Genomic DNA, 72,089 nt, shown 5'->3' on the forward strand with positions numbered 1-72,089 from the left:
GCTTTGGATAAGTCACAGAAAATTCCAAGACAATCATGCGATTCCTCCCAAGATTGAAATATATTTTTGATTAGATAAGCACCTGCATCAGTTGTAGAGCGACCCCTTGTAAACCCGAATTGTTTATTATGAAGCAGGTTATTTGAATTGAAATGTTCTAAAAGTTGTGTCAAAATAATTTTTTCAAAGATTTTACTCAACGTAGGGAGTACTGAAATAGGTCTATAGTTAGAGGGGTCATCAGTACTACCAGATTTAAAAAGAGGAATCACTTTACTATGTTTCATTAAGTCAGGAAATACACCACACTTAATACAATCATTAAAAATACTAACAAGATGAGAAGCAATAATGTCTATTACAGACTTCAAAACCTTTACTGATATTCCCCACAAGTCAGCTGTATTTTTTACATTAAGGCTATTAAAACTTTTTATTATATTGTTTGAATTAATTTTCTTAAATTTAAAAATTTCATTGCATTTCTTGACATGGTTATGCAATAATATTTCAGCTGCTGTGGGGGATGAATTTAGAGATGTGGTAGTTGAAACTGGAATGTCAGAGAAAAACTTTTCAAAAGCATTAGCCACATCTTCATGACTAGTTACCAATTTATCGTCTATTTTTAACGAGAATTCTTGATGGCTATTTCTGACTTTTCCACTTTCTCTACCAATGATGTTCCAAGTCATCTTTATCTTGTCAGGGGCATTTTTGATTAAATCACTTAAATGTAAAGATTTTGCCGCTAAACAAACTTTTCTAAATAGTTTGGAATAGTTCTTGACATATTGATGAAATGTTTCATCATTATTATAAGCTTTTTCAGAGTACAGATCATACAATTTTTTTCTACGTTTGTACACTCCGGTGGTGGCCCACTCGCTGAACACCGTTTTGTTTTTTAATGTTACAGTTTTAGGAATAAATACATCAGTAAAGACCATATTAATTCTCTCAAACATATTCTGGTATGATAAATTTGGGTTTTTGTTATAAATAATTTCTGAATGTTCTTGCTTAATATTATTTCTAAACTTCTCAATTCGTTTTTTATTAATAGGAACAATCACAAGAGTATTTTTATCTTTAGAATTCATAATAGATTCAAAAGACACAAATTGTCCACTATGGTCTGATGTTAATTGATTAATAATTTTTTTGTTAATCGGTGTTACATTTGTAAATATGTTATCTAAACATGTTGCCGATGTGGTCGTTGTCCTAGTAGGCTCTAGAAATAAGTTTGGGAGGTTATATGACTTTAACAATGTTCTGAATCTAATAGTGGTATTTGTGTTTTCTAAAAGATTGATATTATAATCACCACATACAAAAATTTGTTTATTAGAGACAGAAAGCTTTAGCAATACATTTTCCAAAATATTTTCAAAAGAATCATATAACGCATCAGGAGGTCTGTACACACTTACAACAATGAATCGCTCAAGCTCTACACAGGCCATTTCAATAATCCGTTCCACAGAGAGGCTCACAATGTCTCTACGTTCCTTACATTTATAATCTTTATTAACAATGATCAGTGAGCCACCTCGTATAGCATTCTCTCTGCAGAAGGAACTCACAACCTGGTGATTTTTAAAATTACAATTTAATTCATATTTTTTAAGCCAATGTTCAGTTACACATAGAACATTGACTTTATTAAAATCTAGGAACAAATCAATTTCAAGTTCTTTACCCATCAAACCTTGAAAGTTCTGATGCACCAGGTTGATCACAGTTGTTTTCAAAGAAACATTATTGGTTGATGGGTTGTGTCCAAATAAATCATGTTTACTGCAAGAGGTAAACTCTGTTGTCTTAGGATTTAATTTAAATTACTTGGAACGGATTCCAAATTAATAAATGTCATATATTTTTCCTGCTCAAAAGAAGCAGTAGGTTGATTAGCCAAATTCATGGCTAGATAAATATGTAAAAAATAATGTAGCGAGTTTGCTACTTGTCTAAAACAACTGGAACAACAGGAGGCAAAAGATCGGCTACAAAGGCTGTCCCACGGCAGAAATAGGCAAGGTGGTAGTACCTACCCGTGCAGACTCACAAGACGTCCTACCACCAGTAATTACGAAAATTATAATTTGACGGATTTGATTTTTATTACACGGTATTATTCCTTCACCGTGGAAGTTAATCGTGAACATTTCTTAAGTACGTGTTTCATTAGAAAAATTGGTACCTCCCAGCGGGATTCGAACACCGGTGCATCGCTACATACGAATGCACCGGACGTCTTATCCTTTAGGCCACTTACGACGACTTATCTTCTCAGTGGGCCGCGATTCCGCTCTGTTGGTAGATTCATCGAAACACTGGCTTTCATATGACTAGTGTTAGCTGCCTTAGATCGAGCCAGTGAGCTCACCCACCAAGATCGCGCATAATTGATATAACACCTCAAGCTACCGACGATTAGGTACGAAAAAATATTTATTTAGCCACGGCTGTTACATTATTTGAGACGAACTCGATAAGTACTGTCGATAAGACTTGTGAGCCCATCAATCGGAAAAGAAAGAGGTCTCCCTGATCTGGAATAGCATGTGCGTTGGCAAAAAAAAACTAAGTCTAAGCATGATAATAGTCCACGATGTTTTTATTAACAGTGAAATGTAAATTAAGCCGCATTAAAATCGATTTGTAACGCTCGTTGCCTCATTAAGCATAAAGCAGGAAAATTAATTGATACGGCACAGTAAAAAATTATAATCGGTTTAATATGAAACTACAGGAAATACCTTAAACGCACAGGCTATTTAGAAAGCTATTTTTCGTAAAAAAAAAATTATTGCTCTGATGGGTAGACGTCCTCACAGCCCACCTGGTGTTAAGTAATTACTGGAGCCCATAGACATCTACAACGTAAATGCGCCACCCACCTTGAGATATAAGTTTGAAGATCTTAGTATAGTTACAACGGCTGCCTCACCTTTCAAACCGAAACGCATTACTGCTTCACGGCAGAAATAGGCATTGTGGTGGTACCTACCCGCGCGGACTCACAAGAGGTCCTACCACCAGTAAAAGATCGTGCATGTGCAGCGAAAGATCTGGTATGCATCACAACTTGATTGCAACGAAACGGCTTGGGTACGGCCATAGCTTTGCGGATGTCCACAAGCAAGGTTGACCACTTACCAGTGATCCGTATCGTCGTTTCTCTACACTGGTAATCATACCACCATCCCGTTGTAATAGTTTCGCGTTCCAATTGTACCTAGATCGGGTGTTCGACCCCCCAACACAGAACCCCCGACTGCGTATCACAAGAAATAGGCAGAGCGGTACTATCTCCCCGTAGCCTTGCAATTAAAAAAATAATCCACGTGTGATTTTAATTACGTCGTGACATTAGTTCGTGAACACGTCAGGTACGTACTTGGACCAAATTGGCACTTTTTCGACACCCATCCAAACCCCGACGTATTCATAGCATTCGTTACGGGTAAACCAAGAGTCTTAGGAATTACGCCACGTCCCGTTTTATGTTCTTTCTTATTTAGAGTAAGGAGATATGCGAAAATTATTGATATTCGATACGATAATTCGATCTTTTGTGACAAACAGATGGTATCACTGTACTAAAATTCACAATAAACGAACACAACTATTTGAAAATGTTATATAAATTTTATTCAATAAGATTAAAAAACAAAATCAACAATAACTATGTAAATACAAGACTAATCTAATTTTAGGCCGGTCACTTCTTCTATCCAGGGCCTGACTTTCGCCACTTTGCTGTAGACTCCATAGGAACCTGGGGTTGCGCAGCCGTAGCCGAAGGACACCATGCCTAAAAGACGATTGTCTGAAACCGCTGGTCCGCCTGAGTCGCCCTGGAAAGATATTAATTATTTCTACAATTACGTCTTTCCTTAGTTTATGACCAAAAATCCGGGCTTTTGACTTAATAAGGGAGCTAAAGGGAAGCTCGGTGTAGCTCATAGCAGATGCTTACGAAATAAATGGTGAAAAGATGAAAGAATAAAATCGTGTAGAACCTAATCGTGTAGTACCGTAGTACCGTGTAGTATCGTGCGGTAGTAATGCACCTAATAAAAATTAAGACCGCAATAAATAGAATTTGCCTAATTACACTACTGATAGGACTCTTGTGAGTCTACACTGTAGGTGCCATTATCCATTGAATTGTAATAAATTAAGAGACCATATCACGTGGAAACAAATAGCTTTGAAATTACCACCCACGAAGCTTCCAAAGCCGTATGACATGTCCTTCTTCAAACTTTGAGGAAAGCTAGCAGCAGTCGCACCGGCTTTGCCTATAGCGTTGCTATAATAAAACCAATCAATAACCAGAACAAACATGCACAGAATATCCTGATTAACATTGCCAAAGACATACCTGACAAGCATCTTTCTTTTCTTCAGCAAACCCAGCGCAGAACATTCGAGATGACAAAGTTCCTCTGAAATACGGAAATGGAACACTCTGGCAGATTGATTTGGATATTATAGGAATCCTTACGGCTCGGAGCACGTTCGAGTAGGGGCCCTGAAAACATTTAAAGCTTTAATTGTATTTGTTTCATGAGTGTAATCATTACAATGCTTTCGGTATTATTAATAACAAAATCACTACAGCAGGCCAGTGCTGCTTAAATTTAGGACTATAAAGTAAGAGAATAGTGTATTTTTTTAACCTTTTAGTAAAACTGTAAGTAGCTGTAAAACTTTCTTTTAAGTAAATCTGTAATATTTAAAAAAAAAAATTAAGTCGTCTAAAGGATACGACATTCGGTGCAATCGTATCTAGCGATGCAACGGTGTTCGAATCTCAGGCGGGTACCAATTTTTCTAATTAAATACGTACTCAACAAATGTTCACTATTTACTTCCACAATGAAGGAATAACATCATGTAATAAAAATCAAACCCGCAAAATTATAATTTGCGTACTGTTTACTGTGAGTCCGCACGGGTAGATACCACCACCCTGCCTATTTCTGCCGTGAAGCAGTAATGCGTTTCGGTTTGAAGGGTGGGGCAGTCGTTGTAACTATACTTAAGACCTTAGAACTTATATCTCAAGCTGAGTGGCGCATTTACGTTGTAGATGTCTATGGGCTTCAGTAACCACTTAACACCAGGTGGGCTGTGAACTAGTCCATCCATCTAAGGCATGATTTAATCCGTCTACGCGCAAAAGAGATTTTCCTTCACTGTTTTAACCTCCACTTGGCCATGTTACCATTTAATATTAAATCAAAATTTTATATTTAATTGAATATACTTCCGCAGATTTTTCTTTTTTATTGCCCTTGTAGGCAGACGAGCATATGACCCAGCTGATGCTGAGTGGTTACCATCACCCATAGGCGTCAACAATGCCAGGAACACAGCCAATCCTTAGAGTTCCTAATTCTTTCCATTCCTAGTTCTCTATTAACACCTTTTCAATTCCCGCATGGTGCAAAGTGTATTTCTTCAAATAACTCTTATCCAAAGCTTTTAACGTTGAGTATGGTTATGTTCTTAACACGATCAGTGTTCAGGGTGGTGGCTACATTAAGGTACCTTGAAAATTTATCTGGTAAACTCACGTTTTCTTCTATGTTACCCCAACCGGTGACCGTTATAATCTTTCCGACCACCATATCTTCTATATGCGCTATTTTCAATGACTGAATATTGTCGTCGAAGCTCAGAGGCTCAGCCAGCTCCAGCAATTGGAAGTCGTAATCGAAGGGATGTTCCTTATTTTTGGCACCCCAGAGCGGATGTATGTAATGCTCCTTGATCTTCACTTTCTTCCCTTTGTGTATGTGCTTAGAGCCGGCCTTAATGAATGTCGACTTTTTGCTGAGAATGAAATTTTAGTGAGACGTTATTTTTATTATGTATCACGAAAGTCCTTTGATAATTATTTTAGTAGCATCAGAAGTATAGGAAATATTCACACCAAATCTCATGTCGCTATGCAAGAAATTTCACTCTGAAGTACTTGATGAAATAATTGGGGAAGTAACCAATTTATTGTTTATCTAATATCTATATAATTATAGAAGTATAACTCTAAAGATAAATACAAAAGTACAGTATATTTGTTTGCATATTTGATTGTTGGTTCTTCGAGCATAACACAAAAACTAAGCTGGTAAAAACAATATCTCGTTTAACAACAATAAGTATGCTTTCCAAGTGAATGCATAATAGTTTTGACTTTAGATACGTTGCAGCTCTCCGTCGACGCTATCCAATAACCCTTGCATTAGATGCCTTCAGCTCTAACATCAGAAACAGGCTTAGGGACTCCGGTAACCGTACTCGTCGAACTCGGCATAGATTTCGACGTGCAACCTAACCCATGCATCAGCCCGCTGAGTTTCTCGCTGGATCTTCTCAGCGGGTCGCGATTCCAATCCGATAGTAGATACATTCGCGAAGCAGTTGCTCTTGAGTTGTTAGATCTACTTCGGAGGCGCTCGGACAGCTATTAACAAATCCCAACCCTCCTGGCTGTGCTTTTGCTCGCCCACCTGTCCTGATATGATACTGGAAAGACTTCTGGGCCACCAGTAATCCAGCGTAAAAAAAAACAACGTTGAAGCAATTTGTTTGTAAGTAAATGATAACGTACATACTCACTTACAATGCGCTGCAGTGATTACCCATTTCTTATCGATTATAGCGCCTGCGCAGTTATCGCCGTACGCGACATGGTAGGGATATAAGTTGATATCGACTTGCGTACCACCGACGATCCTTTCACCCGAAAAACTACCATAATCATATTCGTCTCTTTCGGGATTTACTGTGCTCGTCTCGTATTCGTCTATTTCTGGGGAGACAGGCGACGGCCGGAAAGCTTCCACGTCCAGCCTCTTGTGGTTCGCGTGATAATCGGAATTCGAAATGGCCTCACCGAAGCTTTTCGCAAATCTGTCCTCTAAGGACTTCTCCAAAGCTCTTAGACTTGGTCTCGGGTTGGGCTGCCATGGGATTATAATTAAATCGTAGTCTGTAACACAAAATTATACGTATTAGACACACGTCTAGTCTTTGAAGTCGTCGTGGCCTAAAGGATAAGACGTCCGGTGTATTCGTGTTGAGCGATGCACCGGTGTTCGAATCTCAGGCAGGTACCAATTTTTCTACTGAAATACGTACTCAAAACAACTGTTTACGATTGACTTCCACGGTGAAGGAATAACATCGTGTAATAAAAATCAAACCCACAAAATTATTATTTGTGTAATTACTGGTGGTAAGATCCTGTCTATTTCTGCCGTGAAGCAGTAATGCGTTTCGGTTTGAAGGGTAGGGCAGCCGTTGCAACTATACTGAGAACTTAGAACTTATATCTCAAAGCGGGTGACGAATTTACGTTGTAGATGTCTATGGGCTCCAGTAACTACTTAACACCAGGTGGGCTGTGAGCTCGTTCGCCCATTAAAGCAATCAAAAAAAATATATATAATATTTTTGTATCAGGTTTTAAATGTGATAGAGTTATGAGTTTGTTCTGTCTAGAAAGATGTAAATTAAACGATATACATAGTTATTTTAAATGTTTTTGTTTAAGTTTATTGTTTCACTGTGTTTAAATATGTTCATTTTTATTTTTTTTTGTTATATAATAGCCGACTTAACCTAACAGGTGTATGGCTCTAATAAAGAATGAAAATAATAATAATTATACGTTTACTATAAAGTAAGTTAGGTTTCGTAAAGTTGTATGAGTTTTAGCGTTAATAAAAACGGTGCTATCAAACATCGATTGTACAGACGTGGCCTTATCAGCGAATAGGAATACAGTTTGTATTAAAGTATCAATAGGTAACGAAAAACTTGCTCTTTTCCAAACATCTCAACACAGAATTCAATGACGTCTGATGTAGATTTGGTCTAAACGAATTTCGCATGCCTTCATTGCACAACTAAACCATTGTTCGCAATACCGAAAAACATTAGAGTAACAACCCTACAAAGTTGATTTAATATACAAATAATTCATTTTTATACGATTTATGTTATTCTCAAAAAAAACTCTTATTCGCGTAAATCCAGTAGTCTTAATACTAATAAATAACTAATATATACTTAACTACTACTAAGTATACTAACTAGCTGGTCCGGCAAACGTTGTTTTACTTTATAAATTATTTCTAGGAAATATAAATAACCTAGATAACCTAGATAACCGACTGCAGCGTCATCTGCGGGCTGATTTGTGAATCTAAATCATCCAGGGTGCCACCCAAACGCACACAAAAAAAATCATTCAAATCGGTGCAGCCGTTTTAGAGGAGTTCAGTGACAAACACACGCAAAAAAGAAATATTATATATAAAGATAAATAATAAATTACTAGTAAATAGATGTACCATAAAAAAAACACGTTTTAGGCAAACATACTTTCCAAATCAACGGCCGATGCGAGAGCAGACGAAACGAAAGCGTATACGAAGCAGAAAACACTAACACAAGCCATTCCTCAACAAGCGACACGACACGAGCAACCGGCGTGTTCGGAGCGTACGTAGAGCGCTTTTACGACTTCAACGTTTTATAAATCGAATATAAAAATTAAATTAAGCGTGTAATCGATTTACAGATTGTACTCACATCGTAGTGTTTTTTTTTTTAAATCGATTAGTATAATTGAAATTCATGTTTCTAACGTAATGCGTCACAGTTGGAATGCGTCAACGATCTTAAATTATCATTCGTCGGAGATTCGTCACGCTTGCAATCTAAACAAACTATTTGTTAAACTAACAACTGGGATATAATGAAGGCATTCGACATCCCCGTAAATAATCAACTAATTTTACTGACCGTTAAAACGCGACCATTTTATCACCAAATTACTACTTATCTTCTGTGGCCGTAGTGTATGTCATATTAAAGTAGGTACTATTACAGCTAGTATAACTTGACATTAAGTAAATAGCTACCTGGTTCTGTCCTTGCACTGCTCCCCCATCAGCGACAGAAAACAGTTGTACAGTACCTTGCGATAAATATTGCACATCGATTTCTAGTAAGAGACAATCGGCTAATATCGACTTTGTAAAGCGCTGTCTCGGTCTCGCGAAACACTAACAGTCCGACTCTTAACTTGAGCATCAGCCCGTTGAGTTTCTCGCCGGATCTACTCAGCGGGTCGCGATTCCGATCCGGTAGTAGATTCATTCGCGAAGCAGCTATTCTTGAGTTGTTAGGTCTCCCTTGGAGGCGCTCGGGTAGCTGTTAGAAAATCCCGCCCTGTTTGGCTGAGCTGGCTCGCCCACCTGTTCTTGTGAAACTAGAAAGGCCTCCGGGCCACAAGTAAACCCTGAATCATAAAAAAGTCACATACGTAGTGTGCGACAGAGACGGCGCTCTACGAACCCGAAGTTAGCCGATTGACTCTTTCCAATTGGCGATGTCATTTAGCTCCGGATACTGTATTGTGATAGAGCTGATCTGCCTTTCAGACTTGGTATTAATGCTTTGCAGCTATCTTGTAGGAGGTCGCATTAATTAACGGCCTTTGTAATGTGCTGGTCGTATATTGGTTCTTTGGATACAGGGATGTCGGATTTGAAGTTGAAATAATATTTCTTTTATTTATTTCTTCCCTATTCGGGCTACGCCCGGACGGGTACGTGAGCTCACGGACTCAAGCTGAGAGAATTTGCTAACACCAGTCCTAGCAAAAGCGGTGCTTCGCTGAATCTACTACATACCGGATCGGAATCGTGACTCACTGAGAAGATCCGGCGAGAAGCTCAGTGGACTGTGTCTTTGGGTATTATACTTCAAAGAGGAAACTGAGAAATTGGAAGAATATGTTTTTTATAATCATATAATATATTATATTTGTTTTTCTTCATTAATTAATAATACGCTTAAAGGTTTGGTCTATTTTAATAGATCACTCTTGACATGGTTACTAATGTTACCACACCACAACATACCCGCTGTATCTTTTCTAGAATTTCTTGAAATAGAAACGGTCGCGTGGAAAAGATTGTTTTCAATAAAAAAAATAAAAAAAATAGCGATAAAAACGCGTATCGTAATATTAGTATTATACTACCTAGCCTTGTTTCATTGTTGTTTGGGCGTGCAATGTAATATACTCCATCTCTCTTTATTTCTCTCTATATCTTTCTCCCTCACTCATTACCAGGCATGCCTGAAAGGACTACGAAAAATACACCTGTGAAATGTAGAAATCGACGTTGCAAATTCTATAATTAGTTGGCGCGTTCCTTATCTATTAACGTTTACGTTAAATTTTTACTTACCTATGTATAAAGCAAAAGTCCATGATCATAATAATATAAAGATACAAAAATTATGTTGTATCAGCACAAACTAACTAGTCCTTGAAGAGCTTGATGCATAACGCAAAAAAATTACCCACAATATGCAACTGGGATATAATAAAGGCATTCGACATCCCCGTAAATAATCAACTAATTGTACTGATCGTCAAAACCCGACCATTTTATCATTAAACTAGCGACCCGCCCTCGCTTCGCTTCGGAAACATTAAAACACACATGAAACCAAAAAAATTAAATAAAAAAAAATTCAAAAAAAGTAGCCTATGTTCATCAGGGACAATGTCGGCTTCTAATGGAAAAATAATTTTTCAAATCGGTCCAGTAGTTTCGGAGCCTATTCGAAACAAACAAACAAACAAACAAATCTTTCCTCTTTATAATATTAGTATAGATAACTACCTATCTTTGTGGTGGTAGCGTGGTGGTGGTGTGGTGGTTCATTTAAAAGTACTATTACAGCTAGTATAATGTCACTTTAAGTAAACAGCTACCTGGTTCTGTCCTTGCACTGCTTCTCCAAAACACTTGTACAGTACCCGGCGATAAATGTTGCACATCGATTTCTAGCAAGAGACAATCGGCTAATTTCGACTTTGTAGAACGTTGTGCGTACAAATCTTTAGTTTTACTCCACAAAAACAAAAAATGTAACAAAGAAATTCCAATAATAATAAAGTAGTCGTTTTCTTGATTTTAATTCTATTGCTTTTTGCGAGTCGATTTTCGCAAACTTTATTCCGAACGCTCGATATAATAAAAAACCACAATTTTAAACACGCGCCGGATTGTTCGGAAGTTTTTGTAGTACGGAACACCAGGCGAAATTAAAACTGAAAATGAACTCCACCTGACTTGGGCCCGTGGTTTTTAGTATTTACCAAAATTCATATAAATTCGTGAATAAAAACTTTGTACATAATAATAATAACTAGAGGTCCCGCAGTAGTCGAAATTCGACTATAATTAATTGGAATTGTAAGTTTGTACACTATTATGATTGTATTTTATACTTCTATAATCACAAATTTCGCCAAGGCTACACTATAAAAAATATTAATAAAGACAAACAATATTTAATCTATTCTCAATTTGACCACAGACGTCAAGAGCAAAAGTTTGACAATAAATAGTATGCATGCGTGTGTGCGTCAAATACATGGTATGTAGTGTGTGTAATGTTTTATTTATTGATTTAATGTATCTTTTATGCATTATTTTAAAAAAATATTGGCATTGTGCACTTCTTTTCTATATTCTCTATAAGTGTGGAAAATTTCATACTCCTCCGTCCGCACAATTTTTGTAAAAAGGGATACAAAGTTTTTGCTTCACGTATTAATATATAGATAATATATAATATAAAAGAAGTTTTAAACCGTAAAAATAGTTTTGTTTGTACAGTAGAAGTCGGTGTGTTGAGTTATAAGTAAAGGGGTATTTAATAGGGAGCCATAGATAATCTTCTGCTTCTTGGACGAGTTCTTCTTCCATTCTGAAGGCTGGGCCCAGTGCAATGTCCGTTCTTTTTTCCTTCCTAAGTTGATGGTCTAGAGTATTCTAGAGAAACCATTTCAGCGTAACCTTAACTAGTAGGTGAGCTCACAGGGCTCAAACCTGACGATGTACGAAGCCCACGAACTTGCTACAAACCCTAGCAAGAGCCGTGCTTCGCAGAATCTCCCACCAGATTGGAAACGCGACCCATTGAGAAGATGCGGCGAGAAACTAAGGGTGTTGAATATTCGTCACGTCTTGGCAAGGGCTAAGCTGTTTGTACATATATGCTCTATCATTTCCATACTATTGATTTAGTACGTATATACATTTTCTATAATAATATATTGCCAATAGTACACCGGAACATACCTGCTGTATTTTTAACTTTTCCAGATATTCTGAAAAGTCAATTACACGTAGGCAGCGTTTGTAGGCAGCGGCTTGGCTCTGCCCCAGGCCCCCTGGCATTGCTGAAGTCCATGGGCGACGGTAACCACTCACCATCAGGTGGGCCGTATGGTCGTCTGCCTACAAGGGCAATAAAAAAAATAAAAAAAAACTTCAAGGAGAAGCTGAAATAGCCTCTCAACTCAAGACTATCACTATCAGCATAGGTAGGGAAAAAAAACATAGATCTTAATTTCACGACCAAAGAAGATTACAATATGTCTTAACAGGCTACGAACTCGAAATAAAAAAAAATTGTTTACTTTAACTAATTTAAACCTTAACCAAAAATGCTTTTTGGAAGCGAGTGTCGACATCTATTACGCTATTATGAAAACGATAAAATACGCGAAAGTGTAACGCCATCTCTTATTATAATTTCGAACTTAGCTTTCTAAACTTTTTAAGTATAAGATATTTTACGATAATTTTGTATAAAGGTAAATTGAAAGAAAAAAATATTATCACGTTCACTATAATAATATTGATTTTTTTCGTGTTTTAATGTTTCAAAATTTCTGGCGTCTCAAACAATTTGTATACAGTTGCCGTCGTCACGGAAAACCAATAAGGTTATTGTGTTTTGAATTTGATAAAGAATTTAAATAAAATTAAGTTATGATAATAATTATTTAGGTAAAGCTACTTATAAATAGAAAATCTGCGGTAGCTCACCGCCGGTTGGCAGAGTTTTTTCGTTTTCTATACAAAACAAAAATAATGTATTGGTCCTGCCATCTGTTGTCGAATAGCAGAACTTTTGTCTAGCCAGACATTCCTTCAATATCTTCATTTATAAAACTTAAAAACGCGTTGAAACTGTTTGTAATTGATTGCAAAATTATTTTCTCATTCGTCTCTCCTCAATTTTTCGTAAATATATTAGGATTGCAAATATAAAAGCTAAAACCGAGCTATGAAAAATTATCCTTTGCCAATGAAGTATCTGTTTAGCCTTGACATTTTGTCCACAGCTGTGAAAAATTCACTGCCAGGACCGCTATGGGCTCGTTAGGCGTCTATTTTATTTTTATTTTTTCCTTCCTATTCGCTGGTAGCTTATGGGGCTATTCAAGCTATTCAACGGCCGTCTGGTGTAGTGGTAAGTGACATGGTCACTACACAAGGGGGTCGCGGGTTCGAATCCCGCCAAGGGAAGATATTTGTATTATAAATATAAATGTCTTTTCCAGGGTTATGGATGTATATTAAATATATGTATGTGTATAATAAAAATCTTACAATTATATCCGTTATCTGGTACCTGTAACACAAGTTCTTTACGAACTTATCACGGGACCAGTTAATGTGGCGTGTATAAAAAAAAAAAAAAAGCTACGCCCGAACGTGTAGGTGAGCTCACGGGGCCCAAACCAGAGTGGTGCTAACACTAGTCCTAACAAGAGCAGTGCTTCGCAGAGTCTACCACCGGATCAGAATCGTGACCCACTGAGAAAATCCGACGAGAAACTCAGTGAGCCGTGTCCATGGGTTAGTTCACTCGTCGAACTCTTCGTCGCATGCGGCGGCTTCGACGAGAACAATAACCCGTGCTTGAGGTACCTAAAAGCACCGAGAGTAAATCCGGGGGATCCGACAAGGCATGATTTTTTTTTTTTTTTTGATATCTTAGGTGGGTGGACGAGCTCACAGCTCACCTAGTGTTAAGTAGTTACTGGAGCCCATAGACATCTACAACGTAAATGCGCCACCCGCCTTGAGGTATAAGTTCTAAGGTCTCAGTATAGTTACAACGGCTACCTACTAAATATTGAATTGTCATCGGTCCTTAATAAGTACCTATACCAAATTTCATTCAAAGATTCCGTTACAAACATACATACGTCTGAAGCTAATAAAAACGTATTAATTATTGTATTGGCATCGGTATTAGATGCGTGTGCAAATTTTCATAATAATCGAATTTCTTCAAGTCTGTCAAAATGACATTCAAAGATTCTTACTAAGACCTTATAGAGTGTTCATTTAAAAATTTAGCATCTAAATCTATTTATTTTAGTTATTTATTTAATATATTTTGTACCCACAGTTGTTACAAGAAACACGACAATAAGGATGCAGAGTACAAGGGCACTACTTATTTCATGTTGAAATCTCTTCCAGTAGGCCCGCAAAAGGAAAGAAGAGCTACACTACAACACTACTACACTACAACACAAATCTAGTGCATACAGTACACATTACACATAATAATATATACATACTACCCGTACTCGCCCGCTTCGCTGGGCATTTAAAATTAACATTATTATTTATTTTCATTATTATTAGGGAGTCCAACACTAATATAAATATTAGCATATCCATTATATACGTGTATTTTCTACATGGATACCAAGTTTCAAGTCAATCGGATGCACGGTTCAGTAGTTATAACGGAACATCCGTAAAAATCACTATAGATTTATATATTAGTATAGATTACAAGATACCAAACAATACATATAGATACTTATAACTTACTTCATATTATAATACATGATACAAATATATATACTTTTATTTAGTATAGTAAGGATAAATAGTCTATATAAATCTAGTAGTTGATCTAGTCAATTGTTGATGAGAGTTCGTTGAATTCTGCCGATCTTCAATTTTCTTTGATTCGCCACCAGATCTTACAAAATCATTTTCTAGAGCAACCTGAAGATTCCCTGAAAATTTCATCGAAATCGTCTACAGTTACAGCGTCTACAGGGAACCTACATAGACAATCGATTTTTTTGTATATGAATTTATTTTATTCCACACATCGATAGAGATCTACATGTTAATGTCAAAACGTAGTTATGTACTTTAAATATGTTTAACATACTATCAACTTTACGTACCTGAGTGTACGTGTCAATTTCCAATGTACTATTCGATACTATATACTATTCTATCTCCTGTCTATACTACTGGGACGCTTCTGAGATGACTTGGATGGACTCTGTGAAGCAGTACTCGCGAGAGAAGGGTGTGAATGCAGAGATGACGTATGATGGGCCTGAATGGAAAAACTGGTGGTAGGACGTCTTGTGAGTCCGCACAGGTAGGTAACACCCTGCCTATTCCTGCCGTGTAGTAATGCGTTTCGGTTTGAAGTGTGGGGTAGCCGCTGTAACTGTACTGAGAGCTTCGAACTCATATCTCAAGGTGGGTGGCGGCATTTACGTTGTAGATGTTAACTTAACACCGAGTGGGCCGTAAGCTCGTCCACCCATACAAGCAATAAAAAAAGGAGACAATCTGCGTGAACTTCACATGAGGGAAAAAGAAGATCATACATCATCATCATCAACAGTCCATAGCCGAACATAGGCCTTCCCCAAGGTTCGCCATGATTCCCACGACCTTTGACAGGTCATCGGACCATCTCGTAGCGGTACTGCCTTGGGCTTGGTACTTCTATGAATCCCCTCATACCATACTACAGTAATAACAAACACAAATAATTATCGGAATTAAATACCTATTAAGTTACGGAGATAATTTTAACTCACCAATCCAAGAGACTCATCTAAATCTGTCAGATTAAGCCCGACACACAAATTTAAATACATAAATAATAAATTAAAAAAACCAATAAAATACGCTTTTATAGAAAATCCAACTAAAAAATAGAAAATAAATTTTAATAAATTTGAATTAAAAATAGTGTAAGAAAAAATGATTTTATTGTAAAAAAGCTTTTTCTATTTTTTAGTTGGATTTTCTACACAAGTCGTGTATTTTTTTAGTTTTTTTAAACTCTTATTCTATCTATCTATCTTCTATCTTCATTTTTTAAATATTTTTTTTAATATTGAATTGTCATCGGTTCTTAATAAGTATACCAAATTTAGAGTTAATCCGACGTTTTAAAGGGGGTCAAAATCATATTCAAAGATTCCGTTACATACAAACATACATACGTCTGAAACTAATAAAAGCGTATTAAAAACTGGCGTTTTTTGTCAATTTTGATATTAAGAAAGCAGCCTCTACCTCGGAAATACAGAAAGAAGCATTACATAATTATTAGTTAAGTTTTATTGAAATTTCACTTCTTATTTCATTTATTCTCCGATCGTTATAAAAACATTTCTGCAACTCCTATCTTACTATAAATATTTTGATATTCACTCTGTGGTTCAAGTTCCTTGTCACCTACACGGATGACTATGGCGCCAACAGCTCATCTTCCAAAACATAAATCTACAAAAATAGTAACACGATTCTTAAGAATTGCGTAAACAATAGCTTTATAATGAACCACAACAATAAAGGGGGTTGGGGGGTGGGGGGTAAATAAGCCTCGAAGGGTATGAATACATAATGAAATTTTGCCCTCGACGTCCGTTAATCAAAAACTGCTGCAGAGTACGAAAGACGTAAGAAAATGGAAATTTTCCAACCCTCCTTTTTCCTGTTACGTACACCCCTCCGCCTCGGAGAGAGGTCGGACACCCCCCCGCTCATACTGACATAGCGTGGAGGTGGAATGAAACATTTGCAAAAATATATATTCGATCGCCCAAGTCAAGGAGGTAACGAAACTCGTTAATACGACTATTCGTAGTGCTATGATGTCGCAATGCAACTACCGTGGCCTAGTTTGGATAATATGACACGCGTCAGAACAAAGTGATTGGAGCTCCAAACTAGTCTCGGATTGATTTTTTTTTCCTACCTATGCTTTGAGAGGCTATTTCAGCTTCGCCCTAACGTGAAGGTGAGCTCACGGGGCTTAAACCAGAGTGTTGCTAACACTGGCCCTAACAAGAGCAGTGCTTCGCAGAATCTACCACCGGATCGGAAACGCGACCCACTGAGAAGATCCGGCGAAAATCTTAGTGTATCGGAGTGAGTAAATTTATCTTGTCGTATCAGGGACTCGGGTGGCGGCTTCGCATCAGATGAACCGAAAACTTGTCTTCCTAGCCAACGAAGATAAGCCTGTAAATCATATACACACGCAAAAATTAAATTTTCACTAACAATATTTGACACTTTGTACGTCCTCTTCTAATGCTTTCACTAAATAGAGACGGATATATTCACTGAATTATCCTAATATCTTGTACGAAATCAATAGAAAAGAAACGTTTTTAATATAATATTATATTAAATATGAAGTAACAAGGAAAAACTTTGAGAAACATACTAAAGTATCACTATTACAAAATTCATTAGTGTAATCACACACGATCAGAAATACGTGCGTTTTGTACCTAAATAGCAACAAAGCTGTAAATGTTAATTATGTGTCAAGACAGCAATAAGTTGTACTAGAAATACTAAATTTGCGAAGAAGCCTTCAAATTTAAAAACTACACTAAAACATGATATGTAAAATTTTACCCAGTATGTTTTGAGTATTTCAAAACAAAATTTATCAGAAGATACACGCTAATCTTCTCTTTCGGGTCATAATTGGCAGGAGTAAATTTAATTTGGATCAAATGACAAGGGACGTCTTGTAAAAAAGCGGGAATAAAAGTGGAAAGAAATTATTAATTTAAAAAGCTATCTCCTTATTAGCGAGCCTCCCTGCGCCTGCATTACCCGCCGCCAGCCGAATGCAAATTTTATAACACAACGCCCGTTTTCTTATAGGCATTGTCGTAAACTCCCTCTCCGTACTTGCTTAGCTTCGGTCATTCGTTCGAATCGTGTGTTTTAAGCTTATATAATATTTTGTTAATGTTTTAATAGTTACGTATGAAATATAAAAAGAGAAATCTCGAAAAAAGAAAAATATTACAGTTGTCATGAATACGTACTTTTTAAAAATAGAATTTTATGTCTCCACGTCGACTGAATCTAATGAAATTCGATATTTCGAATTTTGAAATTTTTGTTCATAGATAATTCTAGATTCATTGTTTTTAGGTTTGTTATTAATAAATATTTTTGTTTTTACTGATTCGAAGGTGTATTGTCAGCTTGTAGGTGTAGACAGCCGTTATGTAGTACTATTAAGAGTTCGATCATATGTCTTACGGTAGATTTTACTAGTTCATACTACAATTACAATTACAATCTTAATTGTTATATTTTTAAGCTCACATATTGTCACTTTTATGCAATCCATGAATTTCAGCTCAATTTTTGTTTAGTAATTTTCTATTTTTGTGTATCCGAAGTAAAGCTGTTGTATTCTTTGTATGAGGAGCATGCTGCTTTAGATACAGGTTTTATCACCTAGTTCAAGCATAGATGCAAATTATGATTGTGTTTCTACTTCTACGTTAATAATAAATTAAAAAAAAACATTTAAAAAAAGAACAATTGTGTTCGAATTTCGAAATTCTTCTAGAACTTACAAAGATCGCTCGGATCTAAGTAGATTTTTGGCTACCCCCCCTTGCAAGATAAGTGTAATAAAAGTTGTACTAATGCGAAAACTTGGTAATGTTATCGGCATACGTGATCTCGCCGGCTTTTCGGTGCGGGCTCGTTCTGCAACTAACGGTGCTCGAACGAAAATGAATAGGACAAAAACTGGATAATTGGTCTGGAGATTTAGATATCGAGACACTAAATTACTAACTACGAGTTCTCGATTTGTCGAAATCCAACATAATTCAGTAAATAAACCTTTTTCGAAATTTTCATCTGAAGATAATGGTTAATGCGAAAAATGCTTACAACTAATTTAAGTTACTGGTGTTAGGACCTCTTGTGAGTCCGCGCGGGCAGGTACCACCACCCTGCCTATTTCTGTCGTGAAGCAGTAATGCGTTTCGTTTTGAAAGACGGGGCAGCCGTTGTAAATATACTGAGACCTTAGAACTTATATCTCAAGGTGGGTGGCGCATTTATGTCGTAGATGTCAATGGGTTCCAGTAACTACTTAACACCAGCTGGGCTGTGGTCCACCCATTTAAGCAATAAATAAATAAAAGTTCAAATGAAACACACTAAACTACTTTAATATTCTTTTTTTATTGATTGTACAATAAAACAAAAAAGCCGTTTATCATCGTTAAACGTTCTTACACATTAGCGAAAAGTCTGAGGAATTGTATTAGATGTTGCTTCTTCTTTCTTCAAAGGAAATCTGCGTTGAGTAGCAGAAGAGAAGAGAAGCTAAGCAGCGGCTTAGCTGTGCGCCTGGGTTTTACATATGACTTCTCACCATCGAATGGACTGCATGGCTTGAAATGGCAATAAAAGAGGCATCGATGCTGCAAGAAAATCTGAAACAATAAACAGACAGATTATTTTTTATTATATTGCAATAAAGTATAGTCCCACTGAGTTTCTCGCCGGATCTTCTCAGTGGGTCGCGATTCCAATCCGGTAGTAGATTCAGCGAAGCACTGCTCTTGGTAGGGATAGTGTTTTTTTTATTATTGCTTATATGGATGAACTAGCTTACAGCCCCTCTGGTGTTAAGTGGTTACTGGAGCCCATTGACATTACACGATTAATCCTTCACCGTGGAAGTCAATCGTGAATATTTGTTAAGTACGTATTTCATTGGAAAAATTGGTACCCGCTTGCGGGATTCGAACGCCGTTGCATCGCTAGATACGGATGCACCGGGTGTCTAATCCTTTAGGCCACGACGACTTCCATGGTAACTGTTAGCAAATTCTCAAAAATAGCAATGAATTCATCTAATAGAATCGAGAACAAATAGTAGCGGTAACATTCGGAACGCTCGGAATTCTTTCGGCCACTCCCCGTTCGAGTTATAATCGACTTTCCTCTTATATTTTCGCAGTTTTCCTACATCCGTAATGTGCAGGTAATCCGCGTTCTAAAGTATGAACTGTACGTGTTCATTTCAATTGTGAATGTGTGTGTGTGTAGAATCGATGTGTGGCTCCAAAGAGCACACGGGGTTCGGTTTGAAGTCTAAAATAGGTCTAATATATAAAAATGTATATTGGTATCACCGTAGACACTGCCAACTTATTGTCTTTTTTTTATTGCCCTTGTAGGCAGACGAGCACACGGCCTACTTGATGGTGAGCGGTTACCGTCGCCCATGGACTTCAGCAATGCCAGGGGCAGAGCCAAGCCGCTGCCTACCACTTCCGTCTCCAAATGTGACGTCTAAGTCTCAAGGTAAAAGCTCGATCAGTGTGCTTAGTGCGAATTTTTAACTTGTCGATCGCGTAAAAGTTAACTCAAATTTGTATGGAATTGGAAGAGCACCCCTAGCGGCAAACGAAGGGACAACACATTATCACATTTAATCTCGGCTACGTCATCTAGTTATAATACCAACAAAAAAAAAATAACGAAATTTTTTAAATATTTTCAAACACTAAACGGAACGACAACATAAAAGACGGGCGCCTTACTATTTCATTAAGTTTGAGCTCTATCACAGTCAACGACAAAGCTCGTAGATTAAATCCCGAACGAAAGCTTACATTTGCATAGAAATTAAAATTTACCTGGACCGCACCGCTAGTGGACCCAAGTGGAATTCCTTTGCCGAACTATGCCGTGGAATCACAAAGTGGGGACGATTCGAATTTACAATTCCACGTTCTAGAATCGATTTTCTAAGCTAATTGTTCCGAAATCGATTTTTTTTTTGTTTTATTATTATAAATTTTTTGAATTTAGAAAAAGAACACAGCGTTTGATTCGAAATTGAGTATTCTGGAATTTGCAAAATGGCGTGGCGGGAACGCGTTTGTATTTTTCAATTAAAATACTTTTATTTTCTCAACGTAGGGTTCGTTCAAACATAAAAATGTGATGATAGTTTTATAAATAGCTTTACAGACTCTGTCCTTTGAAATTTCAATGAACACTTACAACTTTATAATAGTTCGAAATAATTTTATTTCAGTCACCATTAAGTAAGTATAAATTAAGGTATAATCTAATTCAACGCTGGCAATCAATAATCATTTCGTAAGATCGTCATACTGATATAATTTTTAACAGATATTAACAGTTAAAAATGCCTTTTATTATGTTATTAATTTTGATGACGATTTACTGGAGTCCATGGACAATGAATTTGAAAACACAATATGTGTAGTTTAGTGACTAAAAAGCACGCTTAAGTAGCAAATTGAACTGGCTATTAATTTCATTTTTATTTTTATCATGTTAATATTAGCCATGATATTAGTGCGAAATTATAAAATTATTGTCATTAGCATAGGTGGTTAATGCGTGTAGAAATTGCCAAGTTAATGGGATATCTTAAAGTCGTTAAAAATGACGTTCAAAATTTCCGATACATACAAACTTACCTACGTACCAAGCTAATAAAAAAACAACATGGCTTTGCGTTACAACAGAACGAACATCACTAGTTTTAATAAGCTACCAGTTTTGTCTACATGTTTAATTAATATACTTAAAATCGATAGATAAAATATCATCTCACCACGACGAAGGAAAAGTTATATATCTGTAAGAACACCGCTTAATTATTGATAATAATAAAAATAATAGTTTAAAAAAACTAAAAAACACGCTTTAAATAAAATTCAACAAAAAAATTGAAAATAAATTATAATAAATTTAAATTGAAAATAGTGTAAAAAAAATTTTTTTTATTGTATAAAAAGCGTGGGGTGCTTTTTAAGATATTATTGAAGTAGTAATTCTTCTACTCATATCTGCCAGAAAAATATTTATAACCAATAACACCATGCACCCCACGCTTTTTTTACAATAAAATATTTTTCTTTTTACACTATTGCAAAGCGCATTGCTAAGCGTGTTTTTTAAGTTCATTTAAACTATTATTTATTTATCATTTTTTAGTTGAATTTCAATTTTTTAAATTATTTTGTCATCAATTTATTTTCCCTTTTTTTTAATATTGAATTCTCATCGGTCCTCGATAAATCTACAAAGTTTGAATGAAATCTGGCCGTTTAAAGTGGGTCAAAATCACGTCTAAACGAGTCAGTTACAAACATACAAACATACATAGTGAAGCTAATATAAAGCGTGTAAAAATAGCACTCGCTTTTAAATAAGCGTTTCCAAAAAGATACGTTTAAAACATAAACGAAAAAAAGCATGCTATCAAAAATTTTAATATGCTATTTTTACGTAGCATCTGTTTAAGTGTACATACAGAGCTCTGTAATTTCCAACGCAATTTCTGATTTAATTATAAATTGTTATTCTCATTTAAATGAGTAAATACTAAAACAGATTTAGTTTTAATTGAAATCTGAATCGTAATTAAGAAATTTTGTTTAACGCAACTAAAAGATCTAATCATATTTCAGATTCGTTTTTTTGTTGTCAAATAACCGACGTTCTTATTGCGAATCCGGGACTCAAAGGATCTCACACACGTGAGGTCGAATACTCAATCGTATATAATCGTTTTATATCATTCGAATAATAAACAAATAAAATCGATTATAAACTCTCATTAGAAAACCAAACTGAAACAATATTAAATTTGCGAATCGAACTTACCGCCCTCCCGTCCTGTTATTAGCGAAACCTTCTGCACAGTCTCCCAGAACTCAACCAAGTATACACCTAAAACGTATAAATATTACCCAAGAAAATTATATCTGAAGTTCCACTGAGGTATTCACGAAAAGATATTCGGTGGAATTAAAACAACACTTTGCCGAGAAAAGTGGTTCTCCCTGTCCCCTCGCCCCCCTCCGTGGGGGTGCGCCCCTCGGTACCCAATCCCAAGATGGCTTCTTTTAAATGGGGTGGACGGGCTGGCCCCTCAAGAATAAAAGTGCGCCGTACCTTTCAGTAGACAGATCGCGGTGGGGGCCAAGATCTCGCGCGCGGGGGCTTTGTTCACGCCGTTCGATAACGTTCCGCATTTAAATTGCTTTTCGAAATTCGAACCGAGTGTTCTTTGTCATTTTTATTTATATTCAAAATAATTCTCACTTACATAAATACATAAACAACTTCGATGTTTGTTATTCGAATTTCGATTCCAGAACAATTCTATTCTAAATTCAAAATATCAGTGGACTTGTTTTGTTTTTGAAATTTATAGAACGCGTATTATAAATTTATAATTCAAAGTAATAATAAAGATTTTGAAAACAAAAAATAAACAAGACTTTTCTTGATATGAATTGATTCTTAAATTATGTAGTTTAAGATACATAATACAATCGTAGTAGTCAATATAAACAAAACTTCAAACTTCCGAATCACGTTACACTTAAAATAGACATGTGAACAACGCTCATTGAAAATTGACATCAACACAATACAAACTTAAGGTTAATTTTCGTAAAACAATATTAATATATCGGAGGTCTTTACCCTCACATACGTTCGGTTGTGGGTCAATGTATGATGTGTTTTGGTTTAAACACGTTATTTAGGTCAGGGTCTGTATTATTGTACTGTTGAATTATAATGTTTTCTTTTAATTCGGTCGATATATATTTTTTTAATTCTGTAACGCGATTTTCAAATTAAATTTTCCATTTTGCAATTCTATAACGGCTTTTCTTTTCAAATAGTATTAATACTATTCAAATTGAATTACACAATGAAACTCACAACTTCGTTGCTTAAGAGTTTTTAAATACTTTAAAACCTCAATTAAGGTCTACGCCGGAATAATTAGAACAATGTTGAACATAATTTGTACCTGATCTCTTATTTTTTTTATTCCTTAGATGGGTGAACGACCTTACAGCCCATCTGGTGTTAAGTGGTTACTGGAACCCATGGACATGTACAAAGTAAATGCGTCATCCACCTTGAGATATAAGGTCTCAGTATAGTTACAACAGCTGCCCTATCCTTCAAACCGAAACGCATTACTGCTTCGCGGCAGAAATAGGCAGGGTGGTGGTACCTACCCGCGCGGACTCACAAGAGGTCCTACCACCAGTAAAAAATATTCTTATTTAAGAAGATGATATGAATACGCTAATTTTTGAGTATTTAAGGGGTGTACCTAATACTATAATATAACATAAGTATAAGGTCATAAGTATTGTCACACAGTAAAAACTTTTCTTTTAGAATGCTGGCCACAAAAAAGTTTATTGAATTCGAATTTCGAATTATTCATGAAAATAAAAATGTATACTTTTAGAATTTTACCCATGTTTAAATATGGAGTGGACGCTTAAAGAAGACCGTGTTGCAGTTATTGCGTTGCATCGTTGCGGTTACGCGCCAATTCAAATTATTAACATACTGAAAAATTTGAATATAACCAAAAGATTCGTTTATCGTACCATCAAACGATACAATGAAGACTCTAGTGTAGATGACAGGTCAAGAAGTGGTCGCCCTCGGTCTGTTAGTACTCCAGCTGTGATAAAAGCTGTGAAGGCGCGAATTCAAAGAAATCCCAAACGTAAGCAGAAACTGTTGGCCCTTCAGATGGGGTTAAGCAGAACCACGGTGAAAAGGGTGCTAAATGAAGACTTAGGGCTTCGGGCATATCGAAGAAAAACAGGACATCGTTTGAATGCTCGTCTAATGGACCTGAGACTGAAGAGATGCCACGCTTTGTTGAAGCGGTACGCGGGAAAAAAATATCGGGAAATTCTTTTTTCGGATGAAAAAATTTTTACCCTAGAAGAGAGCTACAACAAACAAAATGATAAGATGTACGCACACAGTAGTGAAGAAGCGAGCAACCGTATTCCGTGTGTCCAACGAGGTCATTTTCCATCCTCGCTCATGGTATGGTTGGGAGTTTCTTATTGAGGCTTAACAGAGGTACATTTTTGTGAGAAAGGTGTAAAAACGAATGCAGTTGTGTATCAAAATACAGTCCTGACGAACCTCGTGGAACCTATTTCAATAACAGGCACTGGGTATTCCAACAAGATTCGGCGCCAGCTCATAGAGCGAAGAGCACACAAGACTGGCTGGTGGCGCGTGAAATCGACTTCGTCCGGCACGAAGACTGGCCCTCCTCCAGTCCAGATTTGAATCCGTTAGATTACAAGATATGGCAACACTTGGAGGAAAAGGCGTGCTCAAAGCCTCATCCCAATTTGGAGTCACTCAAGACATCCTTGATTAAGGCAGCCGCCGATATTGAGATGGACCTCGTTCGTGCTGTGATAGACTGGCCGCGCAGATTGAAGGCCTGTATTCAAAATCACGGAGGTCATTTTGAATAAACTTTAGTGTCATAAGAATCTATGTTTTGTTAAGTTCATTTTGGTATATGAATGGTTACATAATGAATAAACTTGTTTCAATTATTTTACATTAAACATGTGACAGAATTTATGACCTGACTAGGTATATAATCACTATAAGTACCTACGTGCGCATCGCTCGATCGAATCTCAGGCGGGTACCAATTTTTCTAATGAAATACGTACTCAACAAATGTTCACGATTGATTTCCACGGTGAAGGAATAACATCGTGTAATAAAAATCAAAACCCGCAAAAATTATAATTTGCGTAATTACTGGTGGTAGGACCTCTTGTGAGTCCGCGCGGGTAGGTACCACCACCACCCTGCCTATTTCTGTCGTGAAGCAGTAATGCGTTTCGGTTTAAAGGGTGGGGCAGCCGTTGTAACTTACTTGAGACCTTAGAACTTATATCTCAAGGTGGGTGGCGCATTTACGTTGTAGATGTCTATGGGCTCCAGTAACCACTTAACACCAGGTGGGCTGTGAGCTCGTCCACACATCTAAGCAATAAAAAAAAAATTTTTTTTGATTAATATTTTCTAATTAAAATTATTGTAAGTGACATTGTTAACATTGTATGCACGAATAATGTCTGTCACATTCTTGATGCTGGTTCCGTCATGTAGAATCGGGAAACGAGCAGTTATAAATGCCTATGTACAATCTATTATTTATATTTTTTAATTGTGTTTTTCGATTAGTAATATATAAATATTACCAGATTTTGCCCGCGACTCCGTCCGCGTGGAATAGTTACTTTGGCATAACGCTAAATTTTACCCCCACTTCATTTACGTAGAAAGTGAAAATATTTTTGAATTGTAGAATGTTAAGGAACTATTTAAACCCTTATTCTGAAACATTCTTTATTGGTGTTCCACTTGTATTGGTCTTACCGTGATGTTATATAGCCTATAGCCTTCCTCAATAAACGGGCTATCTAAAACTGAAAGCATTTTTAAATTCGGACCATCAGTTTCCGAGATTGGCGCGTTCAAACAAACAAACTCTTCAGCTTTATAATATTAGTATAGATTAACTAATCTTGATGAGCTTTTAAAAGCATTCGTCAATTCTTATCTAGAGCCTAGAGCTAATTAAAAATCATTGTTCAGTAAACATATGCATTTTTTTAATATTTAAATAAGAGTTGTGACATTTAGTTTACCTCTAATGATAAATGACATTGAAAAGAATATTCATTGAAAACATTAAAAAAAAAATCGAAATCAAATTCAATATATGTACTTCGAAACAGAGACTGTCAAAAAACCAAAAAGAAAAATCTATATATTAATACGTGAAGCAAAAACTTTGTATCCCTTTTTACGAAATTTGCGCCGACGGAGGAGTATGAAATTTTCCACACTCATAGAGAATATAGAGAAGAAGTGCACAATGCTAATATTTTTTTAAAATAATGCATAAAAGATACATTAAATCAATAAAGAAAACATTACACACACTACATACCATGCATTTGACGCACACACGCATGCATACTATTTATTGTCAAACTTTTGTTATTGATGTCTGTTGTCAAATTGAGATTAAATATTGTTTGTCTTTGATAATATATTTATAGTGTACTCTTGGCGAAATTTGTGAATAAGAAGTATAAAATACAATCATAATAGTGTACAAACTTACAATTCCAATTAATTATAGTCGAATTTCGACTACTGCGGGACCTCTAGTATTAATAAGATACACAAAAATAATATTATGTAATCAATCCGTGCAACGTTTTAAAAACAAATCGATTCTAATTTCAAAATTACCCCGCTTTGAAAATGGAAGCGCGCCGAAACTCGCCCGCGGAATTCCAATGACGAATCGCAAAGGCTTTTTCTTGTTTCGAATAACAAATTTATATGTGCCGTTTATTTTAGAAATGTACACAAACCGTAACTTTATTCCATTGCATTAGAGTTTGAAATCGTTTAAAAAGACGTAGAGTGAAAGAAACAACAGTATAGCTATTACCTCTTTGTGATAAGGTTCGTAATGTGCATTACTTTTTTTCACGCAAACGTTAAGTGACTTGGTAAGTTATCTCCGGGCTGTCTCTCAGAAGGATTTATCGTCTTGCAAGGGGGAAAGAGTGGAAAAATAAGAAAGGGTTGTTTTTCGTAGGGGACTCTGGGGGGAAGGGAGTAAGAGATTCAATTAAGGCGGGCACCACCCGTGCGATTAATTATCCTTTTGGTATTATTGTCGGGGCAAAAAAATAATGGCGCACTCTTCGGATCGCAATAAAGCGAAGCGTCTTATAACATTTTCTGCAATTGTCTTATTTTCAAAATCATTTTTTAAATTACGAACGAAAAGATTCCCTTCAACTAAATATGTCGAGTTCTAAAATGAAACAGACGCCTATGTTCCAATGCAATTGAGACTAAGCGCGCGATTGAAGGTCTTTAGCCTTCACTTAAGTTTATTGGCATCTATAGTTTAGGTGATTACAACACTAAGACTATTATTTTCATACTAGAACCAACAGTTTTTTATTTGCCATTGTAATCAGACTAGCATACGGCCGCTCTGACGAAAATAAAAATGAAAGGTATTTGCAGATCCCGAAGGCAAAAAAATGAAGAAAATTAAATAAGAACAAAACAAAAAGTATGTATAATATTATGAATAACTAGCCGTACTGCCCGCTTTGCTGGGCATTTAAAATTAACATTATTATTTATTGTCATTATTATTAGGGAGTCCAACGCTCATATAAATATTAGCCTATCCATTAAGTACATGTATTTTCTACATGGATACCAAGTTTCAAGTCAATCGGATGCATGGTTCAGTAGTTATACCGGAACATCCGTAAAAACCACTGTAGATTTATATATTAGTATAGATGAGGCAATTTATGTTCTTAAAAATAATAAATTATATGTGTGCATAGCTCTGTCGTATCCCGGGTATCAATCTCGCGAGAAGTCGCGGGTTCGACTGAGCACGTGCGACTGTCTTCAGTATTCGTATCACTGTCATATTTTACATAACCTCAATTAATATGCTCAGAACCACCATTTGTTTAATTGATAAATAATTACAAATATTCGTAATACGTATTCCGCGATCAAAATAAGAACTATGGATATCGAATTGTTTCTTCTGTTTCCAAATTCGAATTCTATTTAATATAGGTATTAAAAAGAAAACAAAAAAAAAACTTAATATTGCTATTACTAATAATGCCATATTCCTATAATGAATAGATATCGCATAAAACTCTCAAATTTTAATCCAATCGTATCTAGTCATAAAGCTGCATCTAACTGATGCAGGTCATTGACCTCACTCTTCGCATAGCACCGCCCTGTACTAGTAAGGTTAAATAGTTATATTATTACGTTGGCCAAAACTATTTTCCCGTTAGCCAACACTGAAACAAAATGGACGAAAATCAAAATAAAAAAAATTAAAACCACAGCCCTCGAAAAAATTAGAAATCTACAATTAATAGCGGAACACCCTAAACCACCCTCGTTTCTTCCCCTTAGATACATTATGTACAGCAGGGGTAAAAATGCACTCAGTCATTACATTAAAAGATATAATTAAGGGGGTGGTTCACCCTTAGGGAAATTCGCCTTCTTTTGACATTTTAAAGACCCCTTTTCTTAAGCCCTTTGTAGACTTGGAATTAGTTGAAAATCTAGATGAGATTCCATAGACAAAATATTTTTTCTCAAATTAGCTTTTTTATCTTGTTCAGTTCTTGCTAGAACTGCTAGAAAAATCAATTTACCTAGAGAGCCGGCTAGCGACTTAGCGGTCCACTCATGCCATTAACAATGTCATTGTATTATTAACAGGCTGTCAAACTCGAATACTCGATATACTTACGTTAGAGACAGCGACGACAGAGACAAAGAAAGCTTCTGAGTGTTACAATTAATTAATGTCCTTCTATGCATTTTTTAGTCTTTTATTCTTATTTTTTTTTAAAATGAATTTAACTTACTTCAGAATTTTGAATATCGAAGTTTTTGAGTTTATCATATTAGAGATGAATTATAGTATTTACAGTTTTGTACGGTGTTTTAAAAAATAATAGAGCCGTATATGTTTCGATATGTTTTTTGTAATTAATATTTGATAGGGTTGTCTTTTTAACGCATTCGCCGAGATAAAATTCTGCGGCTAGACTACATTCCATGGTATGATTTTGGTACGTGTTGTAAGTTTATCTCGTTCTTACCTAAAGAGAAATATTGATTTAATTTCGATACCTGTGATCGTTTTCAAATCGATCTCCAGTCTCAAGGAAGCCATTAGTTAAACATTTATTTTTATAAGACCTATTGCATTTAGAAACTACATTACACTACGTTCAAAAACTCTGACAGAGTTAGTATCTCATCAGCCATCTGCTATTTGGCGGTTAGATACTCAAAAATACTCGGATCATAATAATGGTCACCTATTTTGAGACATGAAGTGGAAGCCTCACGGCTTTACTACACTTTAAGCCGGAACACACGAATGCTTTGTGGTAAAAATAGGTAGGATACCGGTCATCGTTCTCGTCGAACCCGTCGCTTGCGACGAAGGGCTCGACGAGTAAATTAACCCTCAGACACAGCCCACTGAGTTTCTCGCCGGATCTTCTCAGTGGGTCGCGTTTCCGATCCGGTGGTAGAATCTGCGAAGCACGGCTCTTGCTAGGGTTCGTGTTAGCAACGTCATCAGGTTTGAGCCCCGCGAGCTCACCTACTAGTTAAGGCTACGCTGATATAGCCTCTCAAGGCTCTCAGCTTAGGTAGAAAAAAAAAAAGTTAGGGTAGCGTTATTTACCCGTGTGGGAATACGCCCAATCATTTTTAACACTTTCGAAGTTTGCACAATATTTCAAACAAAAAAACTTCTTAATTGTCATGTCTGTTCCATATATAATACTATGTTCATGTAAATGTTACCCTTAAAAAGCAGTTTAAGACAAATAACGCTTATTATTGCCGATGGAACGATCGAAGGAGTCTTAATGTACTTTAAAATTCATCTAATAACACTAAAAACTTTGTTTTATTTTTTTAATTAATTCTATGGATAAATGTTGTGATTGCGACATTCGCGCTGTTCCAAATTGAAATTTGAAAATTAAACGTCACTAATTATGGCGGGTTCATACATAGGTCGTTTTTTTTTAACCAGTTTTGGTGAAATAATTGTTTCCACTTAGCGAAACGAGGTATCGTACTGAGCATTCGTTGTTTAGGCATTTAATAAAGTACTACAGTATATCTCAAAGGTATTATCATCATCGTCATACAAGCGAAAGAAAGTCAGATTTTCGAGTTATCTATATATTAATAGGTGAAACAAAAACTTTGTATCCCTTTTTACGAAAATTGCGCGGACGGAGGAGTATGAAATTTTGCACACTTACAGATAATATAGAGAAGAAGTGCACAATGCAAATTTTTTTTTAAATAAAGCATACAGGATACTTTAAATTAATAAAGAATACATTACACACACTACATACCATGTATTTGACGCACACACGCATGCATACTATTTATTGTCAAACTTTTGTTCTTGGCGTTTGTTGTCAAATTGAGAATATATTAAATATTGTTTGTCTTTGTTAATATTTTTTATAGTGTAGTCTTGGCGAAATTTGTGATTATAGAAGTATAAAATACAATCATAATAGTGTACAAACTTACAATTCCAATTAATTATAGTCGAATTTCGATTACTGCGGGACCTCTAGTTCACAATTAAACTAAACTCAAAATATTATTCTCATGACAATCAAAAGATCCCTAAAAACATTTTTCTAACAACCAAATATAAAATGAAAAAGATCGTTAAGTTGAAAAGTCACTTACACCACGGCCCTAAACGAAAAAGAAAAAAAAAAAAGAGAAAAAACGTTTGAAAAGAGAAGAAGCGTTTGTCTCTCAAATTGGCGGGTAAATTTCCCGCGTCAGGGGATGTCAGGGAAAAAATAACCCACAGCCCGAACGAGATGAGAAAAAAAAAATGCGGAAAGAACCCGGCATTATCCTTGTTAATACCGGTGCTAATTTAATTCACGCCTAATTCTATTTGCCGAGTAAAACGAGGAGGTGATAATTGTGGGACACTTTTTTTGACACGGGACGAAGGAATGAGGTTTTTTTTTTCAATTTACCGCTCGACATTTTTGAATGCCACCATTTTGTTAACACATACATATGTCAGTCCCTCGTTTTCAGTATTTAAACTAGAGGTCCCGCAGTAGTCGAATTTCGACTATAATTAATTGGAATTATAAGTTTGTATACTATTATGATTGTATTTTATACTTCTATAATCACAAATTTCGCCAAGGCTACACTATAAAAAATATTAATAAAGACAAACAATATTTAATCTATTCTCAATTTGACCACAAACGTCAAGAACAAAAGTTTGACAATAAATAGTATTCATGCGTGTGTGCGTCAAATACATGGTATGTAGCGTGTGTAACGTTTTCTTTATTGATTTAATGTATCTTTTATGCATTATTTAAAAAAAATATTAGCATTGTGCACTTCTTCCCTATATTCTCTATAAGTGTGGAAAATTTCATGCTCCTCCGTCCGCGCAATTTACGTAAAAAGGGATACAAAATTTTTGCTTCACGTATTAATATATAGATTTATTTAATTGGTTTTCGTATCGTATTTTCTCCATATGGCTTACAAACGTATAATAATAATTAATTACATTATTTTTTTTTTTAATTACGCTCACTGATAACATAATTATATTAAGTAACTTATATCACTAAGCGTTGATGATAGTAACACTTTTTAATAAATCATTTAAATTTTCCAGCTACATTACATTTTCACTTTCGCTTCATTATTTCCTTCATATCGAATACTTAACAACTTTCGTGGTCACGGACGAAGTTAATGTAGTTTTTAATCATATATATGTGTATATACGACTCGCGAAAACCGAAGATTAAATTTTTAATCAATAATAAAAAAAAATCGTTTTTGTTATTTTTACCGACTCCATATTGAATAGACAGATAAATATACAAATAGTGTTTAAATGAAAACAAGATACAGCTTTGACATTGTTAATAATAAAAAAAGCGGTAGGCAGCGGCTTGGCTCTGCCCATGCTTGCTGACGTCCAGGAGCGACGGTAACCACTTACCATCAGGTGGGCCATACGCTCATCTGTCTGCTCAGGCAATAAAAAAAAGATTGCATTTTGAATCTTTTTCCGAGAAAAGCAACTTTTCTTAATTAGAATTCAAAATAAAACTGTATATGCATTTTCAAATCATCAATATCAAATTAAATTAAAACAATCTTAGTGTGTAGGTACTAAGCCAAAATGCCAGTCTACGTTCTAAAATACACGGAATGATGGTACCTACCCATCTTTGAACTTCAACTTGAACCTAAAGAAACACTAAATGAACAAAATACAACTTCGCTAATTGCGTTCCCGCCAAACAGTCCAAAATCAAGCTTACCTGTTAAAAAAATACATCACAATGTTTTTTCCATATAAAAAAAACCTTACACATCCCGCATTTATTTAGCACTGTAGATGTTAAAGAAAACTCAAAATTAACTATTTTTGTATTTCACAATTTTCTCGTCTAATATAATATAATATTTTATTTCTTTAACGAGAGACCTCTTGAGATAAGATGGTCTATATTTTTTAACACTGGTTTGTAGTTTTTTTTTTTATTATTACCAAATATATTTGCTTAGTTAAGCTTTAATATACTTGATTTTTCTATTGTTTTGAAGTTTTTGCTCGGAATAATAAATGGCTTTATTATTTGTTATTTGATTCTAATGTGCACAATAAATATGTATATTTAAGTTACATTGCGAAAAAGAAAATCTAATTTTGTCCAAATTATCGTGCTCTGAATATTCTACAACTCCACCAACTCCAACAACAAACCCAACCAAGAACCGATCCACAACTGACCATTAGAATTGGATAGTCGAAAATAATAATACAATGTATTAACCCTTTAAACCTGATACCGGTTTTTTGGAACGGTCAACCCTAAGGGTCAGATCTAGGCCCTATTGTCTATCAACTGGTCATTCTGGTTCCGGCTGACCCTTCCTTGCGTATTAAGTGTTGCTTTAGCAGCTGCTGCAGAACCGGTTTTTACGCAAATGACATGAATATCTCGAAATTTTTAACGTATGAATTTTTTATCAAAACTTTTACCAAACTCTTTTGTCGTTAGATTTTATTTATGAAGCCATCACTCGACCCTGGCTAAGAGTTCCGGTGTTGATCTATTGATTGTGGAGATTGGAATACTCCAAATTAAGTTACCAGAATAATTTCAGAAAATCTTGCGTATTTACTGGCTTTTAACATAAAAAATCACTGAAGCGTCAATAGATCTAGTCTGTTTATCTAGTGGTTAAGATTGTATTCGCAAGGAGTAATGCGACCATATCAAGGCTTCCAGAAGACAGCTTTTCCTAAATAATATAATAGAAAAGGATCAAAATATAAATTATCAAGCCTTAATACGCTTTGTTGCTTGAGACAATACAATTGAGATTACTGAGACTACGATGCCTCAAGCTCGACTCCACGATGAAGTTTCTAGAACGATGAAGCTAGTGACAAAATGTTCAAACATCTTGAATACTTGCTTTAGTTTTTGTCGTAACTAATGAAACTTTAAATACATCTCACCTTATTATTGTAAAAACAAAATTAATTGGCAATCTCATCAACGACCCGCGAAAAGTTCTTTTATAAGATCTTTAAGAGCTTTAGAATTATGGTTTGGTCGAACCATTTTTTTGAAACCAATTTCATTTGCGCCTTTCCCGTGCCATCAGAGCACCTGATAACAGGGTAACCGTGCTTTTGTGACTCTTATAGCATAACCCAACCAAATTTATAGTTGACCCACAAATCATTCATCCGCTATAAGTTTTCCGCCGTTTTGATGTCGTCGCGGCCTAGAGGGTAAGACGTCCGGTGTATTCGTATCTAGCGATGCAACGGTGTTCGAATCCCGCGGGCGGATACCAATTTTTCAAATGAAATACGTACTTAATAAATGTTCACGATTGACTTCCACGGTGAAGGAATAACATCGGGTAATAAAAAAAATCAAAGCCGAAAATTATAATATGCGTAATTACTGGTGGTAGGACCTCTTGTGAGTCCGCAAGGGTAGGTACCATCACCCCGCCTATTTCTGCCGTGAAGCGGTAATGCGTTTCGGCTTGAAGGGTGGGGCACCGTTGTAACTATACTGATACCTTAGAACTTATATCTCAAAGTGGGTGGCGCATTTACGTTGTCGATGTTTAAGGGCTCCAGCAATCACTTAACACCAGGTGGACTGTGAGCTTATCGACCCATCTAAGCAATAAAAAATAAAAAAAATAAGAGATCAGGTACCAATTATGTTCAACATAGTTCTAATTATTCCGGCGTAGACCTTAATTGAGGTTTTAAAGTCTTTAAAAACTTTTAAACAAATTTAATATTTGTTGTAGACGAAGTTGTTAGTTTCATTCCACCCATGTAAGCAATATTTTAAAAAAATGCTGAAAAAATTGACAGATAGCTTAAGGTCAAGTTTGACATTCGCGGCCCGCATCAAACGTGGTACCATTAAATGAAATAGGCACGCAATTTTATAAGTCGTTACCAATGAAATGAAGTAGAATAAAATGCCTAGTAAACTGTATAGACACGACACTGTTACTCACATGCCCTTGCGTATTTCAAACGGACGCAGACACGTATTCAGATGTTTTAGTTCAATATTATATGGTAATGGTAAATTTAATTATTCCTTCAAGGAGGATTCCTTCAAGCTTCTGGAATGGCAAGGACTTGGCATCAATATTAACGGGGAATACATCACTCATCTTCGGTTTGCCGATGACATCGTGGTCATGGCAGAGTCGCTGGAAGATTTAGGGCGTATGCTCGGTGACCTCAGTAGGGTTTCTCAACAAGTGGGTCTTAAAATGAACATGGATAAAACAAAAATCATGTACAATGTCCATGTTGCACCCACCATAGTTACTGTTGGGAGCTCTACTCTTGAAGTTGTTGACGAATATATATACCTAGGACAGGCAGTCCGATTAGGTAGGTCCAACTTTGAGAGAGAGGTCAGTAGACGGATCCAACTCGGCTGGGCAGCGTTCGGTAAACTGCACAACGTCTTCTCGTCCAAAATACCTCAGTGCCTTAAGACAAAGGCGTACAACCAATGTGTGTTACCAGTGATGACTTACGGCTCGGAGACGTGGTGCTTCACTAGGGATCTTTTTAGAAGGCTCAAAGTCGCGCAGCGAGCTATGGAGAGGGCTATGCTCGGCATTTCTCTACGTGATCGAATCCGAAATGAGGAGATCCGTAGAAGAACGAAGGTTGCTGACATAGCCCGTAGAATTAGTGAACTGAAGTGGCAATGGGCCGGCCACATAGCACGAAGAGAGGACGGTCGATGGGGCAGAAAGATCCTGGAGTGGCGACCACGTACTGGCAAGCGCAGTGTGGGACGGCCACCTACTAGATGGACCGACGACCTAGTAAAAAGCGCTGGGTCTCGTTGGATGCAGGTGGCAATGAACCGGTCGCACTGGAAATCTATTGGAGAGGCCTATGTTCAGCAGTGGACGGCGATAGGCTGAAATGATGATGATGAAATTTAATTTGTTTGGAAAAGTCGAAAGATGCTGTTAAATAATTGTACTACCTGCATTATAAAACATTTAGCATTCCGGGATGTTACCTCGTAACTTCCTAGGCCTTGACTCGATCGAGGCTAAATTAGAAGAACTCCGTGATCTAAGTATTCACTTCGTTCTCAAAAACGATTTGCTTAATATCGATGTTAAATCAGTTTTATCAATTTGACGCTGATGGAGGTTGGTAAAAGTCTTGCATAAGCTCTTATAATATGACATAGCAATAATCAGCCCTTTTCTTTATCAATAAATAAACGCGAGCCAAAAGACTTTTCTGCAATAATCTAAATTTTAACTTATCTTTTCCCATTTCATCCGAATCCATGTTAAGATTTTTTAAGAACACAAACTCCCTTTATATCAATGTCCGGATGTCGTGAGATTGCACTCCGAATGTTTTTTTTTAAGTTAACACAATAAAAAACGGATCCATTACATAATTATGGCAAATAATAAATTGTTGCGACTTCAAAATTAGAAGATGTACTCCATCAAACGCATTGGACTGGAAGCTTCATAGCGCATTAAAATACAGGTTTCAATTGCATTAGAATCATAACTAACGCATTAAATCTTTCTGAGGTAGGAACAGGAAAGTTCCTGGTGAGTTAAATGCCGGAGCTCAATATGGCAGTTAGGGTTAGCACGAGTAAGTTTGAGAAATGAGATGGGCACTTTTTGATTGGCATTTCTCCTCTGTAATTTTTTTTTATCACGGACAATTATTTGAACAACAGCAGTAGAGATAATTTATAAAGATTAGTAACATCCGACATGTAGCCGATCGATTATTATGAGATGTTTTACCCGCATTGGGTCATTTACGAGATAAAGTCTTATAAATCAATGAACACCAGCTGCACGCACGAAAATGTGTCACGTTCCGCCTGAGTGTGAGCGTGCAAGCGAGAGCGCGGAACAAGCGATAGAGAGGCACGATCGGCCCAAGCGTTGGCTTGTGACACGTTTGGCTCTCTTCTCGTGTGACATCAGAGCTAGCACTTCGAATAGTTCTGCTACTGACGTCATCACGTAAAAGTATCGTCCGTAAACCGACTTTACAAACAACCAAATTTTTTTAAAATGTAATTTACGTTTCTGAATCCACCCCTGAACGGTAAATCGGTACGATAGTCCCGAACCACGCGAACGCTCTATAAAATTTCAATCAAACGTAAAGATGCCGGTTTTTCATCGATTGTTTTATATACACGTTCTGTATCCGACTGGTACCGAATGTTTTCTAACAGAATTTACAGTTCGACTAAGTCATTGCTCAACGCGTTTAATGTAGGCGGACTTCTGTGGGAAGTTTTAAGCGGGCCAGACACTGCTACCTCCAGCGTTTTGCAGTCATTAAATACCGTAAAATAGTCATTAAATTTCATTGCACCTACCACTATTTACTCTGCACTATCTTTGGTTGACTGGTAGAGAATGCCTTAGGCATTCAGTCTGCCGATTTTACATGAAATGTAATAAATAAATAAATAGTTTGATATGTAATGCGTCGTTTGCTAAATTACATACCAGATCCTGTGGACAGAATGGTAAACAGTCGACGTCGCCCTAAGCACATCATTACGGATCCTCCCGATCAATTAACAGTGCTTTTAGGCACCACAAGCACTGGTCACCGTCCTCGCCGAACCCGTCGCTTGCGACGAAGGGCTCGACGAGTAATTTAACCCATAGAGCCCCCTGAGTTTCTCGCCGCATCTTCTCAGTGGATAGCGTTTCCGGTCCGGTGGTAGATTCTGCGAAGCACTGCTCTTGCTAGGGCTAGTGTTAGCAACACTCCGGTTTGAGCACCGTGGGCTCACCTACTAGGTGGCCTTAGGTGACACCTACACGCTAGGGTAAAGCTGAAATAGCCTCTCAAGGCTATCAGCATAGGTAGGAAAAAAGAAAAGTCGTCTGCTGTGGCGTCACTAGTTTCATGGGCACACACAAAGACTTAGCGTTGAGCAAATTTGCCCATTCGAGCCAAGACAAGCTTTACGAAAATCTAAATTGATATTTGAATAAAATAAATTTAATGTTTTAAAAAAAGGACATTAAAATTCCTACAATATGCCGCGACATCTGCGCGACCTTTCACCCTGTAACGAAGGGACCGCAAGAAAGGGTCAGTCAGTGACCGGTTCTGTACAGCTTGTAATAGAAGCTTATTGTTGTTACTCCTTTATCGGCTTACGATGGTCAATGGTGACCGTTGTTGATGGCGAAAAAAAAAAAACGTTTTGTTCAAACTGGTATTTTTGTCCACCTGGTCGGACAATCGAAGCTTGTAAATACGATATGATTTTCAATCATTTCGGAATATCATACGTAGTTGGAGGCAGACGCAGATATCTTATCAAACTGAAAACCGTAATAATAAAACGTGATTTATACATTCTATATTCAGTAACAACTAGATCGTTTGCCTCATTTAAAAAGGGTCAAGAAAAAAAAAAACCATTTTCCCAAATTTATTTTAAAACTCCCGAGAAACCACAACCAATAATAATTGTTGGTCACACAACAACCGACCAATAAACTGATGACTGATATTTCGAAATTCGAACAATAGTTACGGAAGCGGACATTTAGTTTTTAAATATTTTTATGTTACAATTCATATTTTGTACAAATACTTTAGGGTTGCACGTTGCGATATTAATTATTTTGTTTTATTTTAGAAACAGCCACCTTTTAAACTCACCGTTATCCTAAGAAGTAGAATTCGTCGTCCAATTATTTGCCAGAATAAATTTGATAACACAAACACACAGGTCATCTCAACATCTTCCATACCACCAAAGAGCATCTGTGTAAAATTGAAAATTACACTTACCATAAAAAATGTAATTCAGTTTTTTTTTGTTTCTTTTTTAGGCAGCCGATCGATCATACAGCTCGCCTGATGGGTTACTGTCACCAATGGACTTCAGCAATGCCAATTTTTTTAATATACCAATTCTAATTTTAAATATTCTAATTTCTACGTTCAATAGCGGTTTAGCTTACAAAAAAATACACAGCAAGTTCAAAATCAAAATCCATTTCTAATCCAGTTTTCACTCCACAAAAATCAAAAACAAATTATTTTTTATTAAGATATCTGTGACAGCCCTAGCAACGGTCATCCGCGGTCCTTGCGACCATATGCCGCAGCCAAAGGGTTGGTCACGCTTTGTCTATTGATTGTTATTGAAAAGGGTTATTTTTACCTTGTTTGTATTGTTGAAAGCGAATTTAATACGAAGACTTAGGAAAACTTGAGCGTTTGTTCGTCATTCATGAAATACGTTGAAGCATCGAAGCCTAATGAGTAAGACGCGCGGTGTATTTTGGTCGCCCATGAACTTCAGCAATGCCAAGGGCAGAGCCAAGCCGCTGCCTAAACTTTGAACGACAATGCTCTTAAAGCTTTGAACTTGCTTTGAACGACAATGCTCTTAAAGATGGTACCAATGGTATGTTAATATGTAGGTACTTGGCACGTATTTGAGGCATCTGACCTAAGGAAATTGTCGCAAAATCAAACCGGTATATTTTTATCGTAATCATTATTTTTGGTACGAATTATTTTAGACCTAATTTTAAACGGCATCAAGAGGAAAATCGTTATACAATAAGAGTTTTAAGGCTCAAAATGAGTTGTGATATTCGTTACAACTGACTGAGGGAATCCGAACACCAAAGTAAAATAATGTAGTAACAAAAACAAAAACTAAATAGCAGTATTTAAATTATAAATATCTCCTTTTTTTAAGTCGGCTAACGAGATACTAAATTCCGTTCCATTTTCGAATTTCCACCGAAGCTTATCTAGCCGCTTTCCATGTTTAAATCGTAACAAGTGACTAGTTATAGATGCGAGTTTCAGATATCACGGAACCGGAAAGGCGGCGGCGCGACCCGTCGACTCGCGAGGCGGGAAGAATTCGCGAAAACAGCCGCGAATTATTGCCGCCTTCCTGTATTGTTACGTACGTAAACTGGCTTGCTTAGATTAGAACAGTACGTAAGATTTGAATTAAGAACTTCATTTTAGAATAAATAAGAATTTTGGAACCAACTGGACGAATTAAAATAATATTGTTATATTGATATTATATATTCCATAGAATATGTATATTGCTTTTATACTCTGTTTTTTTTTCTTTTTTTAATTTCCTTGGATAAGATTAAAAAATGTAATCATAGCGGATTAATTGAAAATTCAATGTACATAAATAAACTTAATATAAATTCTGAATCATAATTTTAAAGTTTTTTATCGATTTATTGTTTTATTATTTATTTTTTTGTTTGATCGCTATAGCATATATACGTTAGGTTTTTTTTTTATATATGTATTTGTACGATTCGTTATTAGAACTTTACGTAGCTAACCAATAACATACTAATAACATATAATTAAAATGTATTTAAAATTAATATCACATACTTTCGTTAGTTCTTTGAAGCAAAAATGTACATGAATTAAAAAAAAAAATTAATCCGTGTTTTGTTTACCTTCTGCTATGCTGATACAAATATACAGTCTAATTCAAATATGTAATTACGAATTAGATAAAAAAAAAAATTATATTAACTGTGTGTCTTCAGTCGTTCCCACATCGCCACCTCTCGCACACGTAAAACTCTAACGTAAGATTTACACAGGTTATCCGGGAACGGTTCCGCGCCCCGGATATCCGTGACGTCGCACTAAAAATTTGCCTCGCAAATAGTTCGCGGTTATCCGGCGCGTTCCGGAATTGTGATGCACGAATGTGCCGTTACCGAATCGCAATTAATTTAAATTAAGTACGCCGATGTTTCAAATTTAGAACGCTACTTATATACATAAATAATGCATACATTAATATTACTTATGCCTATGTCAAAGCTAATATAAAATAAACAAGTGCTTACCTAATAACTGCTGTCAACCCAAAGACAGTTGACAATTAAAAAAAAAAAATTTTTTATTGCTTAGATGGATGGACGAGCTCACAGCCCACCAGCTGGTGTTAGGTGGTTACTGGAGCCCATAGACATCTACAACGTAAATGCGCCACCCACCTCGAGATATAAGTTCTAAGGTCTCAGTATAGTTACAACGGCTACCCCACCCTTCGAACCGAAACGCATTACTGCTTCACGGCGGAAATAGGCGGGGTGGTGGTACCTACCCGTGCGGACTCACAAGAGGTCCTACCAACAGTGAAAATTTTTAAAAATAAAGAATGAAAATGTCAATAGATTTTTGACAAGCTACAGACTTCCTCTCCAGCGAAAGTATAACGTAACGAAAGCTTTTGTTTGTTCTTCTGTAATATAAAAAATCATATCCATAATATAGAAAACGAAATCCCATTGCCCAGGTGGCATCAAAAAAAAACACAAAATCTTAGAACATTATTATGTTAACCCATCATAAAGCTATCAGCACACTATCAATATTCAACAGGTGACGCACAGTTGCTTACAACATGTCGCGGCGACGACGTGTGGTCACGCCTTTATTGGCCATAGAACAGATGATATTGTAGATGCGACAGTATTACCTGTAGTTTTGTTTTTATTTTTTTTGCAAGTTTGACCGTATTTTTTTAAAAGCTTAGTGGTTCTGCTGACAAGTACTAAATCTAAATTTGTACCAGAAACATTACTTTTAATAGTAGACACTCTGCACCCGGTACAATAATAATTATTAAGCAAGTTTTTGACTTAATGCATCTCTGTACTTAGAGCTACTATGAAGTTAACTTTAGGGCTTTGATTAGCTTTTGATTGATGATTTGCTTTGATTCGCTTTGATGATTTAAGCTTTTTGGTACTTTTATGCCGTGAAAAATCATGCAATCTGAAATGAAAGAGCAAGTAACCGTTTTCTATTATTAAGAATTAGACACTTCGCTCTCATATTTTTATGATTAAATTCAAGTGGTGGCCTTTATAATATTTGTTAACCACTAAACACTAGGGGAGTCATGACTTTGTTTACCCGCGACTATGCAGCAAAAATAAAACAAAAATTCAAAACTGTATGAATCTTTTTTTTTCTACCTAAGCTGGTCTTAAGAGGTTATGCCGCGTAACTCTAACGCGTAGGTGAGCTCTCGGGGCTCAACCTGGAGGGTTGCCTAACACTAGCCCCAGCAAGAGCAGTGCTTCGCAAAATCTACCACCAGATCGGAAACGCGACCCACTGAGAAGATTCGGCGAGAAACTCAGTGGGCTGTGTCTACGGGCTAGTTAATCCCCCGAACCCTTTACCGCAAACGACAGAAAGACGCGGTGCTAGGATCTGTAGCCGTTTAAAAAAAGTATATGAAACCAAAGACAGCTTTATACATACAATTTCGATCGGTTTTCTATTTGCCCTAAAAACCAAAAGTTAAAGCACAAAGCGTACATATTTCTAAAAGTGTGTCAAGTTTGGATATTCGATACGCAATTATTATTCCTGCCACCAACAGAACTCCACCTCTATAATAGGTTTTTCTTTGTAATCCGATTCTGGCCTAAGAAATACTTTGTGAAGCAAAATTTGACCTGACAAAGTTCGGAGAGTCAGAAAAGTTATTTCGAGTTGCTTGAATCATTAGCGATCAGGGTTTCTCGCGTTTTAAAATGTAAATCAGCGCTTTGGTAAAGTAAAAAATATTGCGCGTTGCAAAGTGAGAAAAACTAACAATAAACATGATCTTACATTTTAAAATTGCCTCTCATGGCAACGAGTTCACTGAATAGAGCATCAAAAAGGTTACTTATACATATTATTTACATTTATTTACGATAGCTATAATTGTCAAAAATAAGTGCTATTATTTCTTAGGTACTAGAACATCTAAAATTAACTAATCTATGATAAGTTAACAAGGTGTCGAACCTTTATTTATAGAACGTTAACTTATTGAATTTTAAAATTGGATCTTCCGTCGGACACTGTTACCAACTTAAAAATCAACAAATTTTATTTATTATTCGAACTTCGCCCTTACCGTATTATTATTAGAGCTACTGCACTATCATCGACAGTCAATGTAAATTTGTTTTCGTTAAAAACACATGCTCATGACAGTTTTTGAAAATCGAAAACTTTTGAAAAACTCGTCAAGAACTAATCGGTATCGTTTACGTATTTTTATTGAAGCACCACTTCCGGATTCGATTTATGAAATGTTTTTTTTTTATTATTGTTTAAAAAGGGAAGGGTTTGTTTGACTGATTGGACTGACTGACTGGGATATTCTGATGATTCTTTTTGATTATGAGTTTGAGCGTAGGTAATTTTTAAGCATATCTTTTATTATTTGGGAACAAATTTCCAAACAACACAGGATACTATGGAGCCATTTTTTATGCCGGGACTAACGTGAGGTAAACAATTAATAATATTTATTCAATATGTAATCTCGGCGTGCCAACAGATGTTGGTGATTTAATAATCTGTATATCATAGAAGTTTAATAGAAAATCGAAACGCCCTAGAAATGTAATTTTTTTTATTGCTTAGGTCGGTCGACGATCTCACGGCCCACCTGATGTTAAGTGGTTACCGGAGCCCATAGACATCTACAACTTGAGATATGAGTTCTAAGATCTCAGTTTTTACATTATAATGGCCGTCTCACCCTTTAAACCAAACTAAACCAATTTTATTGGAAAAATAATTGGTACTTGCCAGCGGGATGCGCTAGATACGAATGCACCGGACATCTTATCCTTTAAGCCACGACGACTTCAGAAAACTCAATGTTATATTTTATATTCTTTTTTTTTTGCCATTGTAGGCAGACGAGCATACGGCCCACCTGATGGTAAGTCACTGTCGCTCGTGGACGTCAGCAATGCCAGGGGCAGAGCCAAGCCGCTGCCTACCATTGTTCCTCAAGTTCGCTGTTTGTATTAAGAACAAATTAGTAATAAAAAGCTTTTTAACAGTCTCCAGCACCCTGTATAAAGCACACATTATACAGGCCGTTATAAAACATAGCAACTCGCCGCGCCGCCCGGCTATGTAAGTGCAATTTAAAATGTAAATTAACTCAGCTAAGAAAAAGGGGGTCTGCACCGACATTGAGGAATCCTCCATCTTAGGGAAACTCGGAACATAATTTCGTATCACAACTCCAGATGCGAACACACGAATATGATCCTTAAAGCATTTACCACAAGGGACACATTCGTATAAAACTAAATTCACTTACGCCTTTTTGTCTTTGATGGTTGGAGCTAAAGAAAAAGTTTTCGCTGCAAGCGATTTTTAAGTCTATTTTCATAGACTTAAGTGTTACTTTAGCTAGCATACAAAGAGTCGGACATAAGCTGTTTCCTCAGTTTTTTTGTACGTTTCTTACAAGTACTTTAGCGCGCGTAAACCCAACGCAGTTTTTATTTAAAATCACATTAATATTTTTTTTCTTTTCGACTAGCTGACCCGGCAGACTTCGTAGTGCCTCAATCGATAAATAAAAGACCTAAGCTTTTCATCGCATGAACACATCAAAGGAAAAACAAAATTGTTATTTTTATTCAATTCCGAGCATTTTCTTATTTATCTACCTTTTAAACTTTCTCTGGACTTCCACAAATAATTCAAGACCAAAATTAGCCAAATCGGTCCAGCCGTTCTCGAGTTTTAGCGAGACTAACGAACAGCAATTCATTTTTATATATATAGATACATAGATTACCATTTTCTTTAAAATATCAACAAATTATTCTTAGCCTTGTTGTGTTAATAATATTAATAATTAAAATTTACACGCACCAAGTCTGAAATTGTTTCAAAACAAGTCTAAATGCGACATGTAAACTATTTTATGCATGATTTTAAATAAAAACCTATATCTCGCATTGTCGAGTCAATTTCAATCTCTCACTTTGTTACTGAGTGAAATTAGTTTTTTTTTCTTTTTTTTGTTATACTAAAGACTTGGTCAATGTCAAATATTATCGCTTTTGTAGAATATATCACGTACGAGCGCTTACATTATTATTTTGTCTACTTGTTGATTTAATACTAGTCCTAAGTAATACTAGTATTATGAGGATATATGAGTAGATACCATTCGGCTTATTCCCATTGCTTTCATATTCAGTTCAATTAAGTAAGGCTATGCCAATATCCACTCATGTCTTAAAGCGACGGTATCTACGTTGTTATGCCCGTGGGCTCTTAAAAACTTAGCATGGACATCGAGTTATTCATCTAGTGAAACGTAAAAGATAGTTACCGATTTCATACTTCGATCATTTGACTTAATGTTACCTGAGCGATGGACTTTGTATCCGGTACCCCCTCACCCCTCGAGGAGAGGCTGTGAGCTCGCCCTTAAACCTCACATGTCGTATTATTTCGAAGCCACATAAAAAAGTAATTTCGCCCGAAAGAGCTACGAAGGAATCTATAGTACATAATTCGCCCAGTCTCCGTTGCCAGGCAACACTGGGTCCTTTTCTTTTTTCAGCCCGCCCCCCACCACCGGCCGCTGCAGGGGGCGGAGGAGTCGTAGAGGGGGGCGAGGGCCGAGAAATGGAAAACTCAGGAAAATTGTAGCATTCTTGAGGCGACGCCGAGCTCACACCTTCTTACGTCGGGGATAACAAACATTTGGTGTTATATCATTAAAATAATTATTGACTTTTGTCATATTTATTGGGTTTTTTTAATGTTCGAGGGATTACTGGTGGCCCTGGGCCTTTCCAGTTTCACCAGGACAGGTGGGCGAGCAATGGCTCAGCCAGTAGGGGTGAGATTTGCTAACAGCTATACGAGCGCCTCCGAAGGAAACCTAACAACTCAAGAGCAACTGCTTCGCGAATGAATCTACAACCGGATCGGAATCGCGACCCGCTGAAAAGATCCGGCGAGAAACTCAGCGAGCTGATATTTACCTTAGGTTGCACGTTGAACTCTGCCGTAGAGTTAAAGGCGTCATATTTACTGTTCACCATCCAGTCTTCTTCTTCCGCAATGTCTCAGCAAGTAGTCCGGTGTTAATTGCATAGCTGTAGCTACTGATGTTGTGCAACATTTCGCAGCACAAACTGGTCGAAACCACTTAAAATTGGTTAAGAGCCTGTTTCAACGTGCTTATAACTATAGACTACGGTAAAATAATAGTTTTTGAGCCAGCCCGGGTAACAGCAACAAAAAAGATTTACCTAAACCTTTAAAGATATTTTTTTTAAACGTTACACTCAAGAAAATGTTGTGCTCCTCTGAAGCGGCATGGAACGTAAAAAGGAGCGCCGCGTTGGACGCCACCCCCTCCCCAACACCCCTCGACCCGCGCCACCCTCGGCACGGACAGCAACCCGCGTGGGGGTGGACTGAGAGTGTCTTATTTATGTTTTTCTTATTCTTTATTTATAACCTTCAAACAAAGTCTGAAACGAGACCCCAGAGTTAAACAGATTACCAGCCATTGCTGATATGCTCCTCGCGTCGTATTCTTCTGAGGGTCGTGATCATCCTTCTGTATCACTTTCTCTAGCAAGATCTTTATCTGCTTCTAGCGATACTTCTATCTCTAGCGATACTGATATGCAGAACTGCAAATGTCAAAGTCAGCTAAAAGCATTCGTGAAGTTAACTCATATTTTTGGATGGCATTGGAAGATAGATAATAATTAATAAAATAAAAGGAGTTAGATAAATTTCAAGATTGACCCTTAGCTAAAATACCTTTTACTGGTCGTAACAGGAAATCCGGACGTGTCGACTTCGCTAGAGGATTATTACGGAGCTACCAGTTTGAGATTACTCAACTAATACTGCCGCTTTATTGATGGTAGGACCTCTTGTGAGTCCGCGTGGGTAGGTACCACCACCCTGCCTATTTGTGCCGTGAAGCAGTAATGCGTTTCGGTTTGAAGGGCAGGGCAGCCGTTGTAACTATACTGAGACCTTAGAACTTATATCTCAAGGTGGGTGGCGCATTCACGCTGTAGATGTCTATGGGCTCCAGTAACAACTTAACATAAGGTGGGCTGTGAGCTCGTCCACCCATATAAGCAATAAAAAAAAAAAAAAGAGAGGAGTGGCCGATGGAAGAGAATGGAATAGAAAAATTCGCTGTGCCGACTCTACCTAGTGGGATAAGGAGGAGACAAAGAACCTTTTTTTTTTTTCGAGATTCGATTTTTAATTTTTTTGTTTTTTTTTTTAATTCTCATTCCGTCCCTGGCTATCGCCGTCGGTTCCGTAGCGTTTTACATATTTCTTGAGCTCGCCGCCATTGTGCGACCGAGTGCTAAGAGCCTCCGTATCTGCTCGTTCTTATTTCCACCAGCGTCAAGATTTCATTCTGAATTATGTTTTCTCGGTCAAATTTTGCTACTTATTTTAATTATCATTATGTAGTAGCACGAGCCAATCCTTGTGCTATAGAAATAAAAAAATGAAGTTATAAAGCTAATAATAGTAGACGGTTCCTTGATTTGATTGATTTGATTCGATCCCATCACTATCCAGTAGTAGGTCTATGTAAAAGTTCCTGAATATTATCTCGAAATCGATCCAGTGGTTTCCGAGTTTATACAGAACCCACATACACACAACTACATTTACGTACATACACACATATATATTTCGTATTTTAAGCGTAACATTAATAATCTCTTCTTTCTATTTAAAAGCTTTTCGAATTTATTTATTTATTTATTTATTCAACTTAATGCACATAAGTACAATGGCGGACTTAATGCCTGAGGCATTCTCTACCAGTCAACCAAGGGTGGTGTAGAGAATCCTGTGGTAGGTGCATAACTTAATGTGAAACAACCAAACTACATTATACAATATACAAACACATACACAGTATATATATATATATATATATAATCACACAAACAACGTACACAATTTTATATCATGATAATAATATAAAATTTACACATATATCTATATAATATAATCTCTATCATATACACACATATTCACATACATATTCATATACACACTAAAACACAACTTAAAAATATAACAAAGAAACAGAACCACATATACATATATATATAGTACAAGAAAATAGTATATTGCACAGAACACACATTGCAAGTCAAATTGTTAAGTTTTTAAGTTTTTAAGTTTCTCCAGAAAAAGTTGGCGTACCTTTATTTTGAAAGTTAGGCGATCAGTGATCATCCTAACATTAAGAGGAAGTGAATTCCAAAGTTGAACAGATTGAACTACGAAAGACGAACGGACTAAACTAGAGTTGTGCGTGGGACAGTGAAGGAGTAAATTATTAGAGGAACGCAAGTCCTTATCGTGCGAAGAATGTAAATATTTAAAGTACTGAGTCAGATAGGAGGGAGGAGTTGGGCATGTTAGTATAGAATGAAGCGCAGTAAGAGCATGTAGATTGCGGCGCTCGCGTATAGGAAGAAAATTTATTTCGGAGCGGTAAGTAGACACGTGGTCATACTTGCGAAGATTAAAAATGAAACGAATGCAGTTGTTGAGAAGGCGGTCGAGTTTGTTCAAAAGGTCTGCATTCAGGTCAAGATAGCATATATCGCCATAGTCAATTATGGGCAGGATTAAAGCTTGAACAAGCATCAACTTTATCTTGAAAGGGAGAAAGTTCTTGAAGCGATAAAGGGCACGCAGAGATCCAGTAACCTTCCGACTAACATTCAACACCTGTACCGCCCAATCAAGTCTAGAATCCATATACAGTCCAAGGTTTTTGACTGATGGGCTCAAAGGTATAATTGCTCCATTATAAGTTACGGGTGGGAGTGAGCTAAAATCTAATCGTCCCAACAAACGGGGACTACCAATAATAATCGCCTGACATTTGGTTGGATTGACCGTCAAACCAAACCTACCAGACCAATCGCATATAGCCTCTAGATCCCCATTCACTCTGCGAACCGCTTCAGACACACAGTCCACAGTAGCGTGCGAGTACAGCTGTAGGTCGTCAGCGTACAGGTGATACGAACACTGAAGGGACTGAGTTATGAGATTGATAAAGAGAGAGAAAAGCAAAGGGGAGAGAATTCCGCCTTGAGGGACACCAGTATCTAGATCACGCCATGAAGACGAAGACTCATCAATGCGGACCGATTGCTGGCGCCCTCGAAGATATGTTGTAAACCATTTCAGCACCTCAGGCGAAATCATAAGATAGGACAGGATAGATAAAAGGATTTCGTGACTGACGGTATTAAAGGCATTAGAGAAGTCGACCAAAGCCAACAATGTGACTTTAGTATCCTCCATTCCAGCCCTAACATCGCCTGTCACTTTGAGGAGAGCGGAGATGGTGCTGTGGCCCGGTCTGAAGCCAGACTGTAGAGAGTTTATTAAACCATTCTTATGAACAAACTGGGACAGTTGGCTATGTACACAGGCCTCCAACACCTTGGACAGAAAAGGGAGAATCGATATGGGACGGAAATGAGTAGGAAGAGTCGGATTAGAGACTTTGGGTAAGGGAATCACAAATGCTTTGCGCCACTGTACAGGAAAAGTACCAGAGGACAAAGATGAATTGATTAAATGTTGTAACGATGGAAGAAGACAATCGAGAATCAGCACTATCATCTGGCGGCTCACTCCGTCGTGACCCACAGCATTGGATCTTATAGAGAGGATTATCTTTTTGATCTCACCGATAGATACCGTGGAAAATTTAAAAGGGTCGATATTTGGAGGGGATAGTCCTTCCAGAAACTCCACAGTACGGCGCGTAGACTGGTGATCCAACGGGATACTTGTAGTAAAGTGCGCATTGATATCATCCAGTCCAATTGTGGACTGAAAGCTGTGTTGACGTTGTTTGCCAATACCTAGAGTTCCGAGGAACTTCCAGATATTAGCAACTGAAGAAGACGATATATTATGTAGAAAGTAGCGGCGTTTAGCATTTCGTATCACCTGGTTACACCGGTTTCTCGCAATTTTATAAGAAGCCCAATTGTCATCGCATCGGTCCCTCCGGAATTTACGAAAAGCTCTATCTCTACGCCGCATACACATACGCACACCTCTCGTTATCCATGGAGCTGGAGGACGCTTCATCTTCACCTTCCTAACAGGCGCATGGATATCATACAAGTTAAGGATAGTTTCATTAAAAATACGCACTTTATCATCTACAGAAGGTGTAGCCATGAAATCATCCCATTTTAATTCTGACGCATCCTTTTGCAACTGATCTAAATTTAAGCGTTTGAAACTACGTATGCTCATAAGCCTAGGTTGGGACTTCGGAGGACTTAAGGAGTAAGAGAGGAAAATGAGGTCATGATGAGAGAAGCCAGGTGCGGGATATTGACCATGAGATGATACAAGGGTGGGAGAGGAAGTAAGAATTAGATCAAGCCAGGTGTCATTCCCATCACTGTTCCAATGAGTGGCTTGTAGAGGCAGGACTTGAAGATTAGCAGATTCGACGATAGCCAAGAGTTTACAGGATCGAGGTGAATGAACTGCAAGGTCGGTGTTGAAATCACCCATAATGACGTGATGTGAATATTTTGAGCCTAAGGATTCCAGAATTGGTTCGAGACTGGAGAAGTAATCTACAGTGGGAGGACAATAAACAACACCCAGCACTAATTTAACTCCCTTAACGGAAACTTCCAAAAAAAGAAACTCAGCAGAGGTTGAACAGTTTGGTGGAGAACAGTCGAGGATTTTATAAGAAAAAACACTGCGAAGGTAGATAGCAACGCCGCCGCCTCTCCTATCAACACGATCATTCCGAATCAAATCGAAACCAGGAAGAGGATAACTAGTGGAAAGAAGATGAGGCTTTAGCCAGCTCTCGGATATCAGCACAGCATGAACGTCAGTATTATCAAAACTTTCCAGAATTTCATTATAATGACTGGGCACACTTTGCGCATTAATGTGACATAAATTTAGTAGGCCCGAATTTTTGCTAAAACATCGTCGTACACAGTCACCAAGAGTACCAGTTACTGAACAAAAACTATCCTCATTTAACGAAGAAACAGGAGAAAGAGATTCATTGGCAGAAAGATAAAGGTCGTCACATGAATTACTCATAAATTAGAACATAATTTAGAACATGCCGTGGTTTTTTTTTTTCAAAAAACGATTTAAAACCTTTTCAGAAACAAACCAAGTGACAGGTACTGAATGCAAATTAATCTTGAAAAAAAAATTAACAGCAATAGACAGTCCCGGGGTATCTCGTTAACCACCTGATGTGAAGTGATTATTGCAGCCCGTAGACCTCAAAATGGGAATTCAACCACCCAACGTGAGACATTTCAAAGCTTCAACTTCATTTTGTCGACTATATTAACCTTCTAAGCGAATCGCGCGAGTGCTTCGCGGTGGAAGAAAGCCAGATGGTGGTACATGCCAGCGTGGTGATGATGGCTATATGTCTTAATTAGTGGTACATACCAGCGTGATGATGATGGCTACCAATCACTCTCATGTATCAGACTGTGCATCACACTCTTGTAGTATCAGCGAGTTTTAGTAAACTTTGATGTCAGATGAGATGGGAATCCTTTTTTTAAATTTTTTATTGCTTAGATGTGTGGACGAGCTCACAGCCCACCTGGCGTTAAGTGGTTACTGGAGTCCATAGACATGTACAACGTAAATGCGCCACACACCTTGAGATATAGTTCTAAGGTCTCAGTATAGTCACAACGGCTGTCCCACCCTTCAAACCGAAACGCATTACTGCTTCACGGCAGAAAATAGGCGGGGCGGTGGTACCTACCCGTGCGGACTCACGATAGGTCCTACCACCAGTAATTACCCAAATTATAATTTTGCGGGCTTGATTTTTATTGCACGATGTTATTCCTTCACCGTGGAGTCAATCATGAACATTTGTTAAGTACGTATTTCATTAGAGAAATTGGTACCCGCCTGCGGGATTCGAACACCGGTGCATCGCTCGATACGAATGCACCGGACGTCTTATCCTTTAGGCCACGACGACTTCAAAAGCGTTTTTGCGTATTCCAAATTAGATTGCCACAATTGAAATCACATCAGAGTCAAAGTCTATAGAGTCTGAAGGTACTGGTATAGGCACAATACTATCTTATGGTATATTGCAACTAAAACTTAATGTAAAATTAATATTTCAATTAAACATACCTAATATTCTTATGGTAATTATGTACATTCAACCATCCATCTTACCCCCGAAAACAATAACAACTCATCCCCTTTTGTACTTCAACCCTTATTTCTTAAGGGTTTTTGCATCATTTACGCTGCCGACGAACAAAACGACCGGCCATTATAACTTGAACTGCAGAACTGAAATTTGTTTCAGAATCATTGGAGAGTTTTTTTTAATGTTAAGTCAGAGATGGAGCAAGATGTCTTGGACGATGTATGGTACATTAAGTATGACGTCGTTGTATGAGTATACTGTTGTATAATGAGTAATTCAATAAAAAATTCTCATCTCGCGAAACAAAAGCATTACGTTTAGTTTGAAGCACATTTCTTCCTCATATTTTCAGTAAAGGAAATCCTTTACAGGATTTTTTATCACACACACACACAACGCAAACCAAACAGCATTGCCAAAAAGGTTGTGTAGGTCTAAAATAGTACCATCCAGCTCTACCTGTGGCTGTCGGAAAAGACGACTTGACGATTCACTGAAGAATGGACAGCAGCCTTCTTTGAACGTTGAACTATTATCAACCAGCATTTGGTGGCTAAGCTAAAATCCAAGATGAGATAAGTACCAGCATCCTGCTTATTTCTGCCGTGAAGCATCCAGGCGGCTCGGCTTGAAAGATGGGACAGCGGTTACGCAATGGAATCGAAACTTCGATCTTATATCTCAGGATGGGTATCGACTCCTTTAATTACTTATCACCAGGTGCGCCGTGACCAAATTTATCCGTCTACACAAAACTAATAAAAATAATAGTAAATGAAAAATTTCCATGCCAACCCTACAGTTGGCCACCGATACATTCGCAAATTTAGGTTCCTTTATTTTGCCAACAAAAATATCGTGATCCATATAATGTGTTTTAATTCTTTTATTTTCATTGTTTTTTGGCAACAGTACTTAATTAAATCTCGAAGCTCTAAGTCAAAAACATTCACCAGATTTCAAAATAAGAATTGTCATATTATAATCCTAAATGAGAAAAATACGAGAAACGGTTATAAAAAATCTAAACAATCAAATTTTTTAATTTCGAACCGAACAAAAAATATCCGCGGCCACGAACACGCGGATATCCGTGTGGCGTTGACGTACGCGCGTGTGTGAGTGCTAGCCGCTGCCTCTATTGGGCACCGAGCAATTTCTTTATTGATCCATATTTCTTCTTCTTCAGACTGCCCGAGGGGGTGTCTCCCCCGCGGGGCGGCCTCCCCTCGCAGAGGTGTTTTTCTACAGTTTTAATGAACGCAGGACATAATGGCGAAGGAGTTTTAAAGGGTGAGAAGAAAAGGTTGTTAATGTTGAGGTTTTACGATCGTTTTTTTATGCTTTGAACATTACGAATGTTTACAATTTTGATTTTCGTTTTGATTTAGACGAATGTTTTTTTTTGTGTATTCAGCGGTTTTTTTTGGAAATGAGTTAATGAAACAATGTTCTTTGGAATGTATAAAATTATTAGACTTAAATGGATTGAGCTAATGGATTATACTTTTGTAATTAAGCCTATGTATTTGTTATGTGCGAGTGGAGACAATTATATGTTAGTCATATATCTGTCTTGGTACAGGTGACATTGGCGAAGTCAATATATAACTTTTTTCATCACAATAGCTCTCTTGTCTTAACTATTGACCGAATGTCGAACTCTTATATTTTTTTATTGCTTTGATGGGTGGACGAGCTCACAGCCCACCTGGTGTTAAGTAGTTACTGGAGCCCATAGACACAACGTAAATACGCCACCCACCTTGAGATATGAGTTCTAAGTTCTCAAGTATAGTTACAACGGCTGCCCTACCCTTCAAACCGAAACGCATTACTGCTTCACGGCAGAAATAGGCAGGGTGGTGGTACCTACCCGTGCGGACTCACAAGAGGTCCTACCGCCAGTAAAATTACTGGCTAATTAAACAACTGTAAATTCTTAATTGATCTGATTTAAACATTGTTGTAAAATTTGTTTGTTTTACACGTCTATTGACTCTGTGCTTATATCTAGAGCGTGTGTATTAATCAGGGTGATAATGATAAATATATTTTTCCCAACCTATTCGCAGGTACCCTAAGACACTATTCTAGGTACGCCCGAAAGGCTAGGTGAGCTCACGGGCTCAACCTGAGAAAATTTGCTAACACTAGCCCTAGCAAGAGCAGTGCTTCGCTGAATCTACCAGCGGATCGGAATCGCGACAAGATTCGGCGGTTAATTATAGAGACGCCACAAGTTTGCAACCTATTTTATTGTGTGACAATTCGACACAGACTAATTTAAATCCGCTACAGGCAGCTTCATGGCATTAGTCAATCGATACACACTTTTAAGTCATCATAGAAGTTATTGGTGGTTGGACCTCTTGTGAGACCGCGCGGGTATATACCACCACCCTGCCTATTTCTGCCGTGAAGCAGTATCGCGTTTCGGTTTGAAGGGTGGGGCAACCGTTGTAACTATACTTGAGACCTTAGAACTTATATCTCAAGGTGGGTGGCGCATTTACGTTGTAGATGTCTATGGGCTCCAGTAACCACTTAACACCAGGTGGGCCGCGAGCTCGTCCACTCATTTAAGAAAAAAAAGTCCAAGATAACTCTATCTCTAAGATAAAGCTAGCTCTAGCTCTAGTTTCTAGCTCTATCTAGCTCTATCTGTAAGATAGTTCTAGATCAAAACAAAACTTGACGTTTTTTTTCACAGCCTGGCTCAATTCGTCTACAATCAAAACAACAGACTAACTGAAGCAAGAAATCAACTCGTCATTAATAATAATAATAATAACAAAATATCTGTAAGCTTGTAACACGAAACTACAGAAACATTCATCTTGGCAAAAAAAATCTGTGAGTCCCAAAAAAAAAAAACTCAACCCCAATAATTTGGCTCATTACTGGATACGGAGGATAACATATTCTCTAAAAACCGGTCCATAAATAAAGGCGTAGGGCCGAAGAGGGAAAAATTTTATTATAGTCCTCCCTGCAAACCCCCCCCCCCCTCCCCCCTGAAAGGAGAAATATGAAATAAAATGAAAACGTAATGGGGAAAAAATACGGCGTGCGTGCTGGAAGACAAAGAGAAGCGAATGCATCGTTAGCGTGGAGCGGGCTTTTGTGAAAGCTGAACTTTTATAAATATCAAAAACAATATGTCACATTTTTAGTGATTACGATGATGGTAAATAGTCACCGCGTCTTGTGGACGTCAACAGACAAATAACATGTGATAATAGGTCATAGCACTTGGGAAAAATCGTGGACGAGAATTCATTCTAAAGCCAGATGGTATGTGGCGGAAGAAATCTCTGGAAACGCATTGTGGATATAGTGAGTTCCATCTGTTATGTTATGCCCCTCACACTAGTACCTAAGTATCAATCTATATATTAATACGTGAAGCAAAAAGTTTGTATTCTTTTTTACGAAAATTGCGCGGATGGAGGAGTATGAAATTTTCCACACTCATAGAGAATATAGAGAAGAAGTGCACAATTCTAATAATTTTTTTTAATAGTGCATAAAAGATACATTAAATCAATAAACAAAACATTACGTACACTGCATACCATGTATTTCACGCACACATGCACACATGTTCTTGAGAACAAAAGTTTGACAATAAATAGTATGCATGATTCAATAGATTAAATATTGTTTGTCTTTGTTAGTATTTTTTATAGTGTAGTCTTGGCGAAATTTGTGATTATAGAAGTATAAAATACAATCATAGTAGTATACAAACTTACAATTCCAATTAATTATAGTCGAATTTCGACTACTGCGGAACCTCTAGTTGTTATAAACACATAATGTACTCAAACTCTTAGTTCTTAAGTTCTAAATCATTATTACTATGCTATATATATACATATACATACATTTTATGCTATATATACATTTGTAATTAGAAACATCAGTTAATATGTATTCCTTTCACATTAGTAATATCCTGTCATTTATTAAACTAGTAACATTTTGAAGGGCATTTCATTTTCTCACCAAGGGCTAAAATTCCAATAACCATCCTCTTTAGACTTAAGATTCCGATCTCCAACTTTTTGACATATTACCAATCAGTTACTTACAGTTGGCCTGACCAATCGCTGTTTGTTGCTTCGACAGAGAGACAATTGTTTTGAAAGTGAATTTGTTAAAATTTGTTGTCTTTTGAAAAGTCCCTTTCCACGCTAGTCGAGCATCGTGAGGCGAGGGTAGAGGCCGCAGGCAGCGAAGACTCGTTTCTATAAATCTACCTTATCACAAAAATGTTCCGCCCTTCTTTAAATATACAAACATGTTCCAGGGGTATGTTTGGAGAGTTTCCATATTACCGTTTGCTTTGTTTTAGAAAAAAATATTCAAGCTTTAATTATACCATATTCAGTGATTTAAACAACATACCCGATTAGTAAGATGCTCTTTCGTGTCCATTTATCTCTGGCGAGACCCGTACCAATGTTCCTATGTATCTTTTTTTTTTTATTGTCCTTGTAGGCAGACGAGCATACGGCCCACCAAATGGTGAGTGGTTACCGTCGCCCATAAACTTCAGCAATGCCGGGGGCAGAGCCAAGCCGCTGCCTACCGCAAACCTTCCATCTGCTAAATTTTCAAAACATAGAAATAATATGATCGAAAATTTTAACCCGACAACGTTATAATATCATTTCGCGTAATTATTGATGGTAGGTATTCCGTCGAGAGGATTCCTAGTGGACCGACCAAGTCAAGACTACAATGGTACCTTAAATGAGTGCAGCAGTATTGCATCAGAAAGTGATGGCGGCAACAATAAAATCTGCCCCCTCCTATACAATGATATCTCAAGGTGGGTGGCGCATTTACGTTGTAGATGTCTTTGGACTCCAGTAACCAATGAACACCAGGTGGGTTATGCGCTCGTACAACTATCTAAGCAATAAAAAAAAATTAAAAAATGATCACGACAACTATGTCAAGAGTGAAAGGACTAAGTAGAAGAAGTTTGCCTAAATTAGTAGGAACAACTTTCGGTTTTTTTGTGGCCGTTTGAAATTTACTGTTCTCTGGGCTTAAAGCTCTCTGCTCCAACTTTCACCGTCAGATCTTCGTAAATCGCTTCATGTAGTCAACGATTTAGCTCAACATCCCGCTTCATAGACTCCATCGTAATTGAAATTATCGATCCTTAGGTATTCCGCACACAAAACTACCACATCCTAATTCTTTGAACTGTGCCAATAGGATTGAATCTCTGACGCATGACTGATTGCTTGCCAAGGTAACAAAGCTAGATCTATTGTTTGGCTGCTTTGAACTATTCGAACTTCTATTGCAAACTTCTACATATCATCATCATAATATCCAGACACACTTATATTTATATGTTGTGATGTGTGATATATCTATATATATATAAAAATGAATTGCTGTTCGTTAGTCTCGCTAAAACTCGAGAACGGCTAGACCGATTTGGCTAATTTTGATCTTGAATTATTTGTGGAAGTCCAGAGAAGGTTTAAAATGTAGGTAAATATGAAAATGCTCGGAATTAAACAAAAATAACAATTTTGTTTTTCCTTTGATGTGTCCTCAGTTGGACGGATTCCTTTTGTTAGGTCTTTTATTTATCGATTGAGGCACTACGAATTCGCCGAGTCAGCTAGTATAACATAAAAATTAAAGAAAACCTTCAAAATCTTATTGACAACATAAAAACAAAGATCTGCTCTCGCCCTTAACCCGTTCGACTGAAAAGTCCCTCCCCTGAATCTTCAAAAGGCAATTAAGTACCTATATTAAATGAGCAGGTAAAAGAAATTCTGTCCCTTGCAAAAATTAGCCCCGAGGGAGAAAGGACTAGGGGTAGGGGGGAGCTTAAGAGCATCCCGAAAAGGGGCTATTGTTTCGAGCTTTTTTTTCCCCGTAAGTGAATTTCGGAGATAATTTCATGTTCAGCGCTTCGTTTAGATTTTTAATTGAATTCAAAATAACACGAAAGTCCTCTTTGGAATTTATATATGAAGTATATTTATGAATTTATGAAATACCTACTAGCGGCCCGCTCCGGCTCCGCTCGGGTCTTTAACAAAAATTTCAACGTTGTTTTATTTTTTTAAATAAAAGAACACTTATTGCTGCATGACTATAACAGTTAGATATATGCTGTCGCGACACGTTTTGTAAATAATAATGTGTTCTACAAAGTCGTAGTACATTATTTTATTCTATCATCAATAGTTTTCGCAGCGCACGCGATGTAAAGAATATTTGAGGTAATTTTTACACCTTGGGTTACATAATTGGAGTTTTAGTAAGGGTCCCTAATTTTTTTCAAAAAATATTATAGCCTATGGCACTCGGGAATAGTGTAGCTTCCAAGCAGTGAAATAATTTTTCAAATCGGTTCTGTAGTTTCGGAGCCTATTCAAAACAAACAAACAAATCTTTCCTCTTTATAATATTTGTATAGAGTATAGATATGGTTGATTTTTTTTTTAATGAAGGAAGGACTACTTGTGACTCGGAGGACTTTCCAGACAGGTGGGCAAGCATATACCTAGTTGATGCTTATGTTAGTCGAACATTTGTTGAATTTGTTGGTAGATAGTGCAACATATGCTGGTAGATATTGCAATATATAGCAACCATGGTAAGTCGTCGTGGCCTAAAGGATAAGACGTCCGGTGCATTCGTATCTAGCGATGCAACGATGTTCGAATCCCGCAGGCGGGTACCAATTTTTCTAATGAAATACGTACTCGACAAATGTTCACGATTGACTTCCACGGTGAAGGAATAACATCGTGTAATAAAAATCAAATGATATAGGATTATGGATGAAGAAAACATGTTGCGCCAACCCCAGGTGACTGATAGAAAGGCAGGAGAATGATGATTAACTTAGTATGTACCAACGGAATCTTTGAACATCATTTTTATTAACTTCAAATCGTCCGATCAATTTGAAAATTTACACACGCATCAAGGACTGACTGAATAATACAATAATTTAATAACTTCGCTCTAAAATCTTAGCCGGTATTAACAGGATAAAAATAAAGATGAAATTAAGAGTGAGTCCGATTTGCTATATACGTCTGTTTTTTTATTTTTTTGTTTTTAAACTACTAATATTATTTAGTATATAAACACGGTGAATATAATTATACCAGGCGTTTTGCTTATTAGAAGACAGACGTCCGTGGATATAAGCAAAATTCAAATAACAAGTGCCTTTATTTGATTCGTAGATTGGAAATCGGTTCACTAAAGTTTAAGTGATAAACGAAATATTACACTGGACGCATTAGATAGAAATTTCGGTGGCATCTTAACATCGATTAACCCGTGCTTCAGATATAGGTTGATTTGCGTTAGTAACAGATTGGACCGTAGCATCGATCCGTGTATGCACTACCGTGCGTATTGGTCCTAGACATATCCATCAGCATTTACTAGTAATGACGCCAATAAAAATAAATTCCATCAATGTTGTCATAGATTATTTTTTTATCTTTCGTTTCGAGCTTTTCATATACTCAAATACGCGTAAGCTCTCCTCGAGAGAGGGTCCCTATCGGGCCGAACTTGCTGTAAGGGATTAAAATATTTATTTTTGCGATCCGGAAAGAAGGTCCGGTACAGACGCGCACATAATATAAACAGTGTTTCATTAATTTGTTTTATTCTGATTTGATTATCAATTAAGATTATTAATTCATCAGAATAGCGTGGAAGAACAGTGTGTAATCTAGCTCTCAATACGGCTTATTACCGTCACATTAATCACTAGTGACGTATAATTGGGAATATCCTAGTTTTTAAATACAATCACAACTTCATATTATGACTATGACCTCAACTTGCTATACAGCACCAAAGAGTCGTCGGTAGAGACTCGCAAAACAAATAGGCGAATCTCTGCGATCGATGGTTAAGATAAATTAAGCAAAGCTTTTTATTAGAGGCTTGGTAACATTCTGCATTAAATAGGTCGCGACAAGACAATTAAACCCAAAAGACAGCGGTAGTTAAAGGTAGCGACTTGCCGCAGCCCCTGGCATTGCAGACGTCCGTAACCATTCATCCTCAGCTGAGCCGTATACTCGTCTGCCTATATGGGCTATTAAAAAAAAGACAGTTCCAAACAGCGAGTCAAAAATAAATAAGTATGATCTGCTTAAATAGTAATCTTATACCTTTATACGAGCAATTCTTGTATATATATAATCTGAATCTCGGAAACAGCTCAAAAGATTTTCATAAAATTTAGTATACAGGGGATTTCGGGGGCGATAAATCGATCTAGCTACGATTTATTTTCAGAAAATGTTGTTTTATTCGTCTTTTCAATAATCAACTTTATCGATAATCGACTTTATGACTCTTCCCGACATCTATTGGCGAATAATAATACTATTTTTCTTAATTGAGGGCAACTAACCGCTTTAAAGACACAACAAGATGGCGTTATAAAAAAAAAACGAGCAAAGCTTGGTCATCATCTAGTTTAATATTAAGTGCGTCTTCCTCTTTTGCAGTTTATAAGTTTGAAATAGCTGACGACGTCACAAGTAATTTCATAGGCGACTGTACCGAATCATTTTTCACAAGGCCAACCATGGAGACGATAATCAATTTAATTTGACGAAAAAAAACAACAACTAAATATTTTTGTATTTCGTTGAAAGAAAGTGATGTTTGAAAGTCTGTCACTGAAACAATTTGAGATAGCTGAAAGAATTTTCAACAAACAATGTAGATTATCCGGATATTTTTTATCATGATAAAGGTCGTGGCCGGATTTTTTTTTATTGCTTAGATGGGTGGACGAGCTCACAGCCCACCTGGTGTCAAGTGGTTACTGGGGCCCATAAACATCTACGACGTAAATGTGCCACCCATTTGAGACATAAGGTCTCAAGTATAGTTACAACTGCTGCCCCACCCTTCAAACCGAAACGCATTCTACGACGATCTAAGCCGGACCTGCTCTAGTAAAAAATCGTTGGCTTATTCGCGGTTTTAAGTACTAATAAACTTAAAAGATATAGTAGCTTATAAACCAGAATTTTAAAAGCAATTCTGTACTTAGTGAGTCTATAAAAATATCCTAAGTAAATAAAATGCTGTTGTGTAACTTGCATTAGACATATTGTCTCGGAAAATGTAAAATAATATAACCCACAAAATTATAATTTGCGTAATTACTGGTGGTAGGACCTCGTGTGAGTCCGCACGGGTAGGTGCCACCACCCTGCCTATTTCTCTCGTAAACCAGTAATGCGTTTCGGTTTGAAGGGTGGGGCAGCCGTTGTAACTATACTTGAGACCTTAGAACTTATATCTCAAAGTGGGTGGCGCATTTACGTCGTAGATGTTTATGAGCTCCAGTAACCACTTAACACCACACTGTGAGCTCGTCGACCCATCTAAGAAATAAATAAAAAAATGCATGTCGATTAGCGACTCCATCACCTCTGCTCCTGAGACCCGTCTAATGGAAAAAAGGATAAAATTTTCGGGGGTATCCTTTTAATATTTTTTTCATTAAAGTTTTTAATATTAATGGAAACGTATCAGAGCTACGGTAATTATTTTCCGGAGCCTCCGGTTACACGGAACGCGCGTAAAGTTTCGTTTACACGCGCGAATTAATAAAAAGCTTTCGTAGCTACTACAGCTTTCATAGTTTAACGATAACGATTATAATTGTGGACTAGCTGAGTCCCGCGATGACGACGTGGGGAGAAGCTAGCCTAAAAAAAGTAGCCTAAGTTATATTCCTTATATCATCAGCTACCTATCAGTGAAAGTCCCGTCAAAATCGGTCCAGCCGCTCCAGAGATTAGCCGGAACAAACAGACAGACAGACAGACAAAAATTGTAAAAATATTATTTTGGTGTATGTACCGTATATATATATATTCATAAGCATGTAGTAAAAAGAAGCTATTTATTTATTTATTTATTTATTTATTTATTTATTTAAGGATTACAGTAAGACATAAAATAACATTGACATGTATAGAGCAATTGATAACTGCAACTCTAATTATAGGCAATCACAGCATGCATTACATTAATATATTAATAGAGATTTAACAAACAATACTATTAATAATAATAAAAAATTAAAAACAAAAGAAAGACAACAAGGGCAGTAATACCCGAGTACTCAGACCAAGGCTGAGGCTGAGGTTCAACAACAACTTTTTATAATTTTGTTCTTAAATATTGGAAGGGAATCGCCAAATATGTCAAGGTTTTCAACTTTTCTAACAAGATTATTATAAAGGTTAGTTAGACGAGGAGTAGGTGAGTGCTTGCCTAGATTGGTTCTGCTAAAGCGGGTGCTGAAAAGAGCAACGGGGCGACGAGGTAACCTAGATGGCACCTTCAAAGAGAATTTATTGAGGATGAATTGGGAGTCGACAGTACATAGTACATACACATACAATACATATTTCAATATTACAAACAAACATTCCAATTTTATTTATATGTATAGATGTATAGATTATAGAAAAACGGATAAAATTTTTAAAAAACACATATTAATTAGTTAGCACGTTAACTGTCAGAAAGGCAAATGTATCATACCATACGGCCTAATATTTTATAATTTTTTTGTGAAAAATGTTAATAGGAATTGAAATGTAATGAAAAGAATTTGGAACATTAATCAAATAGCATGAAATTAAATTAGTTAATTCAATTGGCACAATATTAGTCATTTACAATTTAGAAATCTAAACATAATGTGACTGTCAACACTGAGGTTTGAGATTGACATTTGACAAACTTTTGGCGGGAACATATCTTCCTTTTTCCCTTTCTCTAAGTCTCGGAAATCTAAAGTTTTAGATTTGTATAAATATAAGCAAGACTTATAAATTAGTTCGCCAAAAAAGTTTCACTTCTAACATGTGTACTTTGTACGCACGCACTTTTTTTTTTTCTTGGACTCTTGCAGCCCCCTTTTACCTCTGTAGCGCCCACAAGGGGGCCTTATCGCTGACTTTGGGAAAGGCTGGTCTATAGGCAGATAAAACGCAATGGATACACTGTGAGAGGTGTGTGAAAGCATCCTTACTGGTTCATACCTTCCTATATAAAGCGATTGCAGGCAGGTATTAAATTTAATTTGTTTTTGTGAACTGTCTGCTCCCAACTTACTTCCAGACCGACGGGCCGGCGACTCAATTTTTCGGTTGTGTACTCGGCTGAACTTGTTTTCTAATTAAGTACGTGTAAGCTCATTAGATTGTGTATTATTATATATTTTTTTGTATTTAACGCCTTATGGCCTGGTTGTATCTATATATTAATACGTGACGCAAAAACTTTGTACCCCTTTTTACGAAAATTGCGCGGACGGAGGAGTATAAATTTCCCACACTTATAGAGAATACAGATAAGAAGTGCAGGATGCTAATATATTTTTTTAAATTATGCATTAAAAAATACATTAAATCAATAAAGAAAACATTACACACACTACCATGTATTTGACGTATAAATGTACTCTTTGTGTATTGTCAATTGTGAAACTTTTGTTATTGTTTAAAGTCTGTGGTCAAATTGAGAATAGATTAATATTGTTTGTCGATATAACCATAATAATAATAAAAAAATAACTTTTAATTTCAATTAATTATAGTCGAATTTCGACTACTGCGGGGACCACTAGTGGAATATAATAGCGCAAAGCCAGCACATTGCTTATGGACTTGTAATGTCAGTCTTTGAAAGACGCGATCGCATTTCTCGTAAACATGCTAAGACTTAGAAACGAAATGATCTCCATACCGATATTGAGCTGTTTGAAGCTATTATTGAAACTATTGTTGTATATTTTGATGTCTATGAACTATCTTTAGAAGATAATATAGCATATTTCTTTTTCCGCAAACAGCTTGTGTTCCTATATCCTCCTATCGATGTATATTTTCTTTCCGGATGGTAATACGGCTTCCTTGAAACACGAGGTCAAGGTCTCGTTAATATTAGAACAATGACGATACTGCTATTTTGGTTGGAACGTATCCCGGTAGAAATACGAGTACATTATCAGTGTTATCAACCCGTACGCACTCTCGGTCCAATATAATATTTTTAGATCCAATAACCTTTGCATTAGACGCCTTCAGCTCTAACACTAGGAGTAGGCTTAGGGTAACCGTACTCGTCGAACTCGACAAAGAGGTCGACGTGCAACCTAACCCAAGCATCAGCTCGCTGAGTTTCTCGCCGGATCTTCTCAGCGGGTCGCGATTCCGATCCGGTAGTAGAGTCATTCGCGAAGCTACTGCTCTTGAGTTTTTAGGTCTTCTTTGGAGGCGCTCGGGCAGCTGTTAGCAAATCTCACCTCCTGGCTGAGCCTTTGCTCGCCCACCTGTCCTGGTTAAGATGGAGAGGCTTCCGGGCCACCAGTAATCAATCTTTTAAAAAAAACTTTTGTAGAAGAAAAAAATTGAATTTTTCATCAGTAAAAGAAAGTTTAATTTTACTCATTACTTATTTATACCGATTACTACAATGGATAGCAAGCCTGTTAGTTCCCTTGTTCCCTGTTAGTTTGGTTTCAGCAGTTACAGCGACATCTATCGTCAAGTAGTAATAGCAGCAACGAAGTTTGGTCTTATCTTTCTAATTATTGTTTTTTATAAAAATAATCTACACAAAAATAAATTTCTATGATTTTCGAGAAAACAATTTTTAGATTGATAGATTTTAAAAATTTTTTCGTACAAATGTTTTCAAGTGTAAGCGCCATCTTTTATCGAATAGGATAAATTAAGCGAAACAAATTTACAATTTTATTTAAATGTAGAAGCTATTAAATCAAATTAGATGCTTTGATATTTTATAAAATCTCTAAAAAAGCTTTTTTTTTTTGACTCACATAAATAATTAATTAAAATCGATTACAATTCTTCAATTCGTCAGTATTTAGTTTGACAATATCAAACACATCAGTCAAGTGTCCGTCGATACATTCCTGTTTAAAAGCTTGATAATATTGCTCTCAAGTCTTCATGGGTGACGATAATGAGGCTGCGACTTCTCTAGACTAATGTTACTGATAGACAACCCTCTGTTGCCAACCATACCATAATTTAATTTCTCTATGTATAAGAATAGAACATCACAGTAAGTCAAAATTTACCCCAAATTGGTTCGTTTTCATGTCTCCAATTGGACACAACGTTTACCCTCAATACGAGCTTTGGTTAGATTGTCAAAACACACTCAGTTATATTCCACTTAAGAGAAAATAAACCTAATTGCAAACTAAGCAGTAACTAACGCTTACTATCATACCAATTATTGTTTAAATTCAACGAGACTGGATTAATTACCGACAACACATCTTTTTTAATATGTCTTTCTATTTTCTTGTAAATCTTTTTTTTTATTGCTTAGATTGATGGACGAGCTCACCACTTATGCACCACCCACTTGAGTTATATATTCTAAGGTCTTAGTATATGTAGTTACAATGGCTGCCTCACCCTTCAAACCGAAACGAATTACTGCTTCACGGCAGAAATAGACAGGGTGGTGGTACCTACACGTGCGAACTCACAAGAAATCCTACCGCCAGTGCAAGCCTGTGGTAATTTAAAATTATCTTGATAACTGTCTATTTGGCGATTAGATTTATACACTGAAGGCCTCACGAATGACTGACTGAAGTGACTGACTCCTTTATTTTCATCATACAATGCCGCGATCGAACATCAAAACAAAACAGGAGTGACAGTAACAAATAAATGAAAACGTAAAAATCGTGCTATCAAAATAAACAGCAGGTATTGAATGTAATCCCTCAATCGTAGCGCGCGTCGGTGCCGGCTACTGACTATATCAATGGTTTTCACGTCCGTAGCTCTTTTTAAATGGATTCGCAGTCTTTAGGGTTCTCTCTGTGAACGAACCCTACCTAAACTTCAAAGCTAAAGTATGAACGTAATATTTTCAGGCTTTTTTCATATAGGTAATCAAATTTTTTACATTTTAAAGAGTAAAGAAGAATGGGTATTTTTATTACTGAAGTTAAGTACGATCTTATTTTTGATTATCTTATAATTAGTCATAGATTCAAACGGACTTTTTTTTACCGGAAATACCTTTAATTTTAGGCTCTTGATTTTAATAAACGTTTTGGTCTGGTCTATGATGTGTTGAGCACTCGCTTGTAAAAGAAAATACGTCTAGTACTTTGGTATATTTATTTACTTCAAAACTAAGCGTTTAACGCTTCTAATAAATTTCCGGAGTTTGTTCGGGTCGTTGTTTTGCAAAAGCAAAAACCATCGTCACGGAACCCTCTGGTCACCATCAAGCTACAAAAGCCAGTATTTTTTCCCGACCTTTTGCAATTACACCGCGCGCGACTGAACATCAGCGAGTGACGCATTCCTCCCGCGTTCGTCCTTTTTTTTGTTTCATTTTATCTTTTTTTCCACAACGTAGCGGATTTTTCGCTTATTTGCTCGCTTCATTGGCTCGTAAGTGAGATGGGTACGAGGGACTTTTTTTCCCTTTTGTTTTTTGTAGCGCGTTCGTACCGGCTCTTATTGGATTTGGGTCAGTGCTTTTCAAATGGAAAATATTCGAGTTTTTTTTTTTCAAATTCAAAGCGACGCATGTCGTATTGGAAATTGTGCGGAGTAGCGCCATCTGTTGTCGAATAGCAGTAGTGATAATTTATAATTTAAAATATCAGAAGTACTTTATTAGTAGTTTAATGAATATTATATTGTATTTCCTTGTAAAGACATATCGCAATCTTAAAATTTAGCAATAATAGGAAAATTATAGATAAAATATATTACTATATTGACTTGATTTAATAGTTTACATTTTCTTGTAGTAATATTAGGTAAATGCCACCATTACTATAGAGGGCTTTGCTAAGATAGGCTGATAATACGGGCTTTAGTATTATTCAGAAACTTCAAGAATGTTTTAATGTTTTAGCTCTTTTTAATTACCGAATTACAATACATACGATTTCAGTCTCTAAAGAGCATCATTTGATTTTTTTGCATGTGTGCTGACATCTATGGTCCGGTAGAAGAACCAATATTTCCAATTTTCAAAAGCGCTTACTGATTGCTTTTGAGTATTTATAAGGCCTGTCATTGTTACTGTCGTAAGGGTCGGTGGTGAAGACAAGACGATTAATTCGCTAAGAGACAATCTTTTAAACCAGTCTAGTCTATAGCATTTATCGTAGACCGCGATAAGATAAATGCTTTCGTCCATTTAGATAGTCGAGGTGGACCTTATACTGGTGGTAGGACCTCTTGTGAGTCCGCACGGGTAAGGTACCCCGCCTATTTCTGACGTGAAGCAGTAATGCGTTTCGACTTAAAGGGTGGGGCAGCCGTTGTAACTATACTGGGACCTTAGAACTTATATCTCAAGGTGGTTGGCGCATTTACGTTGTAGATGCTTATGGGCTCCGGTAACCACTTAACACAAGGTGGGCTGTGAGCTCGTCCACCCATCTAAACATTAAAAAAAGCCTTCAATAGGTAATAGCAGTCCATCTCCTACGAGTTTGCAAGATGCCACACTAGATATTCATCGACATACACATTGACTGTTACTCATAATAATATTATGAACTACATTTTTTTTCCTACCTAAGCTGATAGACTTCAGAGTCTATATCAGCGGAACCTTAACTAGTAGGTGAGCTCACGGGGCTCAAACCTGACGACGTTGCTAACACGAACCCTAGCAAGAGCCGTGCTTCGCAGAATCTACCACCGGATCGGAAACGCGACCCGCTGAGAAGATCCGGCGAGAAACTCAGTGGGCTGTGTCTGAGGGTTAATTTACTCGTCGAGCCCTTCGTCGCAAGCGACGGGTTCGACGGGAACGGTGACCGGTGCTTGAGGTACCTAAAAGCACCGTTAGTGGATCGGGAGGATCCGAAAAGAAGTGTTTGGGGCAACGTCGACTGTTTTCCATTCTTTCCGCAGGATTACCGGCGGCCATGATGAGAGGGTTCTCGTGTCGTGCCGCTTTATCGAAGTGACGAACTACAAAGAAATCAGTGATTATATAGACCCTATAATGTTGAGTTATATTCATTTTTATTGTATAGTTTGGTCAAACCAGAGAATCACCGTGCAAACGGGTTTATATCTCGCGGATTCAGTTTATTTGAGGCGGAAACGCGACCAGCGAAGCTGTGTGAATTATATTTTAATTTAAAGTTTCTTCAGTTTCCAACAACGGTAGCATCTGTGAAAGTGTAGGTACAAGTGTATGAAAATGAGACAAAACCGCCGGACATAACGTCGCGGATTTTATTAAAAGTCTCAGTAAATATAACCACAATATTACCTCATCCTCTTCTTCTTATTTCGTGAGAATTTATTACCATCTCAAATAAATCAACTTCATCACATTTTGTTCCGTATATTTTTCGTATAACACAATATTCGTGTGTGTGATATATGATATATTTTATATCTTATTAGTGAAAATTATTATCACATAAATGATTTTCTTAGGGACGACATTAAAATAAATGGATTTTTTTATTATTAGTTGAATTAAGGATGAATGAATGGTAAATTATCTATAATATATTAATACGTGAAGCAAAAACTTTGTTTCCCTTTTTACGAAAATTGCGCGGACGAAGGGTATGAAATTTTCCACACTTATAGAGAATATAGAGAAGAAGTGCACAATGCTAATATTTTTTTAAAATAATGCATAACAGATACATTAAATCAATAAAGAAAACATTACACACACTACATACCATGTATTTGACGCACACACGCATGCATACTATTTATTGTCAAACTTTTGTTCTTGACGTCTGTTGTCAAAAATTTGTGATTATACAAACTTACAATTCCAATTAATTATAGTCGAATTTCGACTACTGCGGGACCTCTAGTATAATATTATAATATCTTGCACTGCACTAAAATTCACATGTCAAATAATGACAACGCATACACGCTGCTTTTAACTTCTGTAATAACTCATTTTCACTATGCTTGGCGAATAAATGATTTCTTTCTTTCTTGTGAATTAAGAATTGAAGATATTTTTATAAATCGACACTGGCCACAATGGCGTCTTAAAAGGCAATTGCCATACTTAAAAAAGCGGAAAAATACCGAATATCAGAAAGATAATATCAATGTGATCTAACAACAAGTCGTTGTGACAGTACCTACTAGTATTTAGTAATCTCTTTGCAAATAAACGTAACTTTATTGAGGTTAAAGATATAACCATCTTGTATAGGGGAGGAGTTGAAAAAGTGTCTACCTGTAGACAGCTAGTTATTGTTCCAAGATTCATGGAAATAGCGCTAGTGTAGTGGAAATGACATGAATATACCAGTTTTAAACAGATTTGAATGTGCTGGATTGAAGTGAATTGTGGTAGTTTTTGGCGTTGTATTAAAAATCATTCCACTTGCTACAGTGGCGCCATCTTAATTGGCCATGTCATAGCGGACACTTTTTATATGGTATGCCTTAGTTTTTTTATTATTTATTAATTACGCACACAATACACATTATAGCCCAAGAGCCCGTGGGCTCTACCTGTATGTATTTGATCAGACCTGAATTTTCGTACATTGAGACCCCTATACCTACCATGCATGAGGTGGGGACTCACTAAGCTCAAAGTGGTCGACGCGCCGAGCGCTCAGGTAGGACAGGTACCGATTTTGACGGATTTTAAATCCATTTGACCACGTCTGTCGTTTTGAAATTTTGAAAATATATGATTATTATTATCGGAAAATAAGAATGGCAGACCATTATCGCGCATTTTACTTTGTGGCAGACCACTTTGAAAATGCTAAATTGCATTGAAAATGCAAAATTTTGAAAGTAATTGACTAGATCTGCCATTGATTTAATAATATGTTGTTTATTATAGTCTTAAAAACTTATATTGATCACGGCAGACCTCTACATTGCGTACATACATCAACATATTATTATAATAAAATCTTAGCTACTACCCGGCCAGATGTATATTATGTTTTCCGTTCACTGTTTTAGAGATATAATTTACTTACGATTTACTTTAGCAATGTATTTACCGAAATTAATATTTTTTTATATTCTATATACTAAACTTCATTAGTTAGACAATAAAGAAGTGAATTTTTTATGGAATAATTATAAATAATACGGTATAATGCTGATCAAAAAATAATTCAATTCCTCATTTTTATTTCGTCAAGACAAAATTTAAAAGTGTTAAATCAGTTAAAAAAATATATCATGCATGCATTACATATTATATATGACGGAGGAGAAACGCTGAAGGAATGTTTTTAAAAAGTGTGACGTCAGCATTGTTGACGTCACGGTCTTTAAGTTCTCGATGATGACTCATATTTGGGCTTCCAAAACAAAACTTCACGAGAACTGCGTATATTGCACGAGAAGCATAACAACGTTACAGAGAGATCCGTACTGTACTACGGCTCGGACACGAATGAATCAACGCTAGACAGCACGGCCGTATTTATAGGACTTCGTACACGTCAGCGTGTTTACAAGTATTAAACACGTGAGCGTGTTTACAAGATTTTAAAGTATTGAAATTACAATAAAAGGGACTGTTTAACATCAATTTCTTATCACAGAGTAATTAGTTGATGATCAGTAGGTAAATAGTCACATTTGCGCCGACACGGCCATACTGACAGGCGGTGCGCGCTCTGCACCGGCCTCGTTGATTCTCGTAGGTTTTTCTTTGATTCTCATTGACCTGCAGGAATAAAAAGTTTCTCTGAGTAGCGCATCTGTTATACTTGCGTTACTTGTAACTATGTAGGTTTGAGACTTATTAATGCGATTTGATTGTAGGGTTCTCGGAGGGTATCGTAGGGTTCTCGGAGGGTATCGTAGGGTTCTCGGAGGGTATCGGAGGGTATCGTAGATTTCTCGGAGGGTATCGTAGATTTCTCGGCGGTTCTCGTAGATTTCTCGGCGGTTCTCGTAGATTTCTCGGCGGTTCTCGTAGATTTATTTAAGGTGTTCGGATAAGGATGTTGTGTAGTGTGATGTTGTGGCGTACACTGTGGTACTTATGTAGTGGGCGTACACTGTGGTACTTATGTGGTGGAATTTTAGTAATCAGAAATAAAAACTTATCTTTGAGTGTTGATTTTGTTGCTCGACCATGCTGATTTGTGAAGTAGATGTATAGGCTCATCGGCTGTTGCTGGAGGGTAGTCTTCTTCCGCCGATATGGTTAAATGGTCTCCAGGTTGTTGCTGAGCGGAGGCGGCATGTGATCCCACTTCTGATGACGGAGGAGAAACGCTGAAGGAATGTTTTTAAAAAGTGTGACGTCAGCATTGTTGACGTCACGGTCTTTAAGTTCTCGATGATGACTCATATTTGGGCTTCCAAAACAAAACTTCACGAGAACTGCGTATATTGCACGAGAAGCATAACAACGTTACAGAGAGATCCGTACTGTACTACGGCTCGGACACGAATGAATCAACGCTAGACAGCACGGCCGTATTTATAGGACTTCGTACACGTCAGCGTGTTTACAAGTATTAAACACGTGAGCGTGTTTACAAGATTTTAAAGTATTGAAATTACAATAAAAGGGACTGTTTAACATCAATTTCTTATCACAGAGTAATTAGTTGATGATCAGTAGGTAAATAGTCATATTTGCGCCGACATATATATATATATATCAATCTTCATTCATCATCATCATCATCGGAGTCATCTTTATCGTTAGGCGACTCGTCTTCATCAACCATTGAATCGAATACTGCAAAAAAATGAGGAATTGAATTATTTTTTGATCAGCATTATACCGTATTATTTATAATTATTCCATAAAAAATTCA

At 36.8% G+C, this 72,089-nt stretch overlaps 1 protein-coding gene and 1 long non-coding RNA gene across 2 annotated transcripts; both read right to left on the bottom strand.

The window, feature by feature from the left end:
* Positions 1-3,637: 3,637 nt before the first annotated feature.
* Positions 3,638-8,554, bottom strand: LOC101741706 (trypsin-1). The gene is made up of 5 exons (XM_062676449.1): positions 8,410-8,554; positions 6,640-7,012; positions 5,595-5,853; positions 4,397-4,546; positions 3,638-3,866 (listed from the first exon to the last, which is right to left on the bottom strand). The coding sequence occupies exons 1-5, from the start codon at positions 8,483-8,485 to the stop codon at positions 3,711-3,713; spliced, it is 1,014 nt and encodes a 337-aa protein (XP_062532433.1). The 5' UTR covers positions 8,486-8,554; the 3' UTR covers positions 3,638-3,710.
* A 10,635-nt stretch (positions 8,555-19,189) lies between these two features.
* On the bottom strand, positions 19,190-33,322 carry LOC134201527 (uncharacterized). Its single transcript, XR_009976876.1, has 2 exons — positions 32,852-33,322; positions 19,190-19,462 (listed from the first exon to the last, which is right to left on the bottom strand). It is a non-coding gene; the product is annotated as an uncharacterized LOC134201527 (long non-coding RNA).
* Between the last annotated feature and the right edge of the window lie 38,767 nt (positions 33,323-72,089).

Source organism: Bombyx mori, chromosome 27 (assembly GCF_030269925.1).
Source record: "Bombyx mori chromosome 27, ASM3026992v2".
Lineage (NCBI taxonomy): Eukaryota > Metazoa > Arthropoda > Insecta > Lepidoptera > Bombycidae > Bombyx > Bombyx mori.

What these genes read in the sequence shown, in the direction of transcription:
- LOC101741706 (XM_062676449.1), bottom strand. Translation starts at nt 8,485, where the DNA reads ATGGCTTGTGTTAGTGTTTTCTGCTTCGTATACGCTTTCGTTTCGTCT. An exon ending in ATCGGCCGTTGATTTGGAAA is followed by an intron (nt 7,013 to 8,409) that starts GTATGTTTGCCT and finishes TTTGTGTTACAG; the next exon opens with ACTACGATTTAATTATAATC. An exon ending in ATCACTGCAGCGCATTGTAA is followed by an intron (nt 5,854 to 6,639) that starts GTGAGTATGTAC and finishes TTTCATTCTCAG; the next exon opens with CAAAAAGTCGACATTCATTA.